The sequence below is a fragment of the Pongo abelii genome, chromosome 2 (assembly GCF_028885655.2).
Source record: "Pongo abelii isolate AG06213 chromosome 2, NHGRI_mPonAbe1-v2.0_pri, whole genome shotgun sequence".
NCBI classification, from domain to species: domain Eukaryota; kingdom Metazoa; phylum Chordata; class Mammalia; order Primates; family Hominidae; genus Pongo; species Pongo abelii.
In genome coordinates this window covers 101,221,874-101,293,157 of record NC_085928.1, presented here as the reverse complement: position 1 = coordinate 101,293,157, position 71,284 = coordinate 101,221,874, and the positions used below count along the sequence as shown (strand labels likewise).

The following is a 71,284-nucleotide window of genomic DNA, read 5'->3' as shown; positions in this document are numbered from 1 at the left end:
CAGAGTGAGACTCCATCTCAAAAAAAAAAAAAGAAGTGAGCATGAAAATAAATCTTTATTTTCAGTTATTACCCACCAGTAAGAGAAAGTTAGGTTCACAATTTTAGCTCTTGACACAAAGTGAACTAGGAGACAAATTTATATCCATCAGATACAACTAATGGACCAACTTTTTAAGTTCTGGCTATCTTGAAAACTTGCAACGTACCAGGTATTGCTGTGTTGTCTCTCAAGATAGCAATGGGTGACACTGAGTAGAAGTTGTGAAGTGTTTTTAATAGCAGGTGTTTTCTATAGTATGCTGCTGAAAATCAGAGGTTTATAAACATGGTACATGTTCAGAAATGAGTTAGATACTTGAAAAGTCTAAACACACTGATTTAGGAGTGTGTATGTTGCAGTCTCAAGAGGGGTCAATAGTCCATGTGGACTAAATTAATCTCTGGGTAGCACGTATATTAGACATTAGCATCAGTGCAGAACATGCTCAGCATCAGATCCAAAACACCAGCACAAGTTTATCCATCATTAAAAACAATTACCTCCTTCCTAAAATGTCAGAATAGTAGGTAACTTAGATTAATAAATCTAATCCAAGTAAGTAACTCTTGTAATGTACAATTCTCTTTTATTAGTATATGTGAGAAACAATCAGCTAAATAGAAATGTTTAAGATTGAAGTTGTCCAATATTTTTAAAACTGGACATTACCATATACAGGTAGAACATTTCTAAAAATTAAGTGACGAACGATTCTTAAAACTTTAAAAAAAAAGTCCTTCCCTGTTTAACAATAAATGTGGAAGAATAAAAGACAATCCTAGAAAACTTTTCTTATTCATCATTCTCTCCATGGATGTTTTAATACGTGGTGATGCTCCCATTAAAGGAATCCATTATTAACTTAATTTTCTAATGGAGGAAGAGGGAGAAGATAATTATCACTTTCTGTGGAACAAATACTCAACTTAGGACCAAATAATAACAATCTAGGAAATTTAGAAACAGTAAAGATTTTCAGTTTATATTTAATGGATGGTGCTGCTGTTCTAACCTTATAAAGTAAAGCTGTCTGCTTCCCGAATTCCAAAAATTAAAATACTCCCCAACCTCATCCTACCAACCAGTGCCCTTTGGATTTTTTTTGCTTGTTTTAGAACAAAGAAGGGTTAAATGGTTGCTGATTATGGATATACCATTGTGATTTTAGTACCTTTCACACACAGAAATCATACCAAATGGCCAGACACTTACTTTACAGAACACTTTAAACATTACACATTGGCCAAATCAACTTATTCCACCCACCCTGGTGGAAGTGGGGTGGGGAAACTCATATCTACAAAGCTACTTCACTTGACAGGATGTGTCTACCAACAATATGTAGCTTAAACAACTTTCACCAATAAGATGTCTAGTTTAGATTTTAAAATAGGAAAGTCACTCATTTAAAAAGTAAATATAGTTGAAAATGTATATCAGTTATAATTTGAACCTGATGAACCATGCAAGGAGCAAGGGTTAATAAACCAATGTGCTTTGAATTTGTTCAAGTACTGATATTTCTGTATATAAAGATTTAGCATATATATATACATATATATAAAAAACAGCTATCATGAGAAGTGAAAAAAGAGTTTTCCCCAAAAATGAAAATATTAAAACTAAGTTAAAATACGTATAGTTAGTATCCCACACAGCATAAAATTTGACAAATCAAAGTTTAACATGTCCCAGTTGACCATGTGTGAAAATGCAAAGCAGATATTAAAACCAATATGTCCAATATTTAAAACCAGTTTGTAATTGTGGAACTTCTAAATCCTTAATTAAAAAACACAAATGAAGTGAAAGCTTTAAACTGGTACACACTGTTCACACCTATATTTCAGGTTTGGAAATGCATATTTGTAAGCAGCAATACAAAAGTATTCATGAAGAATGCATAATTTGAAAACTATGAAGACATCCCTGCTACCATTACCTTTTTTTTTTTCTTTCTTTCTTTCTTTCTTTCTTTTTTTTTTTTTTTTGAGACGGAGTCTCCTCTGTCACCCAGGCTGGAATAGAGTGGCGCAATCTTGGCTCACTGCAACCTCCGCCTCCCAGGTTCAGTCGATTCTCTTGCCTCAGCCTCCCAAGTAGCTGGGACCACAGGCAAGTGCCACTACGCCTGGCTAATTTTTTGTATTTTTAGTGCAGACAGGGTTTCACCATGTTAGCCAGGATGGTCTTGATCTCCTGACCTCGTGATCCGCCCGCCTCGGCCTCCTAAGCGCCCAGCCACCAATACATTTCTAAATGCAAAACTGACTATCATATTTGTTACTTGTGTGTAGCAAGAGATGTTCATTTTTAAAACAGATAAAACTGTCTTTAGGTGTGAATGGTATGAATGACAGTTTTTTTTTAAATTTCTTAGTTGTTTGGAATCCTTAAGCAAAAGCTTTGAACAGAAGAGTTCACAAAGGAACCGGGGTTGTCTCATGGCATCAGTTACGCCAGAGCTGGGAATACCTCTGGGTCATCCACATCAGGAGCAGAAGCACTTGTCGGTCCTGCTGCCACGGTTTGGGCGCCCACCACGCCCACATCCGCCTTGTCCTCCCCTGCCACCACGTCCTGGGTGGCCAAGGTCTCCAAAATTGATCTCCAGCTGAGATGTTATATCATTTGCTGGCTTCTGGAAATGATGGTCCATAACCGATTCTTCAGCATGAGTCTCTTCACTTTTTGATTTATGAAGAACAAATCCCTTCTTCCACTGCCCATCAGCACCTTCATTTGGTTTTCAGATATTAAATTTTACTTTTGCCCAGTCTTTATTTTGAATAGCCTTCCACTCATCCAAAGTCATCTCTCTCGGACCCTCCTCTTTTACCTCCTCCACTTCATTCTCCTTATTTTCAGTGACTGCCACTGGATGATGTTCCTAACCTTCAGGTGTTTCCTCAGTCACATTTGATGGATCCAAGTCAGTTAATTCGTCTTTGACAGTTCCCCAGTGGTAAGATCCGCTACCTCCACGTTTGTCCTCGTGCTTCAGGCCACTGTAATGTGAAAAAGAAGATCACTTCCACAATGCCTATCAAATTCACGTGTGCCACAAGAATCAGATCCATCTCCTCAGCCCATTCCACATCCACGACCTCGAATAGGTTGGTCAATAATCGGTCTATCTAGTGAAAATTCGCCTCCTTCACTCTTTTCTTCAAGTGGCTTTTCAAATCTTCGTTCACGAGGTGGTCGCCTTTCTGGTCTTCTATCAGTTATTTTCCCTTCACCCTGAAGTTGTTGATCAGGTCTTCTTCCAACTCCTCATCTTATTCTTTCTTTCTTTCCTCTCTTTCTTTCCTTCTCTCTCTTTCCTTCCTTCCTTCTTTTTTTTTTTTTTTTTTTTTTTTTGACGGAGTCTTGCTCTGTCACCCAGGCTAGAGTGCAGTGTTGAGATATCGGCTCATTGTAAGCTCCGCCTCCCAGGTTCACGCCATTCTCCTGTCTCAGCCTCCCGAGTAGCTGGGACTATAGATGCCTGCCACCACACCCGGCTAATTTTTTGTATTTTTAGTAGAGATGGGGTTTCACCGTGTTAGCCAGGATGGTCTCGATCTCCTGACCTTGTGATCTGCCCACCTCGGCCTCCCAAAGTGCTGGGATTACAGGCCTGAGCCACCGGGCCCGGCCTCTCTCTTTTTCCTTTCTTTCCTTTCCTTTCTTTTCTTTCCTTCTCTTTCTTTCTTTCTCTCTCTTTCTTTATTTTCTTTCTTTCTTCTTTCTTTCTTTCTTTTTCTTTCTCTCTCTCTCTTTCTTTCTTTCACAGAGTCTTGCTCTGTAGCCCAGGCTGGAGTGCAATGGCGTGATCTTGGCTCACTGGAACCTCTGCCTCCCAGGTTCAAGCACTTCTCCTCCCTCAGCCTCCCGAGTAGATGGGACTACAGAAGCATGCCACCATGCCCAGCTAATTTTTTGTATTTTTAGTAGAGATGAGGTTTCGCCATGTTGGCCAGGCTGGTCTCAAACTCCTGACCTCAAGTGATCTGACCCACCTTGGCCTCCCAAAGTGCTGGGATTACAAGCGTGAGCCACTGCACCCGGCCTCTTCCTTCCTTTCATTGATGCCTGCTGTGTGCCTGCACTGGCTGGGCTGGCTGCTACCACTAGGCAGGACTGTGACACACACCCCCCTAGCAATGCTCCCAGCCAAGTGAAGCCCTCCCTAAGGTTGATTTGATGAGAAGGGAGCATAGGAAAGGCCTGTCTCTAAGAGAGGAGGCCTGATTTTCTCTCCTGAGCTGGGAGCAGAAAAGTTGAGTTGTTTCCCAGCTCTGCTTATAACCATGGGGCCAAAGTCTCTTCTCTCCCTGGGCCTTGCTCTGGGCAGTGGGGTGATGGAGAGAAGCTCTACAGACCTTCTCAGTGCCTTTGTGCTGGGTCATATGGTAGATCTAATATGATGGCCAGGGAGGGGCTGCTGGGGATGGGCAGCCTTGGCAGGTGGAGGCAGGGCAGTCTGCAGGCACTAAATGTTTTGTCTGCCATTGCTGGCAAGACCCCAGCACCTAGAGGATTAAATAGGGCATACAAATAATAGCCTTACTGTGGTGCCTGACTCTTAACTGGTGCTTACCAAATGGAGTTCTCTTCTCCCATGCTAGCTCCCTGAGGGTGTAACTGGCACCTGCGCACATCAGGCAGATCCCTCCCTTGCAGCAAGATTTTGGGTTCCTGGAGGATGCCTGCCATCCCCTACAGCCAGACCCACCTCCAGATGGGATGATGGGTGGGCTCTTTAAGGAAACTGAGGGTCTGGGGCAGAGAAACCTCAAAAGAAGAGGAGCAACTGGAATGCTCATCCATTGCCGTTGGCAGTTTCTTATGACATCGTACGCTCTTACCTTCTGAGGCAGCTACTCCATTCTGAAGATTTACCCAAGAGAAATAAAAACACATTCTCACACAAAAGTGCAGAGTACTATTCACAGCAGCTTTATTCATAGTAGCCAAAAACTGGAAACAACCCAAATATCCATCAATAGGAGAATAAATAAACCAGTTTGGCCTATCCATCCATACAATGGACACAACTACTCAATGATAAAAAAGAAAGAACAACTGTTACACAGGGCAGCGTGGAGGAATCTGGAAAATATTATATTGGCTGGGCGCAGTGGCTCACGCCTGTAATCCCAGCACCTTGGGAGGCTGAGGCAGGCGGAGCGCTTGAGCCTAGGAGTTAGAGACCAGACTGGGTAACATAGTGAAACCCTGTCTCAAAAACAAAAAAAAAAATAGAAAAAATTAGCCGGGCATGGTGGAGCATGTCTGTAGTCCCAGCTACAACTTGGGAGGCTGAGGTGGGAGAATCACTAGAGCCTGGGAGTTGGAGGCTGCAGTGAGCCGTGATGGTGCCACTGCACTACGGAAGGAGAACAGAGCAAGATCCTGTCTCAAAAAATATACAAAAATAAAAAAAATTATATTGATGAAAGGAGGCCACACACAGAAGAAAACACATGTATGACGACATTTGGGTGAAATTCTAGGACAGCAAAACTGATCTCTGATGATGGAGGTCAGAACAGTGGTTACTTCTGGGCTAGGGGACATTGGCGGGGAAGGGGCACAAGGGAATTTCCTAGGGTGAGGAAGTTTGCTTAGGGTCATGGTTACATGGGTGTCTATCTATGTAAAAGTCATTGAGCTGTATTATACATTCATGATTGGTGTAGTGTACTGAATGTAAGTTACTCCTCAGTAAGAAAATAAGCCTCCAGGGTATGCTCGATATGAGGAGTCTCTTGGGAGGGAGCAGCTGCAAGGAGGAGCAGGCAGTGGCTCTGGGCCTGCATATTAGTGCTTCCTTTTTTCAACTCACCATGCAGGCCCCTGGCTGAGAATTGAGCCTCATGGTCAGTGACAATGGGAATATCTAACCCACTGGCTGGGGAATAAGGTCATAAACATGTAAATGGCAGTTTACAGCAGGGCGATTTTGGAGGCTTTTATCACCAGTATGTCAATGCCTTTTATGGCAACTCATAAATATACCTCCTATTAGTTTCAGCAGATTACAGCCAAGGCCAAGTCATGCCCTCAAGTGGGCCGGACCACATGTCACCTCCAAAGGGCTTTTCTGAGGCCCCGGGACTGCCTGGCAGGAGTGGGACCAGAGGGTCAGCTGTAGCCAATCTGGCTGGAGGAAGTCAGCCCAACACTTTCCTTTGGGGATCCTGATGTGGGAGGGGACAGGGCTTGACCTTAGTAGACCCTCACAACTGCACCCAATATGAGCCAACCCTGCGGTGTCTTCTCTCTAAGCTCAGCCCATCCACTTCTCCCTTCCTGCAAGCACCAGCCCTGTCTCAGACTGCCCCCCATCCATGCTAAACTTCTGAGCACTGGCTATGCAGGAGAGACCCCCCCCCACCAAGGGACCCACATACACTCACTGGGCACAGAGACCACAGTCACCGTTTATCGGGCACCTACTCAACATGGTGCCTCCTGCCCAGCAGTTGTCCACCTCACGTGTGTGTGGCACTCATCAGATGACCTGTGCACGGGTGGGTTCCTTTAATCGTCACCGTAACCCTGTGTGGTAGGCAGTATTCTGCCCACTTTACAGGTGACAGAACAGAGGCTTTCAGAAAAGTCACCTGGCCATGGTCTCTCCACCTAGCCAGGGTTAGACATTTTCCAATATAACATCCAAGAGCTGCAGCCAGGCAGAAAGCCTGGTCCTGGCCCTGTCCCCTGCACTCCCTCTAGAGTCAACCTCTCCAGTTGGGGCAAAGGGAAGCGAGAAAATACAACAAAGGATTTAAATCCGGAATATACAGATGGTCCCTGACTTATATGGCTCAACTTGGGATTTTTTTTTTACTTTACAATGGTGCAAAAGTCATATACATTTAGTAGAAATCATACTTCAAGTATCCATACGACCATTCTGGTTTTCACTTTGAGCACAATATTTGATAATTACATGAGATATTCAACACTTTATTATAAAACAGGCTTTGTGTTAGGTGACTTTGTTTTTTTGTTGTTTGTTTTTGTTTTTGAGATGGAGTTTCACTTTTGTTGCCCAGGGTGGAGTGCAATAGCACAACCTCAGCTCATTGCAACCTCCGCCTCCCAGGTTCATGCGATTCTCCTGCCTCAGCTTCCTGAGTAGCTGGGACTATGGGCATGTGCCACCATGCGTGGCTAGTTTTTGTATTTTTAGTAGAAACAGGGTTTCACCATGTTGGCGAGGCTGGTTTCGAACTTCTGAACTCAAGTGCTCCGCCCTCCTCAGCCTCCCAAAGTGCTGGGATTATAGGTGTGAGCCACTGTGCCCAGACTGTGTTAGGTGACTTTGACCAACTGTAGGCTAATGTCAGTGTTGTGGGCATGTTTAAGGCAGGCTGGGCTAAGCTATGATGTTCAGTAGGTTAGGCATATTAAATACATTTTCATTTTACAGTATTTTTAACTTGTAAAGGGTTTATTGGGATGAAACTCCATAGCGGGTTGAAGAGCATCTGTATAAAGATCTATAAATGAATAAGGAAAAGATAAAAACCATAGTGGAAAAATGGGGAAAGGATATAAGCAGATTCTTCATGGTAAAAGGAAATAAATAAAATTCAGAGAGGTGAGGGGGAAAAAGAAAAAAAAAGGAAATAAAAATGATCACTCAGTAAGAAAAGATAAGCAAACTCATAAGTAATGAGATAAATTCCCATTGAAGAGAGAGATTTTAGCAAAGTGTTAGTACAACAAGTGCCTATGCTGGGGGTGGGCACAGGCTTTTCGGAGGGTGACTGAGCCCTTGCCCCCCAGCTCAGCAATTCCACTTCCCAGTGCCTCCCCGTAGAGAGCCTGGCAGAGACCTGCACTGTGGTGGCCACTGCAGTGAGCTGTAACAGCACCGCTGAAAACAGCCTGGATGTCCAGCAATAGGGGATGAGGTAAACCCTGTGGGTTCCCCATATATGCACAGCCTAGTGGCAGTTACAAGGACTGAGGAGGGAAATGTTTGGCTTTGGGATGCTGTGTGTCTATGGAGAAAGACTACTCCCCACTGTCCCCTGCAGCAGAGCAGGTTCTCTGGGAAGCATCCTAGCTGTGGATTCGGGAAGATGGGGCTGGCTAGATGTTTCCTGCCCTCCTTGGAGGTTGGCTTCCCCCATCTCCCACCTGCCCCCATCCCAACCCAAACCTAACCGCAGTGGTTGGGGATAAAGGAGAAAATAAGTCTGGGTGTGAGAGATCATGCCTGAAAATCTAAAACTCTGGGAAGCAGAAGCAGAAGGATAGCTTGAGCCCAGGAGTTCAAGACCAGTGTGGGCAACATAGTGAGACCTTGTCTCTTGAAAAACATCAAAACAGGCTGGGCGCGGTGGCTGACGCCTGTAATCCTAGCACTTTGGGAGGCGAAGGTGGGAGGATTGCCTGAGCCCAGAAGTATGCTGGGATTATAAGTGTGAGCCACCATGACCAGCCCTGTATTATGGTTTTTTTTGTTGTTGTTGTTTTTTTTGAGACGGAGTCTCACTCTGTCACCCAGGCTGGAGTGCAGTGGCATGATCTCGGCTTATCGCAACCTCCATATCCTGAGTTCAAGCAATTCTCCTGCCTCAGCCTCCCAAGTAGCTGGGATTACAGGCGTCCTCCACCACGCCCAGCTAATTTTTGTATTTTTAGTAGAGACAAAGTTCCACCATGTTGGCCAGGCTGGTCTCGAACTCCTGACCTCAGGTGATCCACCTGCCTCAGCCTCCCAAAGTGCTGGGTGTATTATGTTTTTAAAGTAAAAATGTATTCATTTATTTCTTATATAATAAGCCACTAAATAATTTAAAAACATTTTTTTTTTGGCCAGGTGTGGTGGCTCACACCTGTAATCCCAGCACTTTGGGAGGCTGAGGTGGGCAGATCACCTGAGACTAGGAATTCAAGACCAGCCTGGCTCAGCCTTCCAAGGAACTGGGATTACAGGCACATGCCACCACTCCTGGCTAATTTGTATTTTTAGTAGAGACAGAGTTTCACCATGTTGGCCAGGCTGGTCGAGAACTCCTGATTCAGATGATCCGCCTACTTTGGCCTCCCAAAGTGCTGGGATTACAGGCATGAGCCACCACGCCCAGGCAAAATGTTTAAATTAGTAAAAAAAAAGAAAATTCTGGAATTTTTTGTAGAGGTGGGGTCTCACTAAGTTGCCCAGGCTGGTCTCAAACCCCTAGGCTCAAGCAATCCACCCAAAGTGCTGGGATTACAGGCAGGAGTCACTACATCCAGCCTAAAAAATTTTTTTGAAAGCTTAAAACAAGGAAGGAAAAGGGAAAACGGAAGCTAAGGAGACCAGTGAAGAAGCTGTTGGCAAAGGGTGGTAAGACCTGAGCCTGGGTGTCCCCATCTGTGAAATGGGTACACCGATCCCTGTGGTCACTGAAGCTGTTGAGAGGACCCCTGTGCTAATGAGAGTGAACTCTGCAGTCTGTGAGGTTGGTGCCCCAGATACTTAGCTGGAGGACAGGACTCTGCCCAAGTCCCTTGTACGGGAGTACTTATGGGGCTACCCTCCCCGCTATGCCTGACCCTCACAGGTTTCAGCACACAGGCCCCAGGTCACAGGGGCCCACCTGGGACATAGAGAAAGATCCGGCCATGGGGCTACCTCCCAGAGCAGACACCAGCCCTTGATGGGCCCAGCAGCCACGTTGGGTCTCCATGTAATTTAGTCTTAATGAGCCACAGCTCAGCTTAGACTCAGGCTCCAGGAATAGGTCCCCAAGACACTCTCATTCCCCAGTGGCTCCCAGCAGTATTGGGACAACCAAAATCAGCCTTAAACTGCTCAGGCCTTCCCCAGGGATATGACACTTAGCAGCTCCTGGGGCTGCCCAGGCTGAGAACTACCTATTCCCAGCCCCAGGCAGAGAGCCCCAAGCCTGGTTGAAAGAACAAGGTGAAGCCAAAGACTCAAAAGCAGGTCCTTGCCTCCTGTGACTACAGGCACAGCCCAGTGAGGAGCAGCAGGGCTGCCAATGGTCCCCTGAATTGGCACCCACTTCCTGGGTTTAGCACCACTGTGGCCTCAAGAGGCCCTAAAGGAGGGTTGTCATGGCATGGACCATGGGTTCCTCACATAGTTCCTCTGGCCCACTAGAGGCAGCTGCTCCTGGCATCACTGTTGGTAGGTCCAGATGAAGGACTGGCCTCTGCCTGGGAGTCTCAGGATGCAGAGAGGCCGCCTCATTCCTACTGCGGCAGCCAGGGTCCCCACACACTCACACTCATGTCAGCGAGGCCACAGGAGGTCGTCTCTACATGAGGCTGTGATAAGGCTGCATGGGAGCCTGCATGCAGGCTCAGCATCATCCTGCCCGGGCGGGAACCCTGGTCCACGCTTGCTGTGGGACTTCAGTCAAATGACAGCCTCTCTGACCCTCAGTTTCCTCAGCTGCAAAAGTAGCACCCGACAACATGCACTGACCCCCCCCCCCCGCCAGGGCTGCCGTGCGTGCTCGGCTAATGGTTCACTCTCAGAAGTATCTGTCCCTACCCACCTCATAGGTGTGGTCAGGTGAGTTCTTTTCTGCCTCTGTTTCCTCATCGCACCTGGAAGAAGCTGGAGGACCTGCTCTCCTAATTGCTCCTCTACCACTGATGTTCTAAGAAGGGGGCACTGACTTGTCACTCTCTGCCAATGTAGGAGCCAGGCACTGTCCCTGTTGGCTCAGGGCTGGGCTCCCAGGAAGTAAAAGCCTAAAGGCTCAGGAAGGTCATTTAAGGTCTAGGGTCCAGTGGACTTTTGGACGCATCGCAGCCTCCGCTGAGACCTTCTAGCAGGCTTGTGGTGACTGCACCCTGGGGCGGCTGCTCCATTGTCTCCTGTCAGTCCGGCTCATCTGCTCAACAACCCTTTGGAGGAAACACACAGGAGGGTCCTGCCCTCTAGTGGCCGCCGGCGGCCAGGCCTCTCCTCACAGGGCTCCGCCCGCGACCTCAGAGGAGCCCACTGCCCTCTCTGCCGGCTCTAGTGCCTGCCGCACAGCAAAAAGCAGGCATTTCCTGGGGGTGAAGCTGAGGCTGGCCCCATGAGCTGGCACCCAGCAATCTTCATCTCCGAGCACCTTTGAGTCCTGAGGGGCCCAGCTTCCAGATGTGAGCCCGCAGCCCATGGGGCTGGGTGGTCCTGGGCTGTGCCACAGGGTTTCAGTCCACCGCGAAGGAGGCCTGACGGTGTCCAGGTCGAGGGCACCTGTGGGCAATGATTGACATAACACTGCAGAGAGAGAGCCTGGTGGGGCACCGGCCTCTGCCCAGGCTGGGGTCCGGGGCCTTCCCCCATGTGCCCACATCCCATGCTTCCCCCGTTACGGCCTCTGCCGTCAGACTGCCCACCAGCATCTGCGGGTGGGGAGAGAACCTGGGCTGAAGCTTGACACAAAAGGGGCTTTGCCTCTGGACACCCCTACCTCTGCCCCAAGTGGAGGGGCAGGGAACACGGGGAGGAGGGAAACTAAGGGGAAGCCCCGCCTCTCTAGAAGCACCTCTGCACCCTTTGTCCCGCAAGGGAAGCACAAGTGTGTGGCCAGTCAGATAAAGCAGGCCTTTCCTTGCCTTTATGGAGCCACGGGCTGAGGCTGGGACCAAGAGTCAGTGAGGGGTTCAGGAGGCCCCCTCTGCGCCTCTCTCCCAGGCCCTGAGCCCATCATCCCTTCGTTCTTAGAGTGAAACTGTGAAGAGCGGCAGCTCTGTGCCGGGCGAGGAGGATTTGGCAGTGAAAAGGGTGAGCTTGCCCTGCCCTGGGGGCAACTGGCACCTGGGGTAAGAGGTGGCCGGTGAAAGCCTGAGCCCTCTGGAGAGCAGAGGCCCCGTTGTGCACAGAGCCAGTATACCCAATGCTCGGGGAGCTCCCAACAACCCCACCCAGCCCTGCGGGAGACCACAAAGCTCTAGGGAAGAGCCTGTCCCAGGAAGCACAGGGCCTGGAAGTTCTGACAAGGACATCAGAGTTCCAGGCCCACCCCACACATGCACACACTTCCTGCTTCCAATTAGCACTAATTGGACGACTGGGAAAACCCACAGACCATGAAGCAGAAGCAGTTAGGTCTGCAGGGCCCCGGCGAGGCAGGCCCTGTGAGGGCCCAGGTGAGCCAGGCTCTGGGGGATGGGCCCTGGGGTCTCTGTCTCTCTGAGAGGGGATCAGGTGATAGGGCCACATCTGCTAGGGTCCCTAGTGGCCCCTCTGGAAGATGGGAGTTGTCCCAGGGCCAGGGCAGAAGCTGGATGTGGGGGAGCCTGACAAACACCCCCCTCTCAGCCTGGCATTTAAGGCTCCCCTAAACCTGGCCCTACCAGCATCCCCCCTCCCAACCTGGTCTCTTTCATTTCTTCTGCTCCTAGTTCTCACTGCCTAAGTAACCCACTGATTAATTCTTTATTTCACTCCATTTATGCATGTATTACGTGTCCAGGAGCCCTCCTGTGGCCAGAACCTGAGACCACAGAGATGGATGTGCCAGGCTTGGCTGGTCAGGTGGGCCTTGGAGCCAGGACCTTTTCCAGGGTCCCCAGAGCACTGGATGGTCAGAATCAAAACAGGGCTAAGTCAGGTCCGGGGGCAGGGGAGGGTCCCGATGCTCACCTCCTTCCTACTTGAGCAGCCCTCTCTCCTACCACCTATCCAGCCAGGCCTGGGCCCAGGTTGGCAGAGACCACATTGCAGGGCAACCCCTCTGCTGGCTCCACTTCGTTCTTGGTGGGAAGGAGGAGGCCAGGCTGAGCACTGCATGCTTATGAATAGAAGTATCAGCTTTGCTTGGCACTCTCTGGGTGAGGCTATGGGTCCCTTGATCCTTCAGACCGCACTCAGGGTATGTGCCAGGCTGTGTCCACATCCATGGCCAAGCTCAAGACAGAAGCTCTGCCAGGAACAGCTAGGACTAGGGGGCAAGAAGAGAAGCAGGCACCAAATCTGAGCTTCTCTGGGGTGGGTCTAGCCCGTGGGGAGAAGCGGGGACTGGCCCTTAGCAAGAGGCTGGCTCTGGAACTTGCATGCTTGAGTAGTCTGGGCCCCAGGGCCAGAGTGAGGGCCCCGAGTCAACCCTTTATGTAACACTGCATGGCTCAGGCCCTCAGCCCTGAGCAGGGGTAGTGAGAACAAGGCCCCTCGCCCCACAGGTGTGTGTCCGGCCTGACCCTTAGGCCCCGTTCTCCAGAACATCCCCACCACAGAGACAGAGGCTCAGCTCCACTCTCTTCCCTTCCCCTGCTTAGAGACCAACCTGGTCCTGGGCAATTTGATGTTGCCATGACAACCACATACTTTCTTCTTCCCTACTTAGCTGATTGAATCTGAGTTGCAGATGAAATCCTGGTGAGTTGTGTGTTTAGAAAGCATGAGGCCATTTTGAGTGCTCCATGCATCTTTCATCTCCCAGGCGCCTCTGACACCCATCCCTTGTCTCTAGATGGCTGAGGGAGAGGATATGCGCCCTGTACCCTCTCCCTATGCCTGGAGTAGTCCTGGCCCAATGGCACAGCCTCCTTGAGGTACAGCCTCTGGCATGCACGAACACATGGATGACACTCTCATGGGCAGCCTCTGTGGTGAGTGGGCCCTGTAAGCTGGATGGCAGTCACCAGGAGCCTCCGACAATGCATAGTCCTCTCCATTGTGAGGCATGTGGTGTCTAGGCAAGAGCTCTTGACTCAGGAGGCGCTCTCTGTCCCCTTCAAGAATGTGTGCTGCCCTTAAGGACTTGGGCCACCAAGACTGGGAGTTTCTGGCCAGGGGCCCCAAGCATCATCTTAACCTTCATGCATTCCCTAGGGCTGACCTTAGCCTCCTCTGACCAGCAATGAAGAGTCACTTGCAGTGCAAAGCTCGCTGGGAGCAGGCTCAGAGCTCAGCCCTGATATGGGGGAGACAAGACATGGGGAAGTAGTAAAAGTGGCCCCATCTGTGATGAGCAGGGTGCTGGTGGCCCTGGGAGGCGACCTCAGCTTGGCAGTTGGGTAGGGCTGGTTTAGCAAGTTTAAGGGGAAGTTAACATGGGGTGGTCAGAGAAAAGTGGGGCTGGCTCTTTCTCCGATCTGCCTGGTGGGGGATGGAAATCAGCATGGGGCATCTTACCAGGAATGGTCACTCAGGATGGACAGGGAGACCTGCCTCTGTCCTCTATACTCAGGGCCAGAGGCCCCTGCCCCACACTGCAGATGTTAAACTCATCAAGTGGTCCCATTAGTGTGGCTGCCGCCCCACTGGGCTGCAGCATCCTGGGCAGGCGGTTGGCCCTTGAGCATAACTGTACCACCTTATCTAGGCCTGCATTTCCACCCGGATCTTACTACCTCTCTAAGCCTCAATGTCTTCACTCTGGGGAAGGGAGGCAGGGGCAAACAGATAGGTTGGTAAGAGTGGAATAAGTAGTGAGGGGTTCCTGGAGCAATGTCTCCTGGGAAAGCACACCTGCTGGGTGTGTTTGGTCAGATTTTTATGATTTTGTAGGGAAGAACATAAAGTACAAATACAAAAAAAGCAAATAAAAAAGAGATAATTATAGCTTGAGGAAAAACAAAGAATTATAGCAGAAAGGAAATAGAATACTACTTGGTTTAGCAGAAAACAATGTTTGCATAGCGTTAAACATGTAAACACTGAATATCAACTTACACCAAATCATAGCATTGGAAGGATGGGGAGGAAATGTATGGAGAGGTGGCTATCAGCTCATTTTCCATAGTAGGAAGTCAATGTTCTAAAGGTGAAAGAGGCAGGGTGCAGTAGCTCATGCTTGTAATCCCAACAATTTGGGCCAAGGCAGGAGGATCGCTTGAGGCCAGGAGTTCAAGACCAGCCTGGGCAACATCGTGTGACCCCATCTCTACAAATCATTTTAAAATTAGGCGGGCATGGTAGCGCACACCTGTAGTCCCAGCGACTCGGGAGGCTGAAGTGGGAGGATTGCTTGACCCCAGGAGTTTGAGGCTGCAGTGAGCTGTGATTGTGCCACTGCTCTTCAGCCTGGGCAACAGAGGGAGACCTTATCTAAAAAAAAAAAAAAAAAAAAAGATTGAAAGAGTCAAAAGTCAAAAGAACTGAAAGCAATGGGTCAAGAAGAGGGGAATCAGTATTTCCAGCCTTGCAGTATTGTTCAACCTTAAAACTATGGGTCAAGAAGAGGGGAATTAGTATTTCCAGCCTTGCAGTATTGTTCAACCTTTAAAACTATATACCATACATGTATTGTTTTGATCAAAAGAGAAATTAAATATAAAAGCAGGTAGGATTAATATAAAACCTCTTAAACACTGAGGCTTGAGAGGTTTAGTAAACTGCCCAAGGTCATGGTGTAAAGGACACAGCAGAGCTGGAACCTACACTATGGTCTGTCTGTGCCAGAGCCCACAGCAGGAATGAGCCGTGGAGTGATCTTGTCAAAACCTTAGAATCCACCCTTGGACCAGGCAGCTCAAAGACCTTCTCCAAGCACCCATGCGGGCTACAAAGATGAGCCTCCAGCATAAGGGGCTGCACCCCATGCCTGTGGGCAGGGAAACAAAGCCCTTGAGCAAACACCTTCCAAAGCCACTAGCCCACAGAGGCCCTGTCACCCACGGAAGGAGCCAGAGCAGTCGGCAGAGCCCCTTCCTCGGCTGTTCTGCTTCTATTTACTGGGTGGCTGGTGTCCCCTAGCTTCCCATCCAGCTAGGCTGGTTAATCAGATTCTCTGAGGGGAGGGCTGGGGCATCAGTGACTTTACTGACGCCCAAAGGAATTGCTTCTTGGGAAGCAATTACTTGTGACAGGTGCACACTCCCAGCAGCTGAGCTTGTCTGTGGCTGAGGATGCCGTGGAGCCTGGGGGGCCGGGTCCTTGTTGCTGGCTTGTGCTCAGTAGGGACATCAAGGTCCACTGCTCGTCCATGGTTTTCTTGGCCTCTGCAGGAGGAAAGACTGTCAGCTGAATGACCAAGTGACAGTTGCCACCATGTCACAATTAATACAGACCATTGACTGGGCGGCTGGCATCGTGCAAAGCCCTTTTCAGATGTGGAACCCAGGCGATCTGAACGGTTTGGCCCACTGACCTACAGGTCCTGAGTGTCAGGCTCCAGGCTGGCTGGTCATCAACTCAATATGACCTGGGCAGGCTCCCTTCCATCCTAGGCTCCCTTAGGGGCGAGGCTGGGGCTGACAGGCAGTGAATTCACTCTCAGGGTTTATCGGCAGGCAAAATGGAGAAGGAGACCAGGCTCTTGGAGGACTCTGTGTCAGGATATTCACTTAACAGTTTACAACATAGCAAGTGCTGGGAATAACCTGCAATGGCATACTATAGTAAAAAAGGACGCTGTGCAGGACAGTGTGAGCACGGCACAGGTGCATACCATGGGCAAAGTCAGGACTGGCCTCAGGCAGGACATGGGCCCAGTGTTTCTGTGACTATCTGCAGGGCACTGGTTGCCCTTAGGATAATTTGTAATTAAGTAGCAAGAAATACATAAAATACATAATATCAGGAGATAAAATCACTTATCAGGAAAAATAACACATGGTATAGAATATTTTAAACTTGGCCAGGCACAGTGGCTCATGCCTGTAATCCCAGTACTTCAGGAGTTCGAGGTGGGAGGATCAAGAGTATGAGACTAGCCTGGGCAACATAGTGAGACCCCATCTCTACTAATAATTTAAAAAAATTAGGTGGGTATGGTGGCTCATGCCTGTGGTCCCAGCTACTCCAGAGGCTGAGGCTAGAGGATCACTTGAGCCCTGGAGATTGAGGCTGCAGTAAGCTATGACTGCATCACTGCACTCCAGCCCAGGCAGCAGTTCCAGATCCTGTCTCAAAAAAAGGAATATTTTAATCTCCACCGTGACCTCTGTGCTGGACTAGCTCCCCTGCAGGACCCAGGCTCCAGCACTGGCTCCCCAACTCTCCATTCCACCCCAAAGAACTGCTGAACCCCAACTTTTCCTTGGCCCCACAATGGCCCTGGAGCAACAGTGAGCAGAGATTAGAACCTTCTGCAGATGGAGAAAAGGCAAAGCTACCTGCTAGGATCTCACAAGGAGTAAAAGGCAGGGCTGGGATCGGAATGCAATTCCAGGTTCTCCAGCTCTGTTGATTGTCTGGATCGACAGCAGGTCCTCTGGCCCAGTGGGCAGTGGGGATGTGGTAAAACATCATTTCCAAGCTGCAAAGGCAACCAGGGCCCCTGCAAAGTTGAAGGGAATGTCCCACAGAGGCTGATAGAAATGAGGGAGGCCTTTAGCAGTGGGCTGTCAGATCAGAACCAGGCACGCTCAGGTCATGGCTCTTTGACAAGGAGAAGGAGGAAGACGAAGGCCTGATGGATCCCCACTACTCAGATATAATCCACACACCAAATGTCCATGGCCTCACAACTTCCCCAAGGATCAGCACTGGGCCCAGACACATCTGGTGTCTCCCTGATTCCCACAAGTCTGTAGGCAGAACACCCTTCCCTCCCCAGGAAAACTCCACCTTAATAGTGTTTGGGACAGCACCCTAGGCTGGGCACGGTGGCTCACACGTGTAATCCCAGCACTTTGGGAGGCCAAGACGAGTGGATCACCTGAGGTCAGGAGTTCGAGACCAGTCTGGCCAACAGGGCAAAACCCTGTCTCTAGTAAAAATAGAAAAATTAGCTGGGCGTGGTGGTGGGTGCCTGTAATCCCAGCTACTTGAGAGGCTGAGGCAGGAGAATCGCAGAGGTTGCAGTGAGCCTAGATCGCACTACTGCACACCAGCCTGGGCAACAGACCAAGACTCCATCAAGAGAAAAAGACAGCACCCTCTGGGCATTCTAAATTCAAAGCTGCTTCTGGCAGGAGAAACCAGTCCATCTTAACCTGGCATCCTACATCCCAGTGAAGTGAAAAAAACAACAAAGCAAATCAGTGTTTGCAACAAAACAAAACTCAGCAAGTTTCTGGATCAGCCTGTGATGAGTGGGTTCAAGGTGAGGACATTGACAATTGGTGGGTGAGGCCATGTGGGGGTGCAGGGGTGTCCTCGTGGGCCACCGTGGCCCGGGCCTTGGAAAGCCGAGACCAGGAGAGCTCATGCCTGTGGCCACCCAACACATGGCAGGGCCCATTCATGCCTTTCCACTTTCTTCAGAAACTGCCCACAGCAGCTGTCCCTCCCTGGACAAAGCCACTTTCTCTCCTGACACCAGGGCCCCATTTTCTTTCTGTCTTAATCTAAGGCTGATGGGAAGTCTAAACAACTAGCTGAGGCAATTTCTGAAATTGGTGGAAATCATTTAACAAGCTTCTGGAGCATCCCTTCTTGTCCTGGGGAGGTGTGCGGAATGTGCGTCTGAGAGCATTTGCTGGCAGCCATGGCGTTTCTTCCCCGGGCCTGGTTGCTGGGGTTTCCAAGGCTAAGGACACCTCAAATCCACATCCAGATGCCTGGCTCTGCACAGTCTCCCTGCCTGACATCCTTACCCTCCAAAGATCCTGCAGGGCCAGCTGGGCCTAAAAGGAGTTTTCATTTCTTCTTCACCTGCAGCGTCGTCTTTCAGGAGAGGGTAAAGCAATGTTTCCATTGAAATTTTAAAAGATGCTCCACCACCACATGCACTTCTGTGGACTGGGGTTAGGTGGGAGGAGGAAGCAGTAGTGGGGAAACAAATGTTCCCAGGGACCACAGTCCCTCTGTAACCTTGTGTTGGGCAGATTTAAAATTCCACTCGTTGAAGTCCACTAGGCTACAGCTAGGCATCCCTGTCTAGTGCTTTACCTACATCCTCTCACTCCTTGCTACACCCTATGAGGCAAGTGTTATTGTGCCCATTTTTAGATGAGTAAACTGAGGCACAGGGGGATCAAGCACTTTGCTCAAAGATTCACAGCTTGAAGGGGGTAGGGTAGCAGGGTAGCTGGGCTGGGTCCAGTGACTAGGCCTGGGGAAGCAAAGCCACGGATGCCTCAAAGCCCTCTCTGGACACGTTTCCCTCCCTGCCAAACTCCCGGCCCCACCACACATACCTGCCTTTCTAATTCTCAAGGGAGAAAGAATATAGGGCTGTTGCAAGAAAGGACGAGGAGCCTGATGGGGACAGAGCAGCCTGGGGAGTCACAAGAACAGGGCCACCAGGCCTGACACAGGTGAGTGCCTCCCAGGCTGGGGCATGGGGAGAGGTGTGAGGATGAGGCTGGGCAGTGCTGGCTCCAGGGCTCCCGAGGACATCAAAAGAACCAGCCCAAATGAAGCCAAGGGAAAGAAATGGTGACCTGGGTTCATCAACGCCATGCATTCTGGGCCAGGTGCCTTCTGCAGGTAATGGGGCTAAAGGAAAAGCCATTAAATCATGAGTATTTGTAATGCCCTCACCCTCCTTCCTTTGCTGGCTCAGCCACAGCAGGCCTTTGAGCTGGATCAATAGGGGTGAGGGTGGAGGGGAGCGGAGCCTGGCACAGCCATAGAGGTGAGGTGCAAGGTGTAGGGAGAGAACTACCTCGGCACGGGGACCGGAAGAGGAAAGAACGGCGGATGTGGGTCAAGTGGACACCTAGGAAGCCTTGCTGTGGCTTGGGGTTTCCAAGGCTTTTGGAGCTGAATTTGCCTCCCATTTCTGTTCTCCTTTCATCTTTCCTGGACCACGTAAGGTGGGTGACACATGAGGAAACTGAGGCACAGAGAGGCAAGATCTCCTGCCTATGGTTCCAAAGTGAGGAATTAGACCCGAGAGGCCAAAAGTGAGGTGCCTTCCCACTCCTTGGTGGAGCTGCCCAGGGTCAAGGGCCCCAACAGACAGGGACCCTGGGATATACAAAACCTTTTCTTTGTAATGTGCCATAATTTTTTTTGGCCAGATTTATTTCTCCCAAATATTTCTTATTATGCCAATGTTTGTGCAAAACAATTACCCTAAATTCCTTAAGATGGGATGAAGACAGAGGCAGGGGAGGAACTGTAGAGAAAAATAAGCCATGGGAGGTCAGGGATGGATTGAAAACAATCAAATCCTGTGGGTTCCAAACTTGCTGGTTTTTTGGTTTTGTTTTGTTTTTGAAACAGTCTCACTCTGTCACCCAGGCTGGAGTGCAGCGGTGTGATCATGGCTTACTGCAGCCTCGACTTCCCAGGCTCTAGTGATCTTCCTGCCTCAGCCTCCTGAGTAGCTGGGACCACAGGCGTGAGACACCACGCCCAGCTAATTTTTTATTATTTATAGAAACAGAATCTCCCTATGTGGCCCAGGCTGGTCTCAAACTCCTGGGCTCTAATAGAGGGAGGAACTTGGCCGGCCATGGTGGCTCACGCCTGTAATTCCAGCACTTTGGGAGGCCAAGGTGGGTGGGTTGCTTGAGGCCAGGAGTTCAAAACCAGCCTGACCAACATGCAAAACCCCATCTCTACTAAACATACAAAAATTTGTTGGGTGTGGTGGTGCATGCCTGTAATACCAGCTACTCGGGAGGCCGAGGCAGGAGAATTGCTTGAACCTGGGAGGTGGAGGTTGCAGTGAGCTGAGATCGTGCCACTGCACTCCAGCCTGGGTGATAGAGCAAGACTGTCTCAAAAAAAGTAAAATGAAATATTAATAATGATAATGATAATAATAATAATAGAGGGGGGAAATTAGCCCAGAGCTGAAGGGGACTCTGTAATCAGACAGTCCAGGGGTTGACCCCAGCTGTGCCATGTTCTTCCTAGCTGTGTGGCTCAGGGAAAATCGAGTCACTTCTCTGTGCCTCAGTTTCCTCACCTGTAGCCCACAGATAATAGATGGAGTCTGTTGTGAAGATCTCACAGGTAACACCTGTAAAATGTGTCTCCACACAAACCTGGAGTGAGGGAGACTTGTTCAAGGTCACCCACAAATTTGAGAAGGGCAGTTGGGTGGGGGTGGGGAAGTATAACGGAAGGCATGGATGCAACATGCTGCGCCATTCAGAAGACGAAATACACATGAAGCAAAACCCTATTCGTGTACTTCAAAAGACAGACACAGGGCTGGGCATGGTGGCTTATGCCTGTAATCCCAGCACTTTGGGAGGCTAAGGTGGGAGGATCACTTGAAGTCAGGAGTTCAAGACAAGCCTGGCCAAAATGGTGAAACCCCATCTTTAATAAAAATAATTTTAAAAAATTAGCTGGGTGTGGTGGTGGGCACCTGTAATCCCAAATATTCGGGAGGCTGAGGCAGGAGAGTCACTTGAGCCTGGGAGGCAGAGGTTGCAGTGACCTGAGATTGCGCCACTGCACCCCAGCCTGGGTGACAGAGTGAGACTCCATCTCAAAAAAAAAAAAAAAAAAAAAAAAAAGACACAGGCTGGGAGCAGTGGCTCACGCCTGTAATCCCAGCACTTTGGGAGGCCAAGCTGGGAGGATCACTTGAGCTTAGGAGTGTAAGACCAGTCTGGGCAACATAATGAGACCCTGTCTCTACTAAAAATTAAAAAAAAAAAATTAAGCAGGTACTCAGGAGGCTGAGGTGGGAGGATCACTTGAGCCCAGGAGATTAAGGCTGCAGGGAGCTATGATCATGCCACTGCACTCCAGCCTGGGCAACAGAGCAAGACCCTACCTAAAAAAAAAAAAAAGTAAATAAATAAAAGACATGGTCACAGGTGGATTTCTCCAGTGATGGTGCAGACGGAAGAAGCGCTGAAGACAGGGCACCCCTGGGGTCCTTCCACCCAGAGCCTGGCGCTTGGCCCTGTGCTTGCAGATTTGCGGCAGGCAGAGCTGAGAGCAGGCAAAGACAAGTCACCACTGTGCTTGGGCATCCTGCCCACCAGCCCCACCGGGCAGCCAGAGCTCCACATGGTTTCCATCATGGTTACAAAAGAAACAAATGCAAGTCACTCTGTCCCTTCTGTGGCCCCCCACAGCCTGACATCTGCACACCTGCAAGCACATTCTCTTGTCATTAGAGAGATGCCACTTGGGGATCTCAGAAGCCATGCGGGGAAGACAGAAACCTTCAGCTCTAGTTCAGGAACATTAAACGCACTATGCTATCCCAGTTTGTTCATAAAATTCTTGTGTTAAGGTCCTAGGGGAAACAAAAAGGATGGCTATTTTAGCAGCATTCTCTAGTTTGGTTGGGATTCTGTGTGGAGGAGAAGAGCTCTGTTTTTCTTCTGGCTGCAATGTCCTGATTCTCTGGGTCTTTGTGGTTCTCCCTGCATGGCCCTGCCGGGCTCTGGTGAGGGAAGATAAGAGTGTGCTCCAAGGTTGGCGAGGCTGGGGTTTTCCTCTGCACCTGGTGAAAGGACCGGCTCCTACACCACCAGCTTCCCTCTGAATATTCTCAGAATTCTCCTGGGAACAGTGGTGGACAACAAAAGCCTTCTGAAAAAGTCCTCTGGCGCCCCTTATGCCATTCCCCTGGTGTCACCTTTCGCGATTTTCAATTGAAAGGGCAAAGAAGTGAGGAGTAGATGAGCCGGGAACAAAACCGGCGCTGCCTGCAGAGAGTCATGCTTTCATTTCAGGCTCCCCCTGCTCTCCCACCCCAAATGGCCACGTGGAAGCCGCACACTATTAGTTCCACATAATTGGAAAGTGTGTCAGGATCTCCCAGACACGAACCAGAAACATGCTGCTCAGTTGTCACCTCCAATGTGACTAATGCAGCCGTGTCTTAATTAGTCACTGCTCACTGACTGCGATGACAGCTCCCGAGCCTGTTCCAAGGCCCCAACCTGTGATGGGGCGCTGCAGAGCAGATTAAAGGTGAGAGGCCGCTGGGAAGGAAGGATCAGGAGTTGCCAGTTTTTCAGGTCTCTTTCCTACTGAGCACTGTGAGCCCAGGTGGCCAAACCCCTTTGTCAACATTGTGACAGCAGAGTCAATAGGGTCATAACACTGGGACCCATTCATTGGAGGGAGAGAAGAAATGTGACAGGGAAATGGTCTAGAAGATTCCCTCACAAGTCAGCTGTTATGTCACGGGTCCTCATGCAGCTCCCCTGGGAAGGAGCAATGAGGGATGAACCGTGCCACTCTGGCTGGCCTACACCTAGCAAATGCTGCTCAGGCCAGGGTAGCCCATCTACTGGCTAATGTATGACCTGTGATCTACAGTGGCTGTCTTATAAAGATAACCTGAGCCAGTTCCATTTCTCCCGCAGGGGCTTTGCACTCAGAAGCAAAGAGGAAGGAGGGGGCTGGGGGCTGGGGGCTGGAATTAAAAGGTGAGAGACTGCCCCCTCAGTGGAAGTGCCTAGGCCTCTACCCTGAGAGCAGTAGCCATGTCTGGGTCCTCCTCCTCTCATTGCCCACCAGCCTGAGGGCTGGCCTGCTGTCTGGGCCCCAGGAAAAATGAGAATCACCCCATGGTGAAGCCGGGAGAAGCAGAGAGGGCTGGGAGCTGCTCCAGAGCCTGGCCCCTGCCAGCCTCACAGCGAGGCAGCCTCCAGGCACCATCTCCCTGCTCCTGGCATCCCCTTCCCTCCTTCCTAAGCGCCCAGGGCCCAGTGTTCATTCGGCCTCACGGGTGGAGCACCCAGGGCCCTTTAACTCTTCAGGCCCCTCAGAAATGAGATGAAGACAAAATTTACTGGCTCCGAAATAGAACGTTTCAAAATTGCTTTTTCAATTGCTACAGAACATACCACCATATCAGTTAGGCAGCCACCACTCTTGTGTCCTTACCCTTATATACGATTGTGTTCAACATGGGACATGATATAGGTTCCACTGCAATAGGTTCCACAACCTGGGGGTGGGGTCTCCAAACGTGTGTGGAGCCTGCAGAGGTAGGGACAGAGTTCTGGGCACACTTACTTTGCAGAGGATCTATGATTTGCAAGGAAAGACCTAATTCTGCACATCTCACCTCCAGCACTTTCTTTTTAAGCCGCACTTCCCAAGAAGAATGGAGAAGTCAACTGGTGAAGAATCGACTACACTGGAACAAGGGCTAACAGCAACTGCTGCTAATTCATCTGAAGGATAATTAAGAAGTATTTATAAGTCTTCCTTCATTAGGCCCCTAAAGGAGGCTGAACTACATTAAGAGCCCATCTTCCCAATTGTGCTCTGGTACACCCAGACAGTTCTGGTTAAAAATGAGTAACACTATATAATGGGACTGATTATGCCAAGGTAATTGGGGACTGACTGATAATGCAAATCAATAAGTCTTCCCTCTCCTCAAATTCTTCAAGTAAAACACCTTTTCTGCTACCTTGAAAGTTAGTTAGCAAATGAAATATTTACATTAAAGACCAATTCACTCAGGTAAGTAAATAATAGTGAAGCAAATAATTTTTCATCTGCATCTGATTGTCTCAGAAGTCTCATTTCCAAATTAAATACACAAGTCTCAGTTACTTCCTGGACACTCATGGAATATTCAGTAAATAAATTTTAGAGTAGTGATCTTGTTCAGTTGCTTTTTTTTTTTCTTTTTTACTTATTTTTTTTGGAGACAGAGTCTCGCTCTGTCACCCAGGCTGGAGTGCAGTGGCACGATCTTGGCTCACTGCAACCTCTGCCTCCCGGGTTCAAGTGACTCTCCTGCCTCAGCCTCCTGAGTAGCTGGAATTACAGGCACCTGCCATCATGCCTGGCTAATTTTTGCATTTTTAGTAGTGACGGGGTTTCACCATGTTGGCCAGACTGGTCTCAAACTCCTGACCTCAGGTGATCCCCCTGCCTCAGCCTCCCAAAGTGCCGGGATTATAGGCGTGAGCCACTGTGCCCGGCTTTCAGTTGCTTTTTCTAGTTCGTTGTGTTTCATTGTCTTTGAGAAATTTCTAGGGGACCCATGATACTTGAGCCTTAGCTCATCTTCTTTCCAAATCTGGTCCTTTCTGACAGGCTCCACTGGCCTCCCGGCTTCCAGTGTGCCTTCCAGAACTCCTCCTTAGGGCTACTGAGAACCTTGTGCAAGCAGCTTCATGAGTCCGTGGGTCAGCTCCCAAAGGTGATCAGGATCGAGCTGCTGGTAGAAGCTCTCCTCACTAGCAAGCCCCCTGCACACCCGTCTCACTTGCCATCAGTGCCTGGCTCCCATAAACTGCAGGCGTGTGTAAATATGTGAAGGAGGCCAGGCGCGGTGGCTCACGCCTGTAATCCCAGCACTTTGGGAGGCGGAGGCAGGCAGATCACTTGAGGTCAGGAGTTCCAGACCAGCCTGGCCAACATGGTGGAACCCCGTCTCTACTAAAAATACAAAAATTAGCCAGGTGTGGTGGTGCATGCCTGCAGTCCCAGCTACTGGGAGGCTGAGGCGCGAGAATTGCTTGCACCTGGGAGGCAGAAGTTGCCGTGAGCCGAGATCGCGCCACTGCACTCCAGCCCGGGCAACACAGCGAGACTCTCTCAAAAAATAAATAAAATATGTGAAGGGTATCCCCTGTTCGGATTCTCTCTCTTCTTTAGTCCCCACCCCGTTTTCAGCCATGGCTCTTCTAAGACTAGGCCAGGGATCATGCTGCCCCTGATTTCCCACTGGGAACTGAACTCCATCCATCCCAGAGGCCACACAGCAACACTCACAGCTCCCACTTTCTGGGCCTGCCCAGCCTCTCACCTGAGCCCCTCCTCCTCCAGGTTCTGGATGCTCACAGCTCCTGCCTGTCTCTTCCTCAACATCAAAAGCTGCTCAGGAAATAATTCTTTTTTTTTTTTTTTTTTTGGGGGGGGGACAGGGTCTTGCTCTGTCATCCAGGTTGGAGCGCGAACGTGCTCACTGAAGCCTCGAAATCCTGGGCTCAAGCAATCCTTTGCACCTCAGCCTCCCATGTAGGAACTACAGGTGCGTGCCACCATACCCAGCTAGTTTTTAAATTTTTTTGTAGAGATGGGGTCTCCCTGTGTTGCCCAGGTTGGTCTCAAAATCCTGGGCTCAAGAAATCCTCCTGCTTCAGCCTCCCAAAGTGTTGAGATTATAGGTGCAAGCCACAGCGCCTGGCCTGGCAAATAATTCTCTTTTCTTTTTTCCTCCCACCAGAGAACAAAAAGGAAATAAATCTTGATGGGGTTATTTTACATCTTAGTGTGAATAAGTCACTGAGTTCTCTGTGGAATCTGAATTTCCAGTATCCTCTCTAATTCTGGAATAACAGCCTTTGAACTAGGTGAAAGGAAATTCTATCACCTGATGGAGGATATTAGAGTGAAGGGGCTGTCCTAGACCCCCTGAAATCACAGACTTGTCCTGCTCTGTGCTGAAACTAGTCCAGACTTCTCAAGGAATGCCGTTTAATAAAAAACCAAAACAAGGACCAGGCCAGGTGAAGAAGACAGGAGAGAAGTCCCGCAAACAACAGGAAATACAGCTTAAGGCGGGACGGGGAGAGGAGCAAAGGAGACACCAGGCCTTTCAGTCCCAGACACAGGAGGTTCTGTGGCACAGGCCAGGACACCATCCCTTTTCCAAAGTCAAGAAGCCCAGTCCCAGCTACAATGTCAACGGAGGGAGAAACATTCCAGCTGAGGAACACCAAGGTTCACATCCTCAAGTTACTTACCTACCCTCCTTATGAAATTAAAGAATTTTTGTCCCTTTTGGAGGGAGAAGGGGTATGAAAGAAGAAAGGTCTTTACAAAAGTGTGAAGAAAATATTTTATTTCTTAATAAACCAGGGGACTGATGTGAAACTAGCAACAGGAATGCATGATTAAAGAAAAAAGTGGCTGGTCTGGAATCCCAGCACTTTGGGAGGCTGAAGCAGGAGGATCACTTGAGCCCAGGAGTTCAAGGCAACAGTGAGATCCAGTCTCTACAAAAAAAATTAGAAATTAGCTGGGTGAGGTAGCACACACCTGTGATCCCAGCTACTCAGGAGACTGAGGTAGGAGGATTGCTTGAGCCCAGGAGTTTGAGGCTGCAATGAGCTATGATGACACCACAGCACTCCAGCCTGGGTGAGAGGAGAGAGTGAGACCTTGTCTCTGAAAAGAAAAGAATAGGCCAGGCGTGGTGGCTCACGCCTATAATCCCAGCACTTTGGGAGGCCGAGGCAGGCAGATCACGAGGTCAGGAGTTCAAGACCAGCCTGGCCAATACGGTGAAACCCCGTCTCTACTAAAAATACAAAAATTGGCTGGGTGTAGTGGCGGGCACCTGTAGTCCCAGCTACTCAGGAGGCTGAGGCAAGAGAATCGCTTGAACCCAGGAGGCAGAGCTCGCAGTGAGCCGAGATCGCACTACTGCACTCCAGCCTGGGAGACAGAGTGAGACTCTGTCTCAGAAAATAAATAAATAAAAAAATAACTAAGTACAGGAGGAAGGAGGGGCCCTGCTTGAATCAGGTTGGGAAGTGGCTGGGAACAGGGCAGAGTAGCGGTTCCAGAGCCAGAAGCTGCCATCAGGTAAGCATTAACAGCGCAGCAGCAGCTCCTCACTGACAGACCCCAAGCCATATCTGAAGTGACCAACAGTTACCTGTGGCCAGAGGAGCACAGGAAGTCAGCGATACTGTTCTTCTCACCAACGAAGGCTCCTTCCTTTCATAAAGTTTGTGCCTCAGAGACTTGTTTCCACGGAGAAGTAGCCTCACTATATTTTAAGTGGTATTGAAAGCCAAAAGTATGATTTCTGCTCCCTAAATCCGCTTGGGTAAAGTGAGGCAGACTAGCCCCACATGTAAGCAAGCTCCCTGAGGCACAGCTGTGGCTCTAGGGGGTCCAGCAGGGGAAATGCCAGAGGCCTGGTCAGGTCCAGCTGAGCTTTAGGGAGATGCCAGAGGCAGAGAACCGCAGAGGACCTGCTGCCAAAGTGCTGACAGCCCAGGCGGCAGGTGCTAGTCCTGGGGAAACACACAGCCACATACACAACTCTCCCTAGACACAGGGAAGCAGGACACTGGAAGAAGCCCTGGGCTGCCTTCGCAGCTGGCTGTCTTTCAATAGGAGCTGGCCCTGACAGCAGCACTCAGCAAGGGAGGGATGAGAGTGAGCACTGCCTTCAGACATCGAGCCTCTCTCAAGCTGAGAGAGCACAAGCCTGGGGAGTCCTGCTCCCAGAGGCCCCAGAGTCATAAAGCTGCTCGTGGAACAGCAGCTCTGTTCCTGGAGCAGAGAACAGGCACCATGAGTATGAGCATGATGGTCCTGGGCCCGTGGTGAAGAAAGACAATGGGGCGTGCCAACCTTGGTGGCATCAAAGCCACGTGGGCTTGCCAGAAAAGCCAATCTCAGAGCCCTCCTCCTGGGAGACACAGACCCTGAAGGCCTGGAGTGGGTCCTGGGAAGCCATGTTCTAACTTGCAATCCAGGTGATTCCGAGGCAGGTAGAATGAGGATCATGCTTGAGTCTGGGGTCAGGTGGGCACGGGATAGGTGCAGGGTTCTGGGAGGGTGATCAGCAGCTGCAGAGAAGCAGCTCATGAGGACCGAAGGTCCCTTTCTGTGGATGCCAGGGACAGAGAAAGGACATGGTAGGGAAGGAGGACCGCCTTCTGCGTGTGCTCCACTTGACCCTACAGGACCATCCATTTTTCTGAGCTGGCCTGACCTTGCCCTATGAAGGCATGACTGAGGCCATGCTTTGGAGGTCCTCTAATTGCTCAAGACACCTTGCATTTAGCTGCTTTTCTCCCACTTAGTGCAAAGCATTCTCCCTCTGAGGAGATAAAAACCTGCCAGGGTGACTGGGCCCCAGTCTTGGTGTACTGATAGGTCTTGATCCTTAGCCCCTGGGTACTGGCTCTGGGCAAGCAGATTTAAATACATGCATTTTAATACATGATAGGAGTTGCCTTTACTGGCCCTCTCTCTAGGTGTAGACACAGAAGGTTTGGGGCACTGAGTGACAGGATTATTAACATCCAAGTTATAGTTTGTGCATGTAGTTCTGAGGGGGGTTAATATCTAAAAGGAATTAATACATTAACGAAAAAATAAAAACACTTCACACTCCAGAACACTGCTCATGATCTCACCTGCAGGGTGCAGGCTGCAAGGTGCAGAACACCTGGGCTCACACTGTAGCCTGGAGCATCAGGCCCCCATGCCTGCCACTCTTGTCCTGGGGCTGGAATTTGGTTGTATTGATCAGTGCTGGAATTAATGGGTCAGCGGGAGGGACCTGACTCAGTAATACTTGCCATATAGAGTTCGCCCTGTCTTATTCTGAAGATAAAAAAATACATCTGTTAAACCTTATCTGTCACCAGTGCAATTCCCATGTGAGAAGTTACAGAAAGCTGCAAAGCAGCATTCCCCTCAGGGACAAAGTGGCTCAACTGAATCACAGTTTTCTTCAAAGTCCGCCTCTTGCACGTGGCCAGGCCAGGAGTCTCCAGCCAGCTTTCACCCACCCTTCAATCAACAAATCCTGAGAGCCCACTCTGGGTCAAGTATGTGCTGACCCAGGGCGGCGGGGAACAGTGTGATCATGACAGGCAAGATTCTCCCGAACTCACTCTGGGAAATGTGATCTGAAAACCTTCCTGGTTTCATTTCTTGGATTTCTCACTGAGTAGCATTTTTCCTTCTCTAAAAACTCAGACCACAGTTTTGACACAGAGAAAGCCACCACTTCAGGGTCACACTCTGTTTCCATGTGGTGCATGAAAGAGAGAGGTTTCTCTCTCTCTTTTACAGAAGAAGTTCAATATTCCTGTGAAGGGTAAAATCGCTGCATCTCTTTTTCTGGGCCAGATAATTATTCACAATTAACAATTAAGATATAGTTTGTTGGAGCATGTAGCTCCAAAGGCCAATCAATCATACTCAAAAGGAATGAGTACATTAGTAAAAGAGAAAATGCTGATTACTATAAAATGATGAAAAACTATTATTTTTAAAGGGCTTTTTAGTCTTCACTTAAAAATGAAACTCCTCCCCCGCATTTCAGACTTCGAATGGTCACAGGTGTCTCATGCAGTGGCTCTCTCTGGTGCCTCACCTCCGGGGTTGCTGTCACTCCGCTGCAGAGCCCTCAGTGGGGCTCTTACACAGAATATGTGTTCCACCCACAGAACTGCCCATAGCTGGTCCAGGTGCCTCGGGTGTCCAGGCTTCCCTGAAATCACGTCATTTTGTCAGTGCGTCTGGGCACACCTAACTGAGTCCTGAGGAAATGGATCAGCTTGGTCTCTGTGAGGAATGCTGTCCCGAGAGTTGCTCCCAGACAGAAGGCCCCCACAGCAATGTGTGCCAGTCTGGCTGGCCAGCCCTGCTCACAGCAGAGGAATACCTGGGGAAAGAAACCATTTTCAGTGCCCGTTCCTCAGTCTATACCTCCTTCCTCTGGGACCAGCCAGGGAAGACAGCTGTGGTTCCAGCTTCTAAGTCAGATAAAAGACATAACAGCCATACTGCAGGTCCATTCTCTCCCCACTGGCAACATTCTCTTGTCACATCATCAAAATATGCTGCCCTAGCGGCCTGGGGAGGGGACAGGAGGAGGCAAAAACCCGGGAAGAGGAGGCCTAGCGGGAGGGACAGCGGGGCAACTGCAGAAGCATGTGGCATGATGGTTCAGGGAGTCTCACCTCTGAAACAGCAGTAACCCCACCACTGAGGGCAAATGTCCCAAGCAGGACCGGCGATAGGCGCAGGCTGGCCAGGGGCCTGTGGGGGCTCCTTCGGTAGTAGCGGTGGATGAAGCAAAGGCTCTGCGTGATCCGAATGCCCATGTTAAAGCAGTTGGCCAAGATGAAGCCCACGCTGCCACACCAACGGGTCAAGAGATAGGATAACACCAGGAATGAGGAGGACAGGGCCAGCATCACAAAATTGTACCTGGGGAGGAGACAGGAAAAGGAGGGCAGTGGGGACCTCGCCCCGGACAAGGCTACTCCCAAAACAGCAGCCACGAACATCAACTCACAGAAAGAACCTGAGTTCCCGGAATCCAGGTTTTCATAACATCGAATGCTACATGGAGACCATGGGAATGTCCCTGTCCCCTTACCCTGAACAGAGAAGGGTAAGAAACAACTCAAGAAATGTATGTTTTTTGAAGACAATAATTAGTTAGTTAAGTGACACTTTGTGATCAAAACATAAAAACCCTGTTCAGCCCAAGTCCTCAATGTGAGATACAAGAATGTGACCCGGGTAATAATTAGACATTGGACGCTAACTCTGTGACAGGCCCTGTGAGGAGTGCTGGGGACACACTGGTGAATGAACACACATGGGCCTTGCCCTGCAGAGCTTGGATTTATTTCACAGAGAAGGGAAGCAGCACAGAGAAGTTGAGTAATTTGCCTCACGAGTGAGGTAACACTCAGTCGGACTTCTGACCCCTAAGCTTCAGTACCTCACACCACTGCCCTTGGGAAATGCAGCACCCAGTAACCTTGGGCAGTAGACCCCATTCAAAGCAAATGACTGGCCTCCAAAATGAAATGGGAACTGAAACCAAAGCCTGGATCACCTTTGCTATTTTCCAGACTCTTACATATCCTCACTCCCACTCTCTGTATCTCTAGAGCTCTTTGGATGCTGGCGCTTCTTGCACTTCTCTGATTTCAAAGCGGCACATCACTTAGTTATCTTCAGTTCTCCAAAAAGAAAACAGATTCTCAGCAAACACAAAATAGCTGCCATAGTCCTCCAAAAGGCTTGTACAGCCAAGAACAAAATCCCCTAGCCTCTGGTTTCCGCCTAGCACCAAGCAGGCACTCTAAGTATATAGCTGTTGAGGGAACCAAACTTTTGACATCCTCAAGCCGTGTCTGCTGGGTTAGAAAACCTGAGGCCACCACCCAGATTCTGCACATGAGGGGTGGTAAGAAAGCGGAATCCCAGTGCTTTAAGAGGCTGAGGTGGTGGGAGGATTGCTTGAGGCCAGGAGTTCGAGATCAGCCTGGATAACATAGCTAGTAGACCCCCGTCTCTACAAAAACCAGTAAAAATTACCCGGGGATGGTGGCACACACCTGCAGTCCTAGCTACTCGGGAGGTTGAAGTAGGAGGATCGCTTGAGCCTAAGAGTTTCAGATCAGCCTGGGCAACATCATGAGACCCTGTCTCTACAAAAAATTAAAAAATTAGCCGTGATATACACCTATTGTCCCAGCTACTTGGGAGGCTGAGAGAGGAGGAAGGCTGGAGCCCAGGAGTTCAAGGCTATGGTGAGCTATGATCACGCCACTGCACTCCAGCCTGGGCAACCGAGCAACACCCTGTCTCAAAATGTAATGATGACTTAAAAATGCATGTGGCTGGCCCTCACCACCAGAGTTCCTGATTCTGCAGGTGTGGGAGGAGGTCCTAGAACTTGGCCAATACCCTAGAACTATGCTTGTAATCCCAGCACATTGGGAGGTTGAGGCAGGAGAATTGCTTGAGGCCAAGAGTTTGAGACCAGCCTGGACAACATAGTGAGACCATGTCTCTACCAAAAAGAAAAAAGAAGGCAAGCCACTGCATCCCCCAAATGCCCAGGTATAGGTCCTTGGCTGATTCAGGCAAGGTGCTGTGTGCTGTGGAGATACGCTTTATCAAAGTGGGTGGTAAAAATACTACACACGGGAGGGATAGCTTTAGGAGATATACCTAATGCTAAATGACGAGTTAATGGGTGCAGCACACCAGCATGGCACATGTATACATATGTAACTAACCTGCACATTGTGCACATGTACCCTAAAACTTAAGGTATAAAAAAAAAAAATACTACACACACACACACACACACACACACACACAATACTATACTCCAACAGGAGAGATGTGCTTTCATCCGGAGTTCCAGAGAGGGAGTTTATTTGCTTTTCAGTCCAGAGAGAGTCTCTTTTAATGAAGTACAAGAGCCTGTACCTCACAGGGGAAGTTTTTTCACTACTAATGAGTGATCAGAAAGGTCAACTTCAGAACAAGCCACTCAAATGGGACCCATCATAGATCAGTACTTTGACCTCTTTTCCACAAAGCAGCAGAGATATGTAACCTGTTTTTCAGAAACTATCTCAGAAAGGTCTACTATACCAAATCCTTGGAGTTTAAGTCATAGATTCACAAACTTTTAGCCATCGTTCCCCAACTCTGAGTAAAATAACAATAATGCATAAAGCCAATAGTTAATTCATGCTAATTCAAGCAGAGACGCATTCGACAGCACAGCCTCTTTGATATGGCCATCTGAGAGGAGCTGATGATGGGGTCCATTGTCTGCCACTAGAAGAGGGCTCTGCAGCTGCTGAACTTTCCAGAATTCACAAATCTATAGCCTTAAAGGCATAATCCACTTCAGGAAAAAATGAGAATTAAAAAAATGCAATTAAAATATCACTTTTTTGGCCGGGCACGGTGGCTCATGCCTGTAATCTCAGCACTTTGGGAGGCCGAGGCGGGTAGATGGCGAGGTCAAGAGATCGAGACCATCCTGGCCAACATGGTGAAACCCTGTCTCTACTAAAAATACAAAAATTAGCTGAGCGTGGTGGTGCACGTCTGTAGTCCCAGCTACTCAGGAGGCTGAGGCAGGAGAATTGCTTGAACCCGGGATGCGGGGGTTGCAGTGAGCCAAGATCACGCCACTGTACTCCAGCCTGGAGACAGAGCAAGACTCCGTCTTAAAAAAAAAAAAAAATCACTTTTTAAAATCAAAGCAAAATTATTAATCAGTGACAATATGACTATCCTGTAAGGTTTGGTTAACATAAATAGTAAATTATTTATGAATACTTATTTCTTCGTGGTCCTAAGAAAATACTGGACTTAAAATCAGGCTTATTAAAAGATGGATTGGCCGGGCACAGTGGCTCATGCCTGTAATCCCAGCATTTGGGAGGCTAAGGCAGGCAGATTGCTTGAGCCTAGGAGTTGGAGATCAGCCTGGGAAACATGGTGCCCAGAGACTCCATCTCTACAAAAAATACAAAAATTAGCTGGGCATGGTAGTACACACCTATAGTCTCAGCTACTCAGGAGGTTGAGGTGGAAGGATCGATCGAGCCTAAGAGGTCGGGCTGTAGTGAGCTATGATTGCACCACTGCACTTCAGCCTGGGCGACAGAGTGAGACCCTGTCTCAAAAAAAGTTAAAAAAAAAAAAAAAAAGGTATGGATGGTCGAGGATATCAACTGTAGCACCACCTGAAGCAGCCCCCAGCGGGTGCTGGTTGAATACATCAAGGCACAACCATACAATGGAGCCTTCACAGCCATGAAAAGGATGGCACTGATATCTTATGTGCCAAAGTGAGAAGATCATACCCATCCTTCATTTGACAGTTATGGAGTCCACTTTGGCACTCAAAGGCTAACAAATCAGACAAAGCAGCTGTCAATCTTGGGCCTTTACACAACTGATCTGCCTAGAAGGTTCTGCCCCCATCTTAGACCACCTTCTTGGTCATCCTAAATGCCGCTGTGCTATAGGGGCCTGCCCAGCACACCCAATCTAAAGGGTCCCTACCACTCACTATATACCCGTTTTCATTCTCAGCACATCACATTTTCTTATTAATTTACTTGTTTGCTATCTGCCTCCACACCGTCAGCTCCAGGAGAGCAGAAATCCCATCTGTCTTATTCATTGCTGTATTCCCAGAGCTTAAAACAATGCCTGTTAGAGAGTAGATGCTCAAAAGTATTTGCAAAATGAAAGAAAATTAGACAGCCTTAACAAAACAACAAAAATTCTTCAATAAGGCATAATGAAAAATCCATCAATCAGATTCTATATATATTACGAGGTTATTAAAAAAAAAAAAAGCAACCAGGCTGGGCACGTTGGCTCACTCCTATAATCCCAGCACTTTGGGAGGCCGAGACGGGCAGATCACCTGAGGTCAGGAGTTCAAGACCAGCCTGGCCAACATGGTGAAACCCTGTCTCTACTAAAAATAAAAATAAAATTAGCTGGGCATGGTCGCACACCTATAATCCCAGTTAATCGGGAGGCTGAGTCAGGAGAATCACTTGAACCTGGGAGGCAGAGGTTGCAGTGAGCCGAGATCACGCCACTGTACTCCAGCCTGGGCCACAGAGCGAGACTCTTGTCTCAAAAAAAAAAAAAAAAAAAAGCAATCTGCAATTCAAAGGATGTTTTAATATTTCATATACAACCAAATGCTCTCTCTATATATATTTTTTGAGACAGAATCTCTCTGTTGCCTAGGCTGGAGTGCAATGGCGGGATCTCCGCTCACTGCAACCTCCGCTTCCCAGGTTCAAGTGATTCTTGTGCTTCAGCCTCCCGAGTAGCTGGGATTACAGGCGTGCGCCACTACGCCCAGCTAATTTTGGTATTTTTAGTAGAGACAGGGTTTCACCATGTTGACCAGGCTGGTCTCGAACTCCTGACCTCAGGTGATCCACCCACTTTGGCCTCCCAAAGTGCCGGGATTATAGGTGTAAGCCACCGCGCCGGGCCCAAATGCTTTATTTTTATTCAGAAAAACACTGGTTAACCTTAAGTTGGTTAAGCAAACTGCCTGCTTTTTTTCTATTCAGAATCTGAAATGTCCAATGCAAAGTCATTATAATTGATTGTAACAGTTAACTAAGCTATCCAATTCTACTATAAAAATCCTTGCTAGAGTTTTATGTCTGTTAAAATTCACAGAGATTAAAAAAAAAATGCCGATGTCTGTGATGAGCCCAGGTGCTCCACGTGCTCGGACCAGGGTCAGGCGCTGGGGCCAGGGGCCCAGAAAGAACTGGAGCTACTGTGTTTTATACATGTCTGAAAACTGCACTTAATGTCACATTTTACTGTTAGGGGAGGTGAGTTACCACATGGGAACTGCACTAGAAGGTGCTCTGGGCTCTGTTTTTTCTCTATGTTGACTAATACTATGAAAATAATTTTCCAGATGTTTATATACTATCGAAATTCCATTACAACTAACTTAAAAAGTTGTTTCCTTTGATTCAATACAATATAAGAGAAAAGAAAGCAACCAGCCACTATCCATATTCCCTCACAATTTGGTTGCAATGTATAAAAACATTTTAAATGGGTTTGGTTTCGATTCACCCCTTCAACACTAACACTGAAGTTACCGTAACAAAGTTCCCTTCAAGGAGATACACTCCTAGTCCTGCTCTTTCCACTCTAACAGTGCCTCATTTCACATGTTTCCAATTATATTTTTAAGTTATTCAACGTTAGAAGTAGCTTTCAAATAAAAACATTGTATTTTCAAAGCTAAATTGAAATAGACTTTTTTCATCCATGGGGAAAGAAGAGGATAGACTCAAAGCAGTTCTACTCTAAAGCTATAAATTTAACTATCTGAGGTGAAAACCACATCTAGACCACTATTTTAAAACTATGGGTTGTGACCTACTACTAGGCTGGGAATCAATTTAGAGGGTAATGGCATGGCATTTTTGAAAAACAAAATAGAAGAGAGAGTAGAAAGCATCAGCGTGTCCTATGCATAACTGGGGTACTTCCTGCCTTGTGAACTCATGTCTCAGTCACACACACCTAAGTGCGTCCTAGGTCACAGTGCTCCATGTCGTTTTTACTGTGACAGCTGGTCTGGGCCAGCAGTTTCCAAAGCCCTAGAATCAGAATCGCCTAGAGCTGTGTAATAAACAGATTCCCTGGCTCAAGCCTTCTAAGATTCTAATTCAGCTTGGCTGGGAGTGGACCAGAAATTCCTAGATGAATCTCATCAGTCTGGACTGAGACCTGCTGGTCTGGACCCTAGTTCTCAGTCACTGTGTAGCAAACAAAGTCCCCAAGCTTTTACATGAGCCAGGCCAGGAAAGGACACACACAGAGGAGGGGGAAGGGTCCCCATGTGAGATACTCCCTCCCCATCCCACCCCATGGCCAGGCTTCTGAGAGCCCTCACCAGCAATCAAGGTTACAGAGGCAGCATGAAAACCCCCATGGGGCCGGGCATGGTGGCTCATGCCTGTAATCCCAGCACTTTGGGAGGCCAAGGCGGGAGGATCACAAGGTCAGGAGATCGAGACCATCCTGGCTGACACGGTGAAACCCCATCTCCACTAAAAATACAAAAAATTAGCCAGGCATGGTGGCAGGCGCCTGTAGTCCCAGCTACTTGGGAGGCTGAGGCAGGATAATGGCGTGAACCCGGGTGGCGGAGCTTGCAGTGAGCCGAGACCGCGCCACTGCACTCCAGCCTGGGCGACAGAGCGAGACTCTGTCTCAAAAAAAAAAAAAAACAAAAAACCACTGGTAGGGATTCCAGGACAGGAATCCTGATCTGGAGTCAACAGTTGAGAAAAAATTATGGCAAGATGAGATGTATGTGTGCACTTGGGCTTTTCTCAGGAGACGCATCACAGAATCCCTGAGATTCCCAAAGACCCACCAATCAGGTTCTCAGGGGTAGGAATGTGCATCTTGAAGAAGCTCCTCAGTAACTTACTGGAGGACCACTCTTCTAGGGTGAGCAAGGAGGTGGAGGAATGGAAATCTAGCTTGTCTGGTGCCTGACTCTGCAAATCTGGACTAATGTAACCTTTCAGAGCCGATGTTTCTTCCTCCACAAAGGGGAGGCAAAGAGTAGTTGCTGCCTCCCAGCCCTACAGTGGGGTGCAGTTGCTGAACCATGCTGGTGCCACAGAGATCCCAGGGGAGCACCACACTGGTGGACTAAGTGTTGCCTCTAAAACAGCCATCTGTAAATGCATGTTCAGAATGAAAAGCAAAAAGCTTGACAAGTTACTTCATTTTGGCTGAAGGCCATGATTAAAGGTGTACCTGCTAGGTTACCCACCTGTCGACCTCCTCTTTGCTCATGGCAGCAAATGTGAAACACTCTGTCACTCCATTGATGGCAAGCAGCAGAACATAGAGACAGTAGGAACGCAGCAAAACAGGACCTACGAGGAAACAACTGAGACTCCAGAGCCCAATCAGAAGGCCCACACGTACCCTCAGTGCTGCTGAGTACCCAGAAAACCAGAACCAGACTATGAGGTCTGCTGGTATCAGCAATGGACAGACTGTATGCTAGAGCCCAGGGTCTTAATAATCTAGAAGGATTCCCAGCATTCTATGGCACTGACTAAATAATCAGCAAAAAACAAAAGGACAGGCTGGGCACGGTGGCTCATGCCTGTAATCCTAGCACTTTGGGAGGCCCAAGGCCGGCAGACTGCTAGAGCCCAGAGGTTAGAGACCAGCCTGGGCAACATGATGAAACCCCGTGTCTACCAAAAATACAAAAGTTAGCTGTGTGTGGTGGGCAGGCCTGTAGTCCCAGCTACTCGAGAGGTTGAGGTGGGAGGATCACCTGAGTCTGGGGAGGTCAGAGCTGCAGTGAGCCATGATAGTGCCACTGCACTCCAGCCTGGGTGACAGAACAAGACCTTATCACACACACAAAAAACAACAATTATGAATAAATGTACAGATCTCTTGCTGGACAACTAAAAGCTTATCTGGCTAGCAAGCAAGTCTGTTCCCTTTTTTCATCAGCATGAATAGGCCTGCTGGTTTGGACTCAAAGTCAGTAGTGACCCTGCATGTTAAGGGAATCTCAGTTGAGCAGGTCCTGAAGAAAAGACCTTTAACAAAAGCCCAGGGCCCAGGACCAGCAGAAAATTACACAAATCCAAAGTGAGAACCAGTGCCCATAATAGTATTTTCTTCTAAAACAAAGTAATGCAGTTCTATAGCTAACAAGCTTCAGAAAAATCTTCTAAGCAGAGAACAGGAGGCTTACAAATGGGGTTGATTCTCCCCTTTTAAGAGGGCCATAATCAAGCACCTAATAAAATAAACATACACCTAACCTACGACCCAGCAATTGCACCCCTAGGTATATATCCAACAGAACTGAACACACATGTTCACAAAAACACTTACACAAAAACATCTGTAGCAGTTTGATTCATAATAGCCAAAACTGACCATCAACAGAAGAAAGAATAAACAAAACGTGGGCCATCCACACAAAGGAATACTTAGCAAGAAAAGATAATAAAAATCACTGATCCATTGGAAACCATGGAAGAATCTCAAAAACTTTATATTGAAGGAAATATGCCAAATGCAAGAGCGCACATGCTGCATTTCGTTGATATGAAATTATTTTTAAAAGAAATACTGATCCATGGTGATAGAAATCAGATTTCTTCTGATTTCTCTTTGTCTCTGAGGTGGAGTGGGGTGGTTGACTAGAAAGGGTCCCAAAAGAACTTTCTGGGGAAATGGAGATATTCTATGTCTGAATCTGTTTGGTAGTTACATGGGATTTTTTGTACATATTTGTCAAAACTTACCAAACTGTACTCTTAAGAGAACAGCATTTTACTTTATGTAAATTATACCTCAACAAAGGGGAAAAAAAAAACAAAAAAACATAACCACTAAAAGAAAAGGAGGGGGACTGAAGTTCCGGAGTCTCAGAATCTGGAACTCATTCAGGGCTTATGAAAGCTATTTAATACAAAAGATCTCCATGCTGTGGGACCCCTAAACAGTTTTATGGCAGTCACAAAATTATAAAAGGAATCCTAACAGGGCAGCCCCGACACCCAACAAAAAACTGTTTTCCACGGCCTTGTCTCAGATTCCATGTTTATCACCTCACATTTTGACAAGCATTTTGCTTGTCAAGCCGCTGCAGGAAGTAGCCTGGCCCCCACCCCAGCTAACGGTGACTCCAGGAAGGGAGGCGGGGACCAGGCTCTGCACCCGGGAGGCTCAAGGCTATGCTCAAGTGTGCCTCCTGCTTCTCCACATCCTCCTCTCCCTGGCAGAAGCAGAGAGGAGTGGGGGGCCTCCTTACCTGGTAACTGAACGCTAATGGCACAGGAGGGCCCATCAGTAGGTGAACAGTGGGCTGTGGTGAGGCATGGAGAACAACACAAACTCTGGCACCAAGCAGTGACTCACGTAAAGGGTTTTGCGTCCATTTGGGGAATTCAAGAATGGAACCAACCTTCAATTGTAGACTGAATTGAGCGGTGTTTTAGGTTGAACTGTCCCCCCAAAATAGATATGTTGATGTCCTGACTAGTGGTACCTGAGAATCTGTCCTTATTTGGAAACAGGGTGTTCATGAAGAAAACTGAGTTAAAATGAGGTCATTAGGGCAGGCCCTGATTCTATATGACAGGTGTCCTTACAAAAAGGGGAAACTTGGCCGGGTGCAGTGGCTCATGCTTGTAATCTCCGCACTTTGGGAGGCCGAAGGGGGGCAGATCATCTGAGGTCAGGAGTTTGAGACCAGCCTGGCCAACATGGCGAAACCCGTCTCTACTAAATATACAAAAACTTATTCGGGTGTGGTAGGGTGTGCCTGTAATCCTAGCTACTTGGGAGGCTGAGGCGGGAGTCTCTTGAACCCGGGAGGTGGAGGCTGCAGTGAGCCGAGATCGCACCACTGTACTCCAGCCTGGGTGATAGAGTGAGACTTCATCTCATTAAAAAAAAAAAAAGTGGGGGAAACTTGCACACTGAGGCAGACACGCGCAGGGAGATGACGACGTGAAGAGCGCAAGGGGGATGACGACGTGAAGACAGAGAGAACACAGCCATGTGACCGCAGTGCTGCAGCTGCAAGTCAAGGAACGCCAGGATGCCAGCAACCACTAGAAACTAGAAGAGGTAGGAAGGGGCCTCTCCTCGAGCCTTCAGAGAGAACACAGCCCTGGCCGTAGCTTCATTGTGCACTTCTGGCCTCCAGAACTGACAGACAATATGTTCTGTTGTTTAAAGCCACGCAGTCTGTGGTACTTTGTCATGGCAGCCCTAGTTCATTAAGACAAGCGGATAGAGAAGGAAAAAAGTAAAAGGCAGAGGGGCAAGAGAGAAGCACCTAAGAGAAATGTAAGAAGTCTTGGGGAAATTCTGTGAATGTCTGGGTTTTGCTTAAGGATAGAAAAGCTAGGTGTTGTTCTGTGAGTTACCAAGAAAAAAGAAAAGAAAAGAAAAAGCAAAGCAAAGCTAGGTGTGAGAAGGATTTCTAAGAAAAGCCTCTAGAACACTTACAAAGACCCTAATTAAATACAGTGCTAATCCCAAACAATGGAAGAGAAGCCACACCCCTACACAAAAGCCTGTCTGTGCTGTGTCCGAGTCCCACATCTGGAGATGGCCAGTACAGCTCACAGGTAAGTAGTCCACTTCCAGGGTGAAGACAAAGACAAGTACACAACTGGGGACAGCAGTGTTGCGAGTTCCACTTTCAAAACTAAGATGATGGGTCATGATAATGATGGGACAGCCCCCTCCTTGAGGCAACACCCTGTGATTGTGTGACATTAGAGGCTGCTCCTTGGTGATTGCTTTCTAAAGGGGAAGAGCTGCTACAGAATAGTTGAGTTCCCAATCTCTGCCCATAAACTTACTAATGCCTTCCTAATGAGGCCTCCCAGCAGCTGCCTGATGGAAATATACTTCTCACAGCACAAGCCCCAGGGAGCTGCAAACTACTTCATTGATTTCACAGCAGGTGTTTCTCCAAACTTAATGACCTTTGCTCTGGTATAGAAACCTGGCCCTTCTTCCCCTAACACCAAAAGTTTGGGCCCCATTGAACTTGTAAAATGGCATTTGACAAAGCCCTTTATATTGAGATGGGGCAGCAGAAAGAAGTCCTCAGCGTTCTTGTCCAGCGACCTGAGAAATTAAAAACATCTTTGCTAAACCCAAGATGAAGCACTGCAAATGGACTGCCAGCTTACAGCCCAGCACATTTTGAAACTGGTGAAGTCCCCAAGGCCTAACAAGTGCTGTGAGATCCTCAGCGGCCTGGTGTTTCAAAATTAGACATACTCAATACTTTTCTTCTTCAAAAACTGAGAGTCACTGGATTAAATATACCATGTTATTTGCAGAGATCAATTTTATTCTCTGCAAATGGCTTTGGGTTATCCTTCAGAGGCTTTTATGCACCAGGCTGGGAGATTTATGTGGCATTTACTATCTTCAGATGTGTTTAGTACGAAGTGGAGACTCCTTAGCGTCTGCCCTCTGCCTTCCTCCCTCACCCCAGAGGGAGCACAGGGAAGCGCTTGGCAAAACACATTCTAGGCCCAAGAGGAAAGCCAACGGCAAGGAGAAGTCCTAATAACTTCTCCAAGTGAGGCTGGGGAAGCTGATCGTCCTGGTGCCAACGCCCCTGCCTAAACTTTGAGTGTGTGTCTGGAGTTGAATGAGGGGAACAGTCCCACAGCCCCCGCCACCAGACAGTTTTCCCTACACTGACACAGATAACAACTGTGTGTGCACAAGTTCTTGAATTTCATGACTCTTCTATTTCTGTTGGGAAATCAGAAAAAATCCAGAAAAACTCTTGGGCGTACCGGATCCTGAGCTAAGCATGGCCCCTCCGTAGATATCCAGAGCCAGCTGAGAATAGGCAAAGCCAAAAACGGTGATGGTCAGGCCGGCCAGCAGGGCCAGCTTGAGCAGGGACTCCAAGACTGCAGCAGCCACAGCAACATCCTCCTGGGGCCAGGGAAGAGGGAAGGAAGTTGGATGAATCATGAGCTGAAGAAAACCTTCATCCTTCACGTCTGGCCTTCTCCCTTCACTGTTTTACAGTTCACTCTTCCAACAGCGTGATGGATATCACTATTTTTTTGTAGCGTGTTTGTTTTCACGTCAATTAGCAAATGAAGGAAAAAGTGTGTCTCTCCTTAGGTAGTAAGGGGGAGGGTTAGTTTCCAATTCACTTGGGATAAATTGTTTCAAATATTGCTTAGGAAACACTCACTTTCCCCCCTGATATTTCTTCTTCTTTTTTTTTTTTTTTAAATAGAAATAGAGAAGGGAGTCTCACTATGTTGACCAGGCTAATCTCAAACTCCTGGCCTCAAGCAATCCTCCTGCCTTGGCCTCCCAAAGCGTGAGGCTTACAGACATGAGCCACTGCACCAGGCCACTAATATTTATTCTTAAATGTGCAGCAAGTTTTCATATACACTAGCCAGCTCTGTGCTTCTCCTGCTAAACATTCCAAAATTATGATGATACTGTGAATGTACTCTTAGGAAAATATTCCTAAATCAGACTGAGTACCAGATTAGCTCATTTTGAGATATTGTGCATAAACTGTATTTTACTAAATTTCTTTTAAGACATGCAAGAGGCTGAACTAGCTTGCTATTCTAAGAAAAGTCAGACATTTTCAGTGGTTTTGGAAAAAGTGAAGCTCCTACAACAAAATACTCCTAGATTAAAATCTCTTCTTCTGTATTTACCAACCCGAGTATACAGAATTTTACAGTCAAAGTGTAGCTCTGGGCACGTCCCAGTTGTAAGAAGCTTAAACAATTGGTGTGGTGAGTGAAAGCCAACAACCACTTCCTCTCCTCCCTATGCCCTTGATTAGCCTGGCTCCAACTTCTGCATCCTTTGGCTCTTGAGACTCTGAGGATAAGGGAGGCATTCTTATGCCTAAGACTAACCCATGGCTGGGCATCTGCAGGACAATGGGGACAGCTTTAGAGTCCTGAGAGGACTGGATCAAGAGTAAGGTCACATGGCCAGGTACAGGGGCTCACGCCTGTAATCCTAGCACTTTGGGAGGCTGAGGTGGGCAGATTGCCTGAGGTCAGGAGTTCGAGACCAGCCTGGCCAACATGGCAAAACCCCATCTCTACTAAAAATACATGAATTAGCTGGGTGTGGTGGCGCATGCCTGTAGTCCCAGCTACTCAGGAGGCTGAGGCAGGAGAATCATTTGAACCTGGGAGGTGGAAGTTGCAGTGAGCCGAGGTCATGCCACCGCACTCCAGGCTGGGCGTCAGAGCAAGACTATCCCCCCCCCCAAAAAAAAGAGTAAGGTCACAACGAATAACAAAGGGGTGAGAAGGAAAAGACAGCCAAGAGCAAAGGGAGAAGGCCACGAAAAAAGAGGTGAGCCCTGGGTCCCACTATCATACAGAATGTAATAGAAGAATGAAATCTATAAGAAAATTCCTGATCAAACAGAAGAGAAACAGACTGCTTCACATTCCTGTCTGTCTTGCATTTAAAGGGAGAATTCACTTGAGAGATGACATAAGAACCAACATTACCTGCTTCTGAAGTGTGGCATCCTTTCCCCTCTCCAGCACCTTAGCAAAAAATATATAAAAACTTTCCTCTATGGGCTGGAAAATTAATCTGGCCACAAGGGAGCCAAGATTATTCACTATATCATACACACCTACAAAACAAAAAAGAAGAAACAACAATCATGTTGGTTTTTCTACTTTAATTTTCATAGCACTATTAAAATTATTTAATATTTTCATTAAAGTTTGTTTATCTTCAGATAATTATAGATTCACACAGAGTTATAAGAAGTAATAGTGGCCAGGCACGGTGGCTCATGCCTATAATTCCAGCACTTTGGGAGGCCAGGGTAGGTGGACTGCTTGAGCCCGGGAGTTTGAGATGAGCCTGGGAAACATGGAAAAACCCTGTCTCTACAAAAATGGAAAAAATTAGCCAGGCGTGGTGGTGTGCATTTGTAGTCCCAGTTATTTGGGAGGCTGAGGTGGGAGGATCACCCAAGCCCAGGAGGTTGAGGCTGCAGTGAGCTGTGATGGTACCACTGCACTCCAGCCTGGGCAAGAGAATGAGACCCTGTCTCAAAAAAAAAAAAAAAAAAAGACAAAAAAATAGGAAGTCATAGACGGATCCCATATATATACCCTTTACCCAGTGGTAACATTTTGTAAAACTATAGTACAATATCACAACCAGGACACCAACATTGATACAGTCAAGATACAGAATGCTTACATCAACAGTACTTTCTTATACAGGTCATTAATGCAAAGTTCATGTTTTTCTATTTGATTTCCATTACTTTGGGATTACATTAAAAGATAAAAATGAAAATACTGAAAGACTATCTAGCCACACAAACATGGGGCAGATTCTTGTGGCTGTGACAGTGAGTTCCCTTTTCTCTTCTCTTGGCACCTCCCACCTCCCAAAATGAACACCAGAGCTCTCAGGAGGCAAACTAGAGGGCTGGGTGCTCACCAGAACACCTGCCACCAAAGTCACATTGGAGGACATAATCAGTACAAAGACCTACAATTTACAGTCTTCAGGATTTTCTTTAATCTTCAGGTTCATCTTTCATTAAATATATCAGAGAAAAATATTAGGAAGTATCTATTAATAGTATTCACCTTTAATTAAAACACTACAGAATTTCACCTTACCCTGATCACCAAAGTTCAATACATTCAAAAATGTCATCACATATCGCTCGCCTATAAACAAAAAAGCAAAATAATTAGCAATGTCAAATGCACATTACTTTATTGTTTCCTTTCTCTTACCAGCTATCAACTTTTCCAGCTGACAAATAAAGGAGAAATACTAGATAATCAGTTAAAGACATGTCCTTGTCCTAATGTTGATTTCAAATAATCTCAGAGTAACAATTTGGAAAGTGCTGAGGACTTTATTGACAGCAAATCTCCAAGCCAGTTAAATTAAAAATAAAAAAAATTAATAAAACAAGTCTAAAAATGTTTTTTTTTTTTTTTTTTTTTGAGACAGAGTCTCGCTCTGTCACCCAGGCTGGAGTACAGTGGCATGATTTTGGCTCACTGCAAGCTCTGCCTTCTGGGTTCACGCCATTCTACCGCCTCAGTCTCCCGAGCAGCTGGGACTACGGGCGCCCGCCACCGCGCTCGGCTTATTTTTTTTGTATTTTTAGTAGAGACGGGGTTTCACTGTGTTAGCCAGGATGGTCTCCATCTCCTGACCTCGTGATCCGCCCACCTCAGCCTTCCAAAGTGCTGGGATTACAGGCGTGAGCCACCGCGCCCAGCCCTAAAAATAAGTTTTTAAAAAAGTATGTGGAGATTATTAAATGTTAATAATGAAAATGATGGTCCCAAGTCTTAAGGGGAGGTCAGATAATCTGAGCGTAAATTATCTGTGAAGAGTCCATGATTATATGCACAAGCTTATCCAAAGGTTCCTCAGGGGTGGAGACAGCTCCCTGGGGCTGGCAAGGTATTAGACTGTCTTAGATTTGAATCATGAACTCAGACCTGAGTTCATGATTCAAATCTAAGACAGTCTAATGCCTTCAAGGTGAAGACACCAGCCAGGGCCCCCATCCCCCTGGCTTTCATGAAGTTTCTCATCTATGAAGAAAAAGTGTTGACCACTATGGAAAAGGAGCACTAAACAGTGCCCACGCCCTGAAGGGCAAATTCTCACCTCCTAGTAACTTGCTCGAAAAGGAAAGCATCAAGAGGCTAGAAGCAGTGAGGATCTTCTCTCAAGACTTTCTCCCACCCTGACTCTCTCTCCAAGCCCCTGCCACTGTGTTTGTGGCAGGGACCACTGCAGGTCCTCACAGGCCTGTGTCTCTGTGCTGCTTGGATCCACCCTCACTGCTAACAGTTCCAGCTTCTGCAAATACAGTTTTGTTTTGTTGTTGTCGTTGTTTTGAGACGGAGTCTTATTCTGTCGCCCAGGCTGGAGTGCAGTGGCGTGATCTCAGTTCACTGCAACCTCCGCCTCTCAGACATAAGAGATTCTCCTGCCTCAGCCTCCTGAGTAGCTGGGATTACAGGTGCCTACCACCACGCCCAACGCTATTTTTTGTATTTTTAGTAGATGGGTTTCACCACGTTGGCCAGGCCAGTTTCGAACTCCTGACCTCAAGTGATTCACCCGCCTTGGCCTCCCAAAGTGCTGGGATTACAGGTATGAGTCACTGCACCCGGCCTCAAACACAGCTCTTAAATCAGTCTCTGCTTTCATATCTTTTTTTTTTTTTTTTTTTGAGACTGAGTCTTGATCTGTCACCCAGACTGGAGTGCAGTGGCGCGATCTCGTTCACTGCAACTTCTGCTTCCTGGGTTCAAGCAATTCTTCTGCCTCAGCCTCCTGAGTAGCTGGGATTACAGGCGCCCGCCACCATACCCAGCTAATTTTTTTAATTATTTTTTAGTGAAGACGGGGTTTCGCCTTGTTGGCCAGACTGGTCTTGCACTCCTGACCTCCCACCTCAGCCTCCCAAAGTGCTGGGATTACAGGTGTGAGCCAACGCACCTGGCTTGCTTTCATATCTTTAAATGTTTTTTTTTTTTGAGACAGAGTTTCGCTCTTGTCGCCCAAGCTGGAGTGCAATGGTGCTATCTGGGCTCACTGCAACCTCTGCCTCCCAAGTAGCTGGGATTTCAGGCGCCTGCCACCATGCCCAGCTAATTTTTGTATTTTTAGTAGAGATGGGGTTTCACTGTGCTAGCCAGGCTGGTCTCGAACTCCTGACCTCAGGTGATCCGCCCACCTTGGCCTCCCACAGTGCTGGGATTACAGGCGTGAGCCACCGTGCCAGGCCAAAATGACTCTTTAATGTTTGCAAAAAGTCTAGGCTCCTTAATTCTGTATTTGTGGGCTTTTTATACACTGACCCCAAGCTATCATTTTGGATTCCCTTCGCCAACCTCACCCTCATCACCCTGTCATCTTCTGCTGCACCCTACCTCCCAGGTTTTAGCCCTCCAGCTGCTTTGAGTCAGGCTGGGCCCACCTTGGCTCTTGTCATTCTCACCACCTAGAGTGTCTTTTCTGCAGGGCCCTCCCTGTCTTTTGGCAAAATAGGCCTCTCCTTCCTACATTCTGTAAACTCCCTGAGGGCAGGAACCCCTCTCAGTCATCTCTATGACCCTGGTTTCCTAGCAAAGCTCTAGGAAATGAGTTTCCAAGTACTACACCCCTCACAGCCCAGTAACAGTTAACCACACAAATGGCTGTGTCTGGTGAGGAATGAAATGCTTGAGGCCATGGCCTGTTACTCATTCATCTCAGTATTCTCAGCACCTAGAATAGTGTTCAGGAAATGTGGGGGCAGAAGTAACAGCACATACATTTTTGCTACTACAAAAAGTGATTTCAGGCTGAGCTCAGTGACTTATGCCTGTAATTCCAGCACTTTGGGAGGCCGAGGCAGGAGGATCGCTTGAGTCCAGGAGTTCAAGACCAGTCTGGGCAACATCACAAGACCCTGTCTCTATAAAAAAATTAAAATATTGGCTAGGCGTAATGGTAGGTGCCTTGCCTGTAGTCCCAGCTACTTGGGAGGCTGAGGTGGGAGGATCACTTGAGCCCGAGAGGTCAAGGCTGCAGTCAGCCGTGTTTGCACCACTGCATTCCAGCCTGGGTGACAGAGGGAGACCCTATCTACAAAAAAAACCAAAAACCAAAAACAAAACAAAAAAAACACCAGGGATTTCAACTTTTTTAGAGCTGTAATTTAAAAAATGTATCGAATCTGAGGATCTCAGTCAGGCAACTTCCTTATTTCACAGCCATGGAGATGGAGGCCCTGAGAAGTTCCTAATGGCACTCTGCCAGTCAGGGAGTCAGGCTAGGGGGATCCAACCATGGAGCAGGCTCCTGGTACCACATTCAAGTCGAGCTCTGGAGGCTTTAGTTTGCAGTAAACTTAAACCAGCTGCTGCAAAGACATGTCTAGAGACATGTGTTGTCTGCAATCCAGAAAACCAATTTAGGGCCATCACTTGGACTGGATCCATTCCTTCAAACTCATTAAAACTGCTCTTAAAACCTTGGAAGGAAAAAAGTGCATATGAGCAACTGTCCTTTCCAAAACTCTCTCCACTGATTTTCTTATTCTTACAACAATGTGAACTATCATCATACACCATTTCACAATAGTTACCTTGTTGCTTTTCTTACCCCATTCACAAATACATGCTGAATAGCCCTCCTGTGCCAGGCCACAGGGAGGCAGTGGTGAATGGCACAGTCTCTGCTCCCCAGGAGCTAAGTGCTCAGGCCCTTCACTCAGCTCTTCTGAGGCTTCTGACCCTCCCTTCCCCGAGAAGGCCTCGGAACAGTTTCATTTTTGTAATAGCAAAGTTATAAGGTTAGGCTGGAAACGTGTGCACTCTTAAAGATCAGAGAGCCCTCAGACACTGCCTGGTTCTATCCCTTGTTTACAGATGGGGAAAGCAAGGCATAGGGGGAGTTGCTTTCTTTTGGAGACATAATGAACAAAAAATACAGATGGGGGGAAATAAAATAACAATAAGAGTTGTATTAGAATGCTAGTATTATTTTTTCTATTTTCTTATTTTTTTCTAATGGGACTATATTTTATAATTAAAAGATAATTTTTGAAAAGATTAAAAATACATTCAGTAATAGGTATATGGATACGAAATACATATGAAGAGACAAACTACTACCTTCAGCAACTTATAGCTGTCTTAAATCTCACTTTTTAAATTAAAGCTGGGTATAAATAAACCAACTCATATACATAGAAAAACTAAATGTGCTTCCAGCCCCTTGCTGGCCCTCCACATTGAGAGCTCTGTCAGAGGTAAACTGAAAAGACCAAAGTCTGACCAAACTCTCATACAAGTGCATTTTGTTGTTTAAGAAAATAAATCCAGGTTTAGGGAATTGACATAATTTTTAAAAAGAAGAAGAAAATAAAATGAGATAAATAAATGATATAAAATGATAAAAAGGCTGGGTGTGGTGGCTCGCGCCTGTAATCCCAGCACTCTGAGGCAGGCGGATCACAAGGTCAGGAGATCGAGACCATCCTGGCTAACATGGTGAAACTCCGTCTCTACTAAAAATACAAAAAAATTAGCTGGGTGTGGTGGCAGGCACCTATAGTCCCAGCTACTTGGGAGGCTGAGGCAGGAGAATTGCATGAACCTAGGAGGCGGAGCTTGCAGTGAGCCGAGATGGCGCCACTGTACTCCAGCTTGGGCGACGGAGCAAGACTCCATCTCAAAAAAAAAAAAAAAAAAAAAGATAAAAATACTTTTATGTAACTGATATAATACTTTTATAATACATTCATAAAAATCATATAACATAGGGTTTTGGAGTTAGACCTGGATCCCAGTTAAGCTGTTCCTTGTTACTATAAAACCCTGAAGAAGTTCCACAACCTCACTGACCCTTAGTTTCCTCGTCCATGATGAAGGGGAATAATATGTTTCTTATAAGGCTGTGGAGAGATTTAAATTAGACCACCTAAGTAAAGCATCAAACTAAAGAGACATTGGTTTCTCTCTCCGTATTAAGCCCCCTCCTCCCATTTCTGAAATTCTTCTGCCCCAGAGGCTCTAGACAGGTGGTCTGGACCCAGGTAATTGGCAGTCCTATGAAATCCCCTTCTACTATGGTCTCCCGACCATTCAGAGTGACCGTCTACTTACCTTCTGTCAAAATCTGTTTCAAGAAAGACTGTTTGAAAAAACTCCAAGTCAGTTTAGCCTCTTTCCAGTTTATAAACGCCTAGAAGAGAAAACAAAACAAAACAAAAACATCACAGGCATTGCAAGTCTAAGAATGCAATGCTACATGAGAGGCAAATGCAATCTGGTCCCTAAATCCCAACTTGGATAGTCTCCACTGAATCCTCATTCAATGCTAAGCACACAGAAGGCATCTTACAAACACTGGAGAAGAATTTACATTACTAAACACAAAGCCAAAGTCTGTAAGGGCCTGCCCAAGACTCATATACTGAGACCCCTAAAGAATTGCTGCTTGGGGGCCCACACACTACACTGACCACAGCTAACACATACAGCTCACAGTTTGTTGTTTCCTTAAAAACGTCTAAAGCATGCCAGGCTGCAGAACAAATTCTGCTCCATATACTGCACATTGTAATGCTATGTTCAGCCATCCAGGGCCCTTTTACACAAAGTATAGGAGCCACCCTTCTGTATTACAAAAGAAATTTAGCCTTCGCAGGTCAGGTAAACCACTCAGAATGGGTATGACAGAGGAACGGAGAAAATAAAATTTCTGATATGACTCTTCTAAAACTCCAGGCCAGGAGAGGCGGCTCACGCCTATAATCACAACACTTTGGGAGGCTGAGGTGGGTGGATCACTTGAGGCCAGGAGCTTGAGACCAGCCTGGCCAACATGGCAAAAACCCCATCTCTACTAAAAATACAAAAATTAGCTGGGCGTGGTTGTACGTGTCTGTAATCTTAACTACTTGGGAGGCTGTGGCACAAGAATCACTTGAACCTGGAAGGCAGAGGTTGCAGTGAGCCGAGATGGCACCACTGCACTCAAGCCTGGGTGACAGAGCGAAAATCTGGCTCAAAAATAAATAAATAAATAAATAAATAAAACTCCCAGAGGCACCAAATGGCCCATTTCCTAAGGACAAGGAAACACTTAGGTAGGGTAGAGGTCAACCTATTAAGAGACAGGTGGTCTCAAAGCCAGGGAGCTGAGCACAAAATGGAAGAGCAAGGCAGCCAGGGAGTTCGGTATCCTCCGACTCCTGTTTTTCTACCTCCCATAGTTCTCTCTGGGGCCCCCTCCTCTATCTTGTAGGCACCCTGGGATCCCAGAATATTTAGACTAGGTGTTTGGTTTTTTGTTTTGTTTGTTTTGTTTTAGAAACAGGGTCTCACTCTATCACCCAGGTTGGAATGCAGTGGCATGATCATAGCTCACTATAACCTCAAACTCCTGGGCTCAAGCTATCTTCCCCCCTCAGCCTCCAGAATAGCTGGGACTACAGGTGTGTGCCACCCTGCCTAGCTCATTTTTAAAATTTTTGTAGAGATGAGGGTCTTGCTGCATTGCCCAGGCTGGCCTCAAACTCCTGGCTCAAGCAATCCTCCCACCTCAGCTCCCAAAGTACTGGGATTCCAGGCGTAAGCCACCATGCCTGGTTGATGTTAGCTTCTTAATCCTAGGGTACTTGCATTTTGAAAAGCTGTGATTATCCAAAGTGATTACTTCTCAATGGTAGGATTTCAGAGGGCTTTTTGGGACGGGAGGGCTGAATTACAAAGGCCAAGCCCACTCTACCTCTCCAAAAGGTCAGCCACAGCTCTGGAAGCAGGCCCAAGGGTAGGCCTGGAACCTGTCTCAGTCATGTGGGCCCCTGTTCTGGGCAGAAAGCCCACCCGTGAAGAGCAATGCTATCCAGTAGAAAGGTAATGTTAAATTTTCTAGCAGCCACAGTGCACAGGAAAAGGAAACAAGTGAAATTAATTTTAATATATTTTATTTAAATAAAATATATTGAAATGATAAAATATTATCATTTCAACAAGTAATCCCTATAAAAAATATTTTTTTCATATTAAGACTTTGAAATCCAATATGTATTTTGCATTTATGACTCATCTGAATTCAGACTAGCCACATTCCAGAATGCTCTATAGCCACATGTGGCTGGTGGCTAACATTTAGGACAGGGCAAGCCTAGAGCACCTCTGAAAGCAAGGATCACTTCTAGCCCCCATTCTCTTTACTCCTTGGTTTCTGAGCCTTTTTTCCAGACACAGGGAGCACAAGTGTGAATCCTCCCAAACAGTGCTGCCCTCAGGGAATCAGAGAACCTAGAGCAGATGCCAGGTTATCTCTTTAGCCCAGGAGTAAAATCTTCCCTGACGAGAAGGAAATTGGGCCACAAGATGTTTAAAACAGGCCATCTCCTTTCCCCGAAACAAAGAGCACCAGACAACTTCCCACCACTAGGGGGCACTGGGGACCACGTCATCTTCAGACTTGGATTCTGACCACAGCCGGCTTCAGCACCTTCTCTCTCACACTGCTCCTCACCCTTTGCCATGCTGTGGTGGTCCTCCCAGGGGTCAGCAAAGCAGGACCTGTCCCCTTTTAAAAGGAAACGAAGGCTGCTGCTTGTCATGAGGCTCTCGTGATGCCTGCTTGCCTGCAGGTTGTGAATGGATTTGGGAAGATGATTGAGCTCTTTAAAGACAAAGTTCTTTGGGAGAATGAAATCATGATGGTGTACCTAATCTGAGAGCTCATACTTGATTTTCCTAATGCCTTTGGTTTAAATGGGCTTGTGGTTCAGAAGGAATGGCAACACCACTTACTAAAAGTGCTCATTAAGGACACAGAGGCAGGAAATCCAATCTGAGATTCGGCTTCTCCAGGCAGGGGCTGAGTGGTGGGAGAGAGAAAGCATGTGGTGGACTTTTACCATTCTATTCAGAATGGAGGTGTCACTTGGGGCGGTCAAAAGAGGGCTATTTCGCAATAGCTGGGTTGGTACTGATGAGCTGATCTAAATAGCCGGGAATTTCCCCGAAAAACCCTGACTAACAAGCCATTCCACTGCCTCACTGTACTAATGGAGAAACGGCGGCTGGGGTGGTAAAAGGTGATGGATGGTAACTCCAGGGAAGGTCTGGAATCAGAACTCAGAGGCTCATCACACTTTCACCTGAGTCACTCGTCCACTTCCCAAACTCGTCTGACTCAGGATGATCTGATCAGCCACATCCTTACCACAATGACAAGAGTCACTGGGGAGTGTGGGGCTACCATCCTGTCCACTGCCCTCCATCACCTCCTCCACCCTACAGAGCACTCCTTCCTCTCCCTCTTGCTCCACCTATCCCAGTCACTCTGGGGCTATCAATGCTGCCCCAGCTTTATCCATCCTCCCACTTTCATCCATCCTTCCCCTGGCCTTACTCCTCACCAGGACAATTGCCACAGGCTTCCAATGAGCTTTTTTTGCTTCTTACTCTTTCTCTAGCCTATCCTTCTCATTGCAGGTTCAGGCTTTGGAGTCAAGCTTGGAGACTGGGGCTCGACCTGCAGCTCCTTGAATTATTAGTGTAAATGTTGCCGTGAACAAGATACTTAACTTTGCTAAGCCTTGGCTTTCTCATCTGCAAAATGGGGTAAGAAGTCCTGTCTCATGGAGCCGGTATGAGGATTGAATGGAAAAAAAAAAAAATACACTATAACTCTGTAAGAGATGGCAAGCTCCTCAATACAGACAGTTTGATCATGGTGCTGTTCAAAAACCTTTCATTAGGCTCCACTGCCCCTGAATTAAACCCAAGCTCCATAGCACTGAGGCCACTGCCACCTGACCCTAGCCTGGCAGCCAGGTTTACTTCCCTTCATAACTTCCTGCCACCTTTTCTTTTCTCTCCCTTCCCCCATTGTCCAGCCAACCTAAGTACCCCAGTCATCTCTACATTCCCAATTCCAACACAATGATGGGCAGATAACAAGCACTGAGCAAATTTTCTTTCCTTCTGTGGTCACGAATGCCCATCTCTACCACACATATACATTTAACCTCTGCCCACCCATGTGTCAAAGTCCAGCACAAAAGAAGCTTCCTCCACGAAGCCTTCCTTGATGTTCCTAGATGGAATTCAGCAGTCCTTCCTCTGTGCTTCTATTTTGATAATGCTAGACACACACTGTCCTGTAGCATAGTTGAGTACAGATCCTATCTCTCCATCACCATGCAAGTTCTGAGGGTAGGGGCCTCACTCAGGGCACCTGGTACAGTGCCTAACATATAATAATGTGTAATACATCCTTGCTGAGTCAAATTCCTCAGCTTTACTTAAATATTAGCATATCTCTCATACTAAATCCCTCAGAAATGTCAATGAATATAACCGGAAGCCATTATTTGAAGTATCATTAATTTATTATAAGGTTAAATAAGTATCTTTAAAGAAGATGGAATTCTACAAGAACAGGAAGGGAAATCCCACAATTAGGTCAAATTGATAGTAAATATAATTATTTGACCAGCTTCCATTAAGGAAGTCCCCAGTGCAGAAAGCTGCTCTGGGGAGTCAAGTCAGGCATGCTGCCCATGGTAAAGTCATACACTGCATTCATGCATTCAGAATCATCTCATTTCTTTTCTTCTTTTTTTTGAGACAGGGTTTCACTCTGTTGCCCAGGCTAAAGTGCAGTAGCATGAACACAGCTTACTGCAGCCTCAGCCTCCAGGGCTCAAGTGATCCTCCTGCCTCAGCCTCCTGAGTAGCTGGGATCACAGGCATGTGCCACCATGCCCAGCTAATTTTTACATGTTTTATAGAGACGGGTTCTTACCATGTTTCCCAGGCTGGTCTCAAACTCCTGGGCTCAAGCAATCCTCCCACTTCGGTCTCCCAAAGTGCTGGGATTACAGGCTTGAGCCACCACACCCGGCCTCTTTTTTTCTTTCCTTTTTTTTTTTTTTTTTTTTGAGACAGAGTCTTGCTCTGTTGCCCAGGCTGGAGTGTAGTGGCACGATCTCACCTCACTGCAACCTCCACCTCCTGGGTTCAAGCAGTTCTCCTGCCTCAGCCTCCCAAGTAGCCGGGATTACAGGCGCATGCCACCATGCCCAGCTAACTGTTTTGTATTTTTAGTAGAGACGGGGTTTTACCATGTGGGCCAGGCTGGTTTCGAACTCCTGACCTCAAGTGATCCGCCTGCTCAGCCTCCCAAAGTGCTGGGATTACAGGTGTGAGCCACCACGCCCAGGCTTCTTTTTAAAATAATAAACCTGAATTATGAATTGTTCCACCTAGAACTTCCTAATTTTTATGTAAACAATAACTACTATGGGCAATAAGCCAATTTCTTTTGGAAGGCTACATAACATAGGGGTAAACCACAGCCTAAAGCTAGTCCCCAGCAAAAGGTGGTGAGAAGTGGGTCCAAAACCAGCTATGTGATTTTGGGTTAGTCACTTAACTCCTCTGAACCTCAGTTTTCTTGTCTGTAAAATGGAGCTAACAGTATTTATCTCATACGTTACTATGAGAATTAAACACAAAATCCATGTAAAGTGCTTGGTGTAGTGCATGGCACAAAACATGCAGTCAATGGCAGTTATTGTAAATGGCTCTTTGTCAAGGTTCAAATACCTTCATGGAACTCCTGAAGTCTTCAGAGGGGCCTCACAGGTCATGTAAGCCAACAATCTCACTTTAACAATGAAGACCCTGAGGTCTGGGGAGAGTCCCACAGGCTTCAGATCTATATCAGGTGCCTCTCAAGCCCACAGGAACCTCCCTGAAGCTCAGGAATCACCTCTCCTACATGTCTGTATCCCTGATGGCACCAAGCATGGCGCCACGTTCTTACTGTATGTCAGCGGGAACAGTATCACTATGTGTGACAGGTACACACAGCCTTCTCATGATCAGGGCTTGGGTCCTTGCAGTCTGGGCATGGGTACTTTCAGAACATATTGCCAGATTAAACCGCTGAGCTCCCACACCAATACCATCAGAGCTGCCTAGCTAGGGTGCCCCTGTAGAGCCAGCTCTGCTCTCAGGGCATCAGTGTGATGGTGGTGATATCAGCTGTCACTTAAGGACACCCACTTGTGCCAGGCCACAATGTTAAGACCTTACATGCCCCAACTCATCAGGCCCTCAAAACAGCCTTAGGAGGGAGGTACTATTATTATCCCCATTTGACAGATAAAGAAACTAAGCTTAGAGTTCTGAGCCCATCACAGGTTTTATTTATTTAGTTACTTATTTGAGACAGGGTCTCACTCTGTTGCCCAGGCTGGAGTGCAGTGGCACAATCATGGCTCACTGCAGCCTTGACCTGTGCTCAAGCGACCCTCCCACCTCAGCCTCCTGAGTAGCTGGGACTACAGGTGCACACCACTACACCCAGCTAATTAAAAAAAATTTTTTTTTTGTAGAGACAGTCTTGCCATGTTGCTCAGGCTGGCCACCACAGAGTTTAATAAACACTTGGCAGACTGTTTTCTTTACCTTCTCTCTTTGCTTATACTAATGGTTCAAATGTTCCTTCCCAAAATACTGCTGGGGCACAGGGACAGGCCCAGTATGAAAATCTGCCAGGCTTGGTACAGGTGGGCACCAGGGGACACTAAGGGGAAGAAGAACTCTTCTGCACTCTCGGACCTGCTCTGGGGGCAGGTGGCAGAAGCTCTGGGCAAGAGAAGCGATCCTGAGTCCTAACCATCTAAGCCTGTAGATGAGGCACAGTGGTATCCAAAACGTCCTGTTGGTTAAGGTTACAGGTAAAACCTAGCTGAGCAGAATGGAGAACTCTGATCTCACAAATGAGAACATATCTGGCTTTGATACATAGGATCTAGTCTTTCTTGAAAAGTTGTATAACAGGATTCTATAAATTCTGAGACTTAAGTCTCACATGTTTTACTACTTTTTCAAGTATCACAAGAGGAATAAGGAGAAATCCAGCATGTGCCTTACCACAACTGAGTGCACTACATCCGGCAAGCAAACAAGCGTGGAGAGAGGGGAAAGTGCCCAGAATAGAGGAGCTCACGAAGTGTCTTAGCAGAGACAACGTGGCAACATCATCACGTGTGCAGCTCCGGTGGCATGGGCAGCAGCACTGACCCCAGAAGAGCCAGAAAATGAAAGTCCAATGGCCTGAGTGTGAAGGAATTGAGTAGAAAAGATTATGCTCCACTCCACACTTCAGCTGTAGAATCCACAGTGCTCTAGATGGGAAAGTGTGTCACCTGAAAGACTAGCATGACACTCAGAAGAAGACCATGCGAGGCCAGGCGTGGTAGCTCATAATCCCAGCACTTTGGGAGGCCGAGGTGGGAGGATTGCTTAAACTCAGGAGTTCAACACTAGCCTGGACAACATAGTGAGACCCTGTCTCTACAAAAAAATTTTTTTTTAATTAGCTGGGCATGGTGGCACGTACCTGTAGTCCCAGCTACTTGGGAGACTGAGGCAGGAGGATCACTTCAGCACAGGAGGTTAAGGCTGTAGTGAGCTATGATCACGCCACTCTGGGCAACAGAATGAGACACTGTCTCAAGGAGAAAAAAAAAAAAAAGACCATTTTGGGTTCATTCCTACTTTCTCAGAACTCTCAACTGTGTGCTAGAAGTCAACTGAGGAAGAAAACCAAAACCACAGCAGAACAGAGAGAGTGGAGCACAATGGTGGAGCCTGTGCTCTGCTGGCATGTGAGCCCCTCCAGGCTGCTGTCCTCACTCTGACCCTCACCTAGGACAGGTATTTATTCACTAAGCCTTAGTTTCTTAACCCTAAAATAGAAACAGACAGCGTCAGCCTTTCAGGGTTGTTGTAAGCATTAAATAAGGCAGGTAAAGCATTGCACAGTGGTTGTTAACTGGGGGCAATTTTGGCCCCCAGGGGACATTTGGCAATGTCTGGAGACATTTTGGGGTACTCCACTGAGGGGTGGTTGCTACTGGCATCTAGCGGTTTGAGGTCAGAGATGCTGCTAAACATCCTACAATGCATAGGACAGCCCCTACAACAAAGAATTGAGCAGCGCAAAATGTCCACAGTGCAAAGATTTAGAAACCCTGGCCTGACATAGAGCAAGCACTCCATAAATATGAGCTATAAAATTCTATTTATGATTATAACAATAAACCAGTTGCAGTTCTTTCTCTCAAGGATAAGCAGCACCTATGATTAAAATGATAAGAGATAAAATGTATTACTTACTCCATTTCTTGTAATATTGGGTAACAGATCTGTTATTCTGGAGACAGGAAGAGTTTGAAGCTTGGTTGATTCTGGGGAACCCAGTAACCTTGTGAAATAAATAACATAGCAGAGCACCAGAACTGTGGTATAGAAAAGCTGAGAAAAAAAATAAATTGTTTTAATAAAGGCAGAATTAAGATATGCCTATAAATTTGATCTCAAAGGCCAGTCAAGTAATAGAACTCTCTTGATTAACTGCACTTTCTATTCAGCAATGCCTTACCCTCTGGGAAATGGCACTATTCACTTAGACCCAACTCCACTGCAGCATCTACCTGCAAAGTGTTCCCAACACTTCACTTAACTGGGAGAACATAATTCTTCTCGGCAGGCAGAATGTAATTTCCATAACAGATGTACACTAGCTCAATTACCACAGCAACGTCCGATACGTTCTCAAAAGGTATGTATTTGGCCAAAGGAATGGCTCTTCCACCTAGTCAGCACACTGCAAAGATCTATGTATCCTAACTGTGCTAATATCCAAGGACTTGCCGTCATCAAGGACTGTGGGTTTTCTATAAACCCCGGAAACCTGTGCCATTAATGATTACAAAGCACAATTGAGCTGCTGGCTCTCTCCTCTTCACCAGGGCAAGAGCTATTACAGATAGGGGAAGAAAAGGTAGGGTGATAAGAGGGCCCACCCCTCCCTCCACCCATCCAGGACAAAAGAATGGCTTCTAGCCAGGAGCAGCCAGATGGGTTTTGTCTGCAGATTGAGGAGGAAAGTCCAAAAAAGTCCCTTTTCACAAGCTCCCTTTGACCCTCTTTCCCTCCTGAGAACAGCAGTGCACACTGGTTCAAGAAAGACTGGGACCTCTAGACTTGCTTTCAACCTGGCAATATCAAGGCTGCTCCTGTAGTAAAGGCACAGGGCAAGGAAAAAGAAGAGTCTCACTTTAGTAGGTGTGGGCCCCTCTGCTCTCCACTCCCAACCATGCCTGAGATGGAGCCCATCATCCGCCAGCCTTCTTTCTTCATGCTCCAAGCCCTTAAAGCTCCAGCAGCACTGCTGTGAGCCACCCACCTGATGCCAGTGTCCTCTGTAAGAAGTACCCTTTACATAAATCATTACTAAGAATCTTAATTTATCTTCCTAAACATTAATGAAAACTACAACTGCTTTGCACTGTAAAATGTTCTGGTAACTATCTGATCTTAAATTTCATTTTTAAAAATAGCACTTGTACTCTAGTTGTATTTTTATTAGAACTAGAAATATGAACTAGAACTAGGAAACAATGAGATGGAAATGAAGCCTAAATTGCTAAAACTGAACATATACCTACTCTGACTTGATTCATGCCCTCTGAATTATGTGAGATTTCAATCTAAGTTTAAAACAGGCTTGGCAGAGTTTCCACCTATTCTGCAAAAAAAATGATGGAAATCCAGGGAAAATAATACACATGCAATTTGATTCCCACCCCACCCCCACTGGTTTTTTCCTCCTTTACAAGACTATCAGACGACCAAAGATCAGTTTGAAACAGGCTTGTCCACTGAATGTCTAAAAGGGATTTTTGATGTTTGACAATGAAGTCCAGTGTGTGGCCCTCATCAGGTCCCTAGAAACACCTACGGTCTCAGTGTATGGAACACAATGGACCTGGCAGCCAGAGAAGCAGTGCCAAGGCCACCCTTCTGGTGCTTCCACCTCCTGCACAGGCATGGGTACTGCGAATGCAGACCACACGACGGTGGAAACAAGAAGAAAAACCAGTTGGAGAAACAAAGATCATATAAAAAGTTAAAAGCCATGATTCTTACCTGGGCCAAAGAGAAAATGTACAATCCCCAGTGAGGCAACCACAGCACGAGAAAAGCTGTCAGAACGCTCTTAAGAATTACCGACAGGCTCTCGGCAATCACCTGCAAACATGTGGTTAAGGTGCAGTTTACAAACATCATCAAAAAGTCAAGATATAATGGAACGATAGACAGAAAATCTAGGGCAGTGGTTACCCTGGCTGTGGGGGCAGAGCCCTCAGCTCGACATAAGTATCAGTAACGTTTTACTTCTTGGGTAGGGTGGTGGGTTCACGAATCTTTCAGTATATTATGCTTTAAGATTTACATTATATATATATTCTTTTGTAATCTATTATAAAAGATGAAGAGAGAAAAGTTAATATTAGTATACAACTAAATATAACCACTAGAAAAATCTGAAAAACCTTTACAGTCCTTCTAAATTCTGACTTGAACTAATAAATTATTAGCAAATCTGTTTTTTATTTATGGTAAAACAGAGATGAACTTTAGCCTAGCCTATCTGACAAATTTCAAGTGGAAGAACTTAACTGACCATGTCACCTTTTTCTAAATACATTTCTAGGTGCAAGTCTGGAAAAATCATTCATTCTCTCCTATAAAAGCATTTTTAAAAAACAACCCTTTTTCTTATTCTTCCCATTTCCCATTCACAACAGAAGGCGCACTGACCTTGAGCTTCACAAACATATGTGCTTGTGCCAAGACCCAAAAGGGCTCTCCTAGAAGCTCCACCACTGCTGAGAGACCAAACAGCACCACTCCAGTTGCATAGTGAGGGACAACATTAGGATCAGGCACTTCAAGCAGCTGCAACCAGATCCAGCCCAGGAATAAGGACCAAAACACACCCAGGGGGACTCTGGAAGAGGAGAAAAAAAAATTCACTAAATTTTAAAATAAATATAAGTATATATTAAAATAGTAACACTGAACAGAAAAAATAGTTATAATACAAACAGCTACCATTTATTAATTAAGATACTAACTACACGCCAGGCACTACGATTCACGCCCCGTATCTCACTGACACCTCACAACGATCCTCTGCCATTATCTCCATTAAAAAAATGAGGAAACTGAGGCTGACAGGCACTGGGCAATTTGGCCAAGGTCATGAACAGCTCAAGAGCAGAAGCAAGACCCAATCCTGCTATAACTCCAAAGCCTAAACTTCTATCCAATGGGTTACACATACTGACCCCATAAGCAAAATTCCCGGAAAGAAAATGCCTGGTGTTAGAATGGCTGACAGACTGTATACAGCTGTTCCTTGCATCCCAAATAACCAACAGAGCAGTGCTCAGTATCCTTTCACATGTTTCATATGTGTACCATGGGGCACTTTAATATGACTGGGTGGTTAACAGTTGTTCCTCTAATAAAATGAACACCTACCAGCCCTCATGACAGTCATTTCTGTGAGGCAATAAGGAGTTATGCAAGGGCAGCACTGGGAAATAACCTCGAACCCCAGCCCTCCCTGCAGGGACCTAGCTGGAGAAAAGCCATTGCAATTTTAAGCTAATGCATTTGATCTTCAAGAATATCCTAAAAGACTCAGAACTGAAGTCACATAACAAAATTGAAGAAAAATGTAATGAAACCCATAAGAGGCTTTCAAGAAATACTAAATCTAAGTGGCTGTTAAAAGCTCAGAAGATGTTATAGAGCAAAAAGATTAGGAATAAAAAAGGTGGCACAGGCCAAGTGGAGCCCACAGTGGTGATCAGAAACAGCAAGAAACCACCTCCAAAGAGGATGAAACCAGGGCTAGAAACCTGGCCCAGAAACCCCAACCCAGAACCTCTTCCTGGCTCCTGGACATCCAGGGAGAAAATGAGCCAAGAAGTTCCTTTGACACAAACACTCTCCCCTTCTTGTTGTATGCCTGCTCCCAGAAACCCATGGCGAAACTGAATCTGGAGGCAACTCAGCTTCAGGCACGTGTTACTGTTTCATTTCCAATGCTCACTACACCTGCCTTCCTGAAACATGTCTCCCGCCAAAGCACAACTCACGTTAGCCACAGCAGGTTGAGGGTCTGACTCCAATCTCGCTGGGTGCCCCCACTGAGACATGCTCTGCGGAAGGCCTCTCTGGCCAGGAAGAGGGTGGTTGAGTAAAGCAGCGTTAGTCTGTAAATGAAAGGGAGAAATCAATAAGGTCTCGAGTTTTTTCATAGGGAGAACTTCTGGGATTTTTCCAGCAACAGGGAGGAGATAAAGTCTTGGTCATAAACCACTGGTGGTGATGTGGAGGGCAGTGGGCTCTTACAGGACCCCCTACCGGTCTGATCCATGAGAACTAATGAGTTAGGAACCAAACGAAAGACACCTGAGGGTGTGTGCCTACAGTTACTTGAAGGATAGAAACTGCTGCAGTGGCCTCAAAAGGCTTCAGCCTTCATGGCTACAGGCAGAGGTGTGGCCATGACCACAAGGAGGAGAAGAAGATAAGATTATAACTACACCCTTCTTGGTCACACTGACACGAGTGACCGATAGCCCCTGTGAGAAAAGCTGAGCCTCTACCAAGTGGAGGCTCTGGCCAAAAGAATCTCAAGACAGGCAATAAGGCTGGCAACCATTACAGAGGCAGCTGCAACCCAGATCAACAAGGCTTGCCTGGGTACCTCCCAGGTGGGCAGCACCTGGGTAAGCCTTCCTGCACCTTAGCAAGGAGTAGCTGAGATTTCCCCTCCTCAATAGGCAGCTGTCTGGGTGAAGCCAGAGTGGGGACAGCCCAGGGTTAAGGTCTCTGGGGTTTCCCAGGGATTATCGTGCTACCCAGTGCCTCTGTGGGACATTGCAAATAAGGAGATGGAATCAAACCTTAAGCAGGGGGGGCACGGCAGGCCAGACAAGGGCTGTCAAAGCAGGGACCTGCCAATCTCAGGAAGGCTGCCGGGGGAGAAAAATCTGAGCCCCTAGGTGGATTTGCCCCTCTTCCTTCCTGCTTTTAAAACAGTATTTCTCAGGGCCAAGTGCCTATATTTCTCAGGCTGATGCCTATAATCCCGGCACTTTGGGAGACTAAGATGGGAAGACTGCTTGAGCCCAGGAGTTCGAGACCAGCCTGGGCAACACAGTAAGACCTCATCTCTACAAAAAATAAAAAAATTATTCAGGTGTGGTGGTGCACACCTGTAGTCCCAGCTGCTCAGGAGGCTGATATGAGAGCATCACTTGAGCCCAAGAGGTCAAGGCTGCAGTGAGCCATGATGGCGCCACTGCACTCCAGCCTGGGTGGCGGGGCAAAAGCCTGTCTCAAAAGAAGAAGAAGAAGGTGAAGAAGAGGAAAACAGTATTTCTCAAAGAATGGTCCCTGTTTCAAAATCACCTAAGGAGCTTATAAAAATTCAGATTCCTGGGCCCTTGTTCAGCACTACGTAGTGCAAAACTCCACAGATGATTCCTTTGCCCAAAGCTTGAGTCCTGCCACTAAGCTCTGAGACCAGAGCCAAGAGTATATGTTTGGTAAGTATTAGACATGAAATGCTGTCTGGAACATATTGTCTTATTTATCAGGACACGAAGACACACCTGAGAAGCTGAGCTATTCTGAGCACTCACATCATTTCATATACTTTGTGTCATTTGTGAAGACAAAATATGCGTGGGTGTCCTTGAACAGACAGGAGGCGAGTAGAAGAAAAAAGATGAGTCTAAAAGACAAAGAAGTCATCTTTCCAAGAGCCTCCAAGAAACTGATGACAAAGACTCAAGCTCGAATCCCAGTTGCCATATCCCAATTATAAAATCACTGAGGAGGGAAGGAAGGTGGCTGCTCCAGCCCTGCCATTATGAAGCGCAGCCTCACAAACTGCCGAATTTCTGTTCCCTTTGCTGTCAGCAGGACAAGAACATAGGATTATATCTGAGAGAGAGTTTTTAGTGAATTACTCCCACTCTTCTCCTTCCTGACTTCCAACAGCAGGAAAACCAGAACAGCTGGCAAAGAAACGTGCATTTGGAGGCTGCTAATGGAAAACACTCCATGGGTCCATTAAAAGCAACATCGCCTGCGCGTCCCTCCACTCCTGCACGCTTCTCCTCAGCCCACTGCTAAGACATTCTGCTTCTGATAAAGGTCCATGCTTCTAGAACCCAAGGATGACACACAGGTACAGAGTTTGAAGAAAGCCTGGCTAGGAAGGGGAACTCTGACAGTGCCAGGGTGCATCTCCTCCTACCTTACATTTACTACGCCAACGATTTCCTTTGACAGGAAGCGAAGAATAAATGCATTCAAGACAAAGGTGATCAACCGAAACAGCACCTATAGAAAAAGAGGAAAAATACGTAAGAATAAATGACGTTAGGAGTGTTTACTTAGCTGAAATGAGAACAATGTGGCTGTTCTTCCTAACACGATGTAATGACATACAGCAGCCTTGACACGGAGACTCTCCTCTAAGACGCCCAACCTGTCTGCATTTCTCCTGAAATTTCATTCCATGGGATCTCTCAGCACTCCCATGCAGTAGTCAAAGAACCCAGGAAGGCACTTGCAAGGCTCCCTAATTTATTAATAACAAGAAAGAGGCCCCAGTAGACTCACTGAGTTTCTACAGGTTCAAAGTCAAGCCCTTGAGGAAGCAGAAAGAGAATTCTAGTCAGTGGTTCACCTTGCCAGGCCCTGGCCACACTCCCCCACCCTAGCCTGTTTAGAAATAGCACACACTTAGCAAGTGGGAGCCTTAAGGGTACAGAAGACTCACCAGAAATCATGGGGACTAATTTCTCTTTTCTTCTCTGCCTCATAATATCTAGGAATTTCAATAATGACATTTATATCGTTCTGAACTTCAGTTTTCTCAATTAGAACACAGAAAATGTATTTCTTTATTGAATACTGTCTCTTTCCAGGGAGAAGTTGAAATACCTTTTAAATGATGCTGCAAAAATAAGATAACGTAATGTAACATGGGGGGAAGGCAGAGAGAGTCCAATTATTGCCACTTGAAAGGGACATATCCTGAGACTTTCCAATCTGTCAATTCAAGAAAACCATCTAAGCAAAGAACTTCTCCCATGAGACACAGAGAACAAGAAGACTGTAATTAAACAGGGTTGCTAAATGGGGATGCTGGGAAGAGTGTAAACCTCATTCACTAAATGACTCCCTTCTGCATCCCAGCAGCAAATGAAAATCACTTCTGTGTTAAGCACCCTCAGAGTTATCTGTGAAGAGTTGCAATTTGGAAGATTTGATGTAAGCACATCAATGGACTACTGTGTTCTGAAAATCTCTGCGGACAGCTATGACCAAAAAGGGACACTGTGTAACACTGTACCTAAAGTGTCACAGAGCAGCAAGGTCTCCAAAGCCAAGAAATCACTATCTTAACCGTTATGGAGTCAAAGGTGGTCTTTTGAGTCTCATGACAGCTCTGTAGCTGCTCCTTAGAAACATGCAGATATGGCTGGGCATGTTGGCTCATGCCTGTAATCCCAGCACTTTGGGAGGCTGAGGCGGGTGGATCAACTGAGGTCAGGAGTTCGATACCAGCCTGACTAACATGGTGAAATGCCGTCTCTACTAAAAATACAATTCACCATTTAGCTCTTCTATCTGTTATCTTCTAATTGTTATAAGCTTCAATTTCCTTGGTCAAATGAGGTTACCTATCACATAGGGTTGATTAAAAGGATCAAAAGAGATTGTAGGGCTGGGTACATTGGCTCATGACTGTAATCCCAACACTTAGCTGGGTGCGGTGGCTCACGCCTGCAATCCCCGCACTTTGGGAGGCCGAGGCGGGCAGATCATGAGGTCAGGAGATCGAGACCATCCTGGCTCACACGGTGAAACCCCATCTCTACTAAAAATACAAAAAATTAGCCAGGCGTGGTGGCGGGCTGTAGTCCCAGCTACTCGGGAGGCTGAGGCAGGAGAATGACGTGAAGCCTGGGCGACAGAGCTAGACTCCATCTTAAAAAAAAAAAAATCCCAACACTTTGGGAGGCTGAAAGGTAGGAGGATCACTTGAAGCCAGGAATTTGAGATCAGCCTGGGCAACACAGTGAGACCTCATCTCTACAAGAAATATTTTTAAAAGAAATGAGACAGTAGAAGTGAAAGCATTTTTTTAAGTGCATACAAATGAAAGGCGTTAATACTTTCAGCATAGGTAGCTTAGAATTAAGATAGAACAAGCTCTCAAATTCTTGTAGAATAAAACATAACCACAAAGCTACCTGAAGTGTCTACAGTGTAATTTGAGAAAGCATACAAGAATGAAAACACTCAAGAAACCATATAAAAATATGGTTATTAAAAAAAAAAATCCGAGTGTGGTAGCTCACACCTGTAATCCCAGCACTTCGGGAGGCTGAGGCAGGTGGATCACTTGAGGTCAGAAGTTCGAGACCAGCCTGTCCAACATGGTGAAACCCTGTCTCTGCTAAAAATACAAAAATTAGCCAGGTGTGGTGGCAGGTACCTGTAATCCCAGCTACTTGGGAGGCTGAGGCCTGAGAATCGCTTGAGCCTGGGAGGCGGATGTTGCAGTAAGCCGAGATAGTGCCACTGCACTCCAGCCTGGGCAACAGAGCGAGACTCCATCTTGAAAACAAAAAACAAAACACCATGCGTACACACTTATGTTAACCTCAAAGTTGTCACTGTCTAAGAAACTTAATGTTCCAGGCCATATCCATATCTCCTAATTCGTTTGAATAAAGGTTGCAGCTAATGAAACTGAGGTTGCTTATGCCACCCAGTATTTGCCACACACTGTAGCCCTTATTAGCAACACAGCCTTCATTTACTTCTGCAAAGGACTTTACAGCTTTTGTTTTAAGACAGGGTCTCACTCTGTTGCTCAGGCTGGAGTGCAGTGGCATAATCACAGCTCACTGCGGCCTCAATCTCCCAGGCTCGAGATCATCCCACCTCAGCCTCCTGAGTAGCTGGGACTACAGGTGCATGCCACCACGCCTGTCTAATTTTTGTATTTTTTGTAAAGACAAGGTTTCACCATGTTGCCCAGGCTGGTCTTTAACTCCTGAGCTCAAGCAATCCTCCTGCCTTGGCCTCCCAAAGTGCTAGGATGACAGGCATGAGCCACCGCATCCAGCCAACTTTACAGTTTTAAAAAAAAAGGCTCTCTCACATCTGTTAAATTATTTGACGCTAAAAACAACCAGGTAAATGCACAGGAAGCAAGACTGGGGGTTAAGTGATTTCCTCAATGTCACACGGCAAGCCAATGACCCAGCTTGACCTTACAGGTAGGCCACCTGACTTGTAGTCCAGTGTGTTTTCCGCTATAACTTGTTTTCATTTTATGAAGCCTATCTGAGTAGTAAGATATTATCAAAGGCTGAAAATAAACCAACATTGTGGATAAAACAATAAACTCAGTTATTTATGTAGTGAAACTCAGTTATTTATGTAGTGAAACAGAAAAAAAAAAAAAAAAACCCTAGGTAAAGTTAGAATGGCTAACATTTACTAAGCACATATCACGTGCAAGGTACTCTTCAACATGCTTTCCACAGGCTATCTCATTTCATTCCTACATTGACTATTTTAAAAATACTTATTACCCTAATAAAAGTAGCCACATTTATTAAGTACTTGTAGTGTGCCAGGCACTTAAGAGGCATGATTTCATCTAATCTTCCTAATGACCCTGCGGGGTTGCACTATGATTCGCATTTAAGATCAAGAAACTGATACTCACAGAAGTCACGGGATTTATCCCGAAGGCAGGCATCTAGCAAGTGACAAGGCCCAAACTCAAGCCCCATTCTGCTTGGTTCTTTCTTCTGCCCTCCATGTGCCTCTCTAAGATAAGGGGTAGGGTAGATTCAGGACTTGTGTGAAGTAGGGTTGATTGGCTCAAGAGTGAGACAGAGAGATACTGAGCCACTTGACTTAAGAGGTTCAGCTCCTGGGGTTGAAAGAATCTTCAGATACCATTTGGACTAACTGGCATGTATCACATCTGACAGATGACAAAAATTAGGGCCAAGAAGAGAAGTGACTTGTCCAAGATCACATAAACAGAAGATGAGCCAACAAGTATTAAATGCATACTAAGAGCCCGGTACTGTATTACGTACGTTTATTTGAATGATCTCAATCAATCCTTGCTTATGAGCTAGGTACGACATATTATTACCCCGATTTTACTAGTGAGGAACTCAGGCTCTGCAGGTGGAGTCACTTGTCCTGGGTCACGGAGCAATCCAAGCCTGTCTAACTCCAGATTTCTATTCTTAGCTATGCCATATGGTCTCTCGGAACTCAGTGGGACTCAAAGTTTGAGGAAAGTGTTTGATGAAGGAAATGAACCCCTTGCCTGAAAAATACCAGATTCTCGAGCAGGAAATACCAGTCCCTCATCCCCGCCACCCGATCTGATTCACTCTTACTGCCGTATGGGAAACAGAATGCTCCGACGGAAAGCGGCTTGTCTGCAGTCACCCGGCCTAGACTCTAAAGGCATGCTCCCATCTCCGGGCCAGGGTCCCCCCTCATCAATGCCACCGTCTCCGGTCGACCCCCCACCCCCCCTCCATTGCGGGGTCCACCTCGGGACTGGGTCGGCCCTGGGGCAGGCTCTCAAGGGCCCGAGGGCTGCCATCCCGCGAATCCCGGCTGCAGTACAAGCTGGAACCTGACGGGCAGAGAGTACCTGCAGGAGGAGACCGGAGGAGGCCAGCCGGGCCGCCTGGCCCAGTACCTCCTGGCTACCCATAGCCTCCGCGCCAGGTTCAGGCACCAGGAAATGCCGCCGCCACTCCGCTTAGTCGCGATAAGATGGCGTCACGGAGCGCCTCGCTATCTGATTGATGGCCTTGAGACAGGGGGGCGGGGCACGAGAAGTTCTGGCCCTTTAAGTGGGCCTGGCTCGGGCTGTCTGTTATGACGCCTGGCTCTTCCTATTTCAGTAGGTCTTGCGCTGTCTGTCGCTTATGCGCTGTCTGTCCCTCTCTTCCCCATATAAACGAAATAGTGTGGCGAGTACTAAGAGATACCGTTAAAGAATCCAAAGTTCCTTCTCTGAGGCTTTCAGCCACCAACCAAGAAGCACTAACTTTCCTGGCCTTATCTGCCAAAAGGGAAACAAACTTCTCACTGGCCTGTGAAGAAGATTCTTACCATTGACCTTTGCTTACAGAATCACAGCCACAGCCCCTCTGAATTAGGCTGGACAGGAATTGTCCTCATTTAACAGAGAAAGAACTGAGGACCAGAAGTTAAATATAGCACTGTCACGTGTATGGTTTTGTGAAATCCTTCCGAAAGCTCTGAGAGTTGGCCCCCGTGGTTAGAGATGGTTAGAGAGCCTTGGAGATGGGAAGTGACTTGTTCGAATCTACACGACTTGTTTCCTGACTAAGTGGATACCAGGCTCCTGATCCTAAACTTATCACTCTTGCCTGTATGATAGAAATTGTGAGGGCAGAGTGGAAGAAGAACTGGAAGTGCTTTGTAAAACGTAAAGCGCCCAACATACACAATCAGCTGTTGCTCTGTCAGTGTTCTTATTATCTACCACGCAGGCTGTAGGAAGCCCAGTCTTGCCCCAATCTCTTTCAGGCCTCACATGATTTGGCCCCAGCCTATCTTCTACTACCTTTCACACGATCATTGCCCTTCCCAACACTATCTAGGCCATAGCCATTCCGAGTCCTTACCAGTCCTCAAACAGGCGGTGACTCACTGGCCTTTGCTCCTCCACCCTCTTTGTCCAAAGTGTCTTCCCTGACAGCACCCCTTGCCCTGCTAGACCACACTGTCCTGACTTTCCTGGCCAACCACAGCTGGTACCTGCTGTGGACTAAATGTGTCCCCTCAAAATTCATATGTTGAAGCCTAATCCCCAGTGTGATAGTATTAGGAGGTAAGGCCTTTGGGAAGTAATTAGGTCCTGAAAGTGGAGCCCTCATAATGGGATTCGTGTCCTTATAAAAAGAGATGTCAGAAAAATGATCTCTGTGTCTACCACTTGAGGATACAGCAAGAATGTAGCTGTCTGCAACCAGGAAGTAGGCTTTGTAAAATGTAAGGCGCCCAACATACACTTAACAGGAACCAAACTGGCTAGCACCTTGATCTTGGGCTTCCAGCCTCCAGAGCTGTGAGAGAAATTTCTGTTTTTGACTTACCCAGTCTATGGTATTTTGTTACAGCTGCCCAAGCAAATTAAGACAGTACCCCTAAAATACTCTGTACCCCTTTATAGTTCCTAGTGCAACCTGCATTATAGCAGAAAGACTAGAATATGTGTCTCTATATAATCAGCCCATGAGCTCCAAGAGGGCAGAAGTGCAGCCTGCCTGGTTTTGCCTCATGAAGTAGTGGTACAGAACATTCTTAGGGCTCCCATAAATGTCTCCTGACACATGACTGCTGCTACTGCTGCTGGAAGCAGACTGTGGAACTCAAAGCCTATCACTCCCATCTTGCCAGGTGAAATGAGCTCTATCTTAGTGTGGAGGCCCAGAATGTGAGCTTTTATTTTCCTTTTTTTTTTTTTTTTTTTTTCTTGAGACAGGGTCTCGCTCTGTCTCCCAGGCTAGGATGCAGTGGTGCAGTCTTGGTTCACTGCAGCTTCTACCTCCTGGGCTCAGGTAATCCTCCCACCTCAGCCTTCCGATTAGCTGGGACTACAGGCATGCAGCACCAGACCTGGCTAATTTTTTCTGTGATTTTTGTAGAGATGGGTTTTTCCCACGTTGCTCAGGCTGGTCTCCAACTCCTGGACTCAAGTGATCCGCCCACCTCAGCCTCTCAAAGTGCCGGGATTACAGGCATGAGCCACCACCACTGCACCTGGCCCAAGAATGTGAGCTTTTGTCTGTCAGAGAGCACTGGCCTTGAATCCTCATTCTGCTACTCACTGACTGGGTGACCTCAGTATGCTCAGCTACTAAATAGGGATATTATCTGTCCTGTAAAAATAGTCATAAGGATTATATCAGGCAAGTCTGGCCCTCAGAGAGCTTAAATTCTAGTGAAAGGGAAACTGAAAAAAACTCTAACAAACAAATAAAATTTCACATAGGGCTAAGTGCTACGAAAGAATGAAACCAGGTAAGATCATAGAGGCTTTGGAAGAGAGAGAGAGGGTTGCTGTTTTAGGATGAGTGAGTTGGGCACCCACCTGGGGAGGAGTGTACTTGGAGAATAGAGAAAGTGTTGGAGGGTCCAGGTATTTGGCATAATGGCTGAGATGCTAAAGACCTTGACCTGGGCAGCCTTCTCACCCCCATGGACCGTGGGCCAGCAGGTGAGACGGCCTCCGGCTTCCTTTATTCCCAGCCAAGCAGTCTCCTCCTCCACAGCTCATCCCCAGAGAAGAACCAGCCAAGAGTTCATCATGTGCACACACTCCTAAGCCTGGCATCCATGTAAGCTGCTTTGG

General features: G+C 47.2%; 1 protein-coding gene and 1 pseudogene across 4 annotated transcripts; both read right to left on the bottom strand.

Moving 5' to 3' along the window:
* Positions 1-2,285: 2,285 nt before the first annotated feature.
* Positions 2,286-3,336, bottom strand: LOC112132675 (SERPINE1 mRNA-binding protein 1-like; annotated as a pseudogene).
* Positions 3,337-14,668: 11,332 nt separating this feature from the next.
* RFT1 (RFT1 homolog) lies at positions 14,669-68,683 on the bottom strand. 4 transcript variants are annotated; one of them, XM_054552069.2, is made up of 13 exons: positions 68,549-68,683; positions 64,094-64,179; positions 61,920-62,036; positions 60,571-60,760; positions 59,896-59,997; positions 58,081-58,218; positions 50,026-50,104; positions 45,016-45,066; positions 43,873-44,003; positions 42,154-42,298; positions 37,614-37,719; positions 30,448-30,697; positions 14,669-15,945 (listed from the first exon to the last, which is right to left on the bottom strand). In XM_054552069.2, exons 1-13 carry the CDS (start codon positions 68,609-68,611, stop codon positions 15,910-15,912), a joined length of 1,494 nt encoding a protein of 497 aa, XP_054408044.2. In that variant the 5' UTR covers positions 68,612-68,683; the 3' UTR covers positions 14,669-15,909. The 4 variants fall into 4 exon arrangements, with proteins under 4 accessions (XP_054408044.2, XP_054408045.2, XP_002813683.3 ...); XM_054552070.2 differs by lacking the exon at positions 30,448-30,697 and having other exon boundaries at positions 14,669-15,052; positions 15,805-15,945; XM_002813637.6 differs by lacking the exon at positions 14,669-15,945 and adding an exon at positions 29,748-30,149.
* Positions 68,684-71,284: the final 2,601 nt, after the last annotated feature.

Coding starts and splice junctions, on each gene's coding strand:
- RFT1 (XM_002813637.6), bottom strand. CDS start 68,611: ATGGGTAGCCAGGAGGTACTGGGCCAGGCGGCCCGGCTGGCCTCCTCC. Junction 60,761..61,919: donor CTCAACCTGCTGTGGCTAAC/GTGAGTTGTGCT, acceptor CTCCTCTTCCAG/AGTCCCCCTGGGTGTGTTTT. Junction 30,150..30,447: donor GGGTTACTGCTGTTTCAGAG/GTGAGACTCCCT, acceptor TTCTTTCCCCAG/GTATTCCTCTGCTGTGAGCA.